At 42.9% G+C, this 66,256-nt stretch overlaps 3 protein-coding genes across 3 annotated transcripts; all 3 read right to left on the reverse strand.

Moving 5' to 3' along the window:
- Positions 1-5,672: 5,672 nt before the first annotated feature.
- On the reverse strand, positions 5,673-13,769 carry LOC132884636 (CMRF35-like molecule 6). The gene is made up of 3 exons (XM_060918476.1): positions 13,664-13,769; positions 6,896-7,240; positions 5,673-5,770 (listed from the first exon to the last, which is right to left on the reverse strand). The coding sequence occupies exons 1-3, from the start codon at positions 13,767-13,769 to the stop codon at positions 5,673-5,675; spliced, it is 549 nt and encodes a 182-aa protein (XP_060774459.1).
- Positions 13,770-16,135: 2,366 nt separating this feature from the next.
- Positions 16,136-20,464, reverse strand: LOC132884637 (CMRF35-like molecule 6). The gene is made up of 6 exons (XM_060918477.1): positions 20,359-20,464; positions 17,652-17,996; positions 17,249-17,355; positions 16,859-16,970; positions 16,487-16,539; positions 16,136-16,381 (listed from the first exon to the last, which is right to left on the reverse strand). Exons 1-6 carry the CDS (start codon positions 20,462-20,464, stop codon positions 16,136-16,138), a joined length of 969 nt encoding a protein of 322 aa, XP_060774460.1.
- A 4,033-nt stretch (positions 20,465-24,497) lies between these two features.
- Positions 24,498-35,333, reverse strand: LOC132884639 (CMRF35-like molecule 6). The gene is given in 6 exon segments (XM_060918478.1): positions 24,498-24,743; positions 24,875-24,930; positions 25,248-25,363; positions 25,633-25,732; positions 26,018-26,362; positions 35,228-35,333. Coding segments are annotated over 6 exon segments (969 nt in total).
- Positions 35,334-66,256: the final 30,923 nt, after the last annotated feature.

Raw genomic sequence — 66,256 nt, forward strand, 5'->3', positions numbered from 1 at the left:
TGTAACATTACACACAGTACTTTGAACAGTAACACTGTGTTTAAATATAGGAAAATAAAACACTGTACTTAAATAATGAATCAAATAAATTGGCCAAATCTGCAACATCTGTAGTCTCATCAAGCTGTATGGTAAAATATTTACTGTTCTTAATGCGCTCAATCAGTGTCTTTTTAACATCGTCAGCCATGTCATTTATTCTCCTTGACACGGTGTCATTTGAAAGCGGCACCAAGTTTAACTCTCTGGCAGCTTTCTCTCCACACATGATACGTGTCATCTCTTTGGCTAATGGTAAACACAGCAGTTCCCCGATTGTGTGTGGCTTACCGGCTCTGGCGATCAGGAGGCTGGCACGATATGAAGCTTCCTGTGCTTTGGCTACAGGTGTACCATAGGACAGAATGGTGGACTTGGACTGCTTCAGTTCATCACGTTTGCGTAAAAAAAATCCATTGGTTTGTCCTTTAGTGCTGTGTGTTTGGTTGCAAGATGCCGTTTGAGATGCGATGGTTTCATGGACTCATTGCTCAGAACGTCCCCGCATACAACACACTGCAGCCTGGGCAGCTCCTCTGTCCCGCTCCAAATGAATCACAGTTTTATGTATTTTTCGTCAAACTTCCTCCTTACTGGTTTCTGCCGTTTGCTAGCAGTTCTGGGGCTGGTTTTGCCACTGTCGTTAGCATCCGCGCTCGGCTCACACACGTCCTCTTCAGTTCTCCCTCTCTCCTGATCCACGCTCCCATTCGTGGATTTAAGCCACGACAGTAATTTTGTCGTACTCGTCATAATTAGCAAAGCCACCTCCACCTTTTCCCATCACAGCCTAGTCTACCAATGGTGGATAACCGTCTGTCAGCGGAACCGGCGGGAATGCATACGTATGCTACGTATGGCTACCCAGAAGCACTTGCAAACTTTTTAAAATTATTAACTTAATTTGTATCTCCTTTCATTTTCTTGTCATCGGTTGATAAGATATTTTCATCCATTCGGATATTATGGATAGTATTTCACGTTTTATTTTATTTTTTAAATTTTATTTATATTTAATTAAGTGATTCTTTGGCATACCACTAGAATGGAGCCCGCGTACCACTAGTGGTACGCGTACCACAGTTTGAGAATCACTGGTATAGCGCATTTCATACACACAGGCAATTCAATGTGCTTCACAAAAAAATAAAAGCATAAAACAGTAACAAAGAATTAAAGTAAAAGTGAAATCGTTAAAATCCAAAATTAAAAAGAAATTAAAATAAAGAATTAAAGTAAAATCATTAAAATCAAAATTAAAATAAATTATGTTAAAGGAAATTAATTACACTTTAGGTAAAAATTAATCAAGTGAAAGCATCTGAAAACAGCTTTGTCTTGAGCCTGGATTTAAAACTAACAGTAGGAGCATTTTTGATATCATTTGGAAGTTGGTTCCAAAGCTTAGCAGCATAGCAACTAAAGGCTGCTTCACCACACTTTTGACAGCTGGTATTACTAGCAAGTTTTTCTCCTGTGATCTTAGAGACCTAGTTGGTGCATATAATTGAAACATATCCAGTAGGTAGCTGGGTCCCATCCCATTTAATGTTTTAAATAGAAGTAATGCCTTAAAGTCAATTCTATAGCTCACTGGGAGCCAGTGCAGAGACCTTACGATTGGAGTGATATGGACTACACTTTTTGTTCTTGTAAGAACCCTTGCTGCTGCATTTTGGATTAGTTGAAGCTCTTAGTGGGAACTGTTACATATAGTAAGTTGGTTCATAAAGTATTTGGTTCTTTGTTTGCTAACAACACTGAAGCTTTATGGATATAAACAGAAGGAAGTGGTGGGAGACTCACCTTCCTTGACCTTCAGTTCCACCGATGGATAAATGTTTATCTTTACAGGTTTATCAACTCCACAGTGGTACATCCCAGTGTCCTGTACATTGAGCTCTCTGATCATCACCCTGAACTCTGCTGATTTGGTGTCATCAAACAGTGAGAATTTTCCTGAATTTACCCACTTGTTTTTATCTCCTGTCTTTATTTGGTCAGAACAGCCTGGAGATGAACCCTTACAGAAATATTTTGGGTTTTGTGTGTATTCTGTATGATACTTGCACTTGATAAGGACTCCTCCTCCTGAATATCCTGTTACTTTCTTGGAGGCTCCTCCATCTAACAAAACACCAAACATCCATCTGAGCAAAACCTTCCTTCCTGTAACACTGCTGCTGATAGTGAGGATTATTTTGAAGTGCGTTTCTTTACCTGAGATCAGACAGAGGGTGAAGATGAGGAGGATCTTCATCCTGAGTTCACACTCACAGATCACCACACCAACTCCACTTCAGAAAGATATTAAAGATCCTGTTGTGTTACACACTGTTACTGTCTCTGTCCTGCTCTGTAAATGATCTGTGTCTTAACCAGAAAGTGTTGTATCGCCCATTTCCTCTTGTAGCCTTGTGAGAAAGAGCTGTGCAGCAAGTTTGTGTCTGAAATATATGTGTGAAATACATCAGCACAATACAAATGCTTTCACATTACTGACACAAAAATGAGCCTCTTATTATTTTCAGTGTGTAAACAAGCATATGAAGGTGGACGAGTGTCTAATATTAACATTTATGAACAGTTATTTTTCCTCTCAGTGCTCCAGTGTTAACTTTACTGAGGATATTTATTACTCCATGTCAGTGTGTACTGATCTACTGCCAGAAGGCCTCGACTGCCCTCTAGACCACAAGGTGTGACACACAGGAAGAAAGATGCAATTTAAACCCAGCACTACAGTATTCACCATGGATGATTAAAATTTTAATAGTCAGAGAGCAGAACTTTGTCTGAATTGTAGAAATTCCTGGTGCTGCGTTGGGAAAACACAATCACATATTCTGAAATTCTTAGATCAGTTTCCTGCATAACAACTTTGCTGTCTATCTGTGAACACTAGGGGTGTAACACAATGACACTTTCTGTCCCTGTATCTGTTTAATGCTCTAAATAGCCATATTTGCAAGCAAATATTCACTCATTCATTCATACAAATGACCTGTTTATATAGATCCTATCCTCGACACTGTATAAAATGTTTATTTTTTATTTATTTTTAATTTTTAATTTTTTGCCTGCTATATGAAAGCTGATCCAAAGAAATGTACGTGTATGGAGTGAGGTTTAGTGTCAGTTTTTCTCTAATGACTACATGTGAGTCTGATGTGTGTTCACCTTTTTAATGATGCTGCGTGTTGTGAATAAGGTTTAAATTATTTTTGTTTGAGAAAAGCAGTGTGATTATTGAATGCAGAGGGACTTTTCGTGGATTATTAAAAATATATTACTCAACTTATTGCTCAAATTTATTCACTGCGATTGGCCTCATTCTGTGTACTTTATTCCATCAGAGTTATCAGTCTGATTAACTGGTTATAAAGCTCCATGTAAACATCACCAGTGTGGTGGATTCATTTCAATACTGAGCTGGAATTGTTCACTATTTTGTCATTTTCACCTCAATCTTGATCCTGTACTTCATGCTTCTGCATCTATTTTTGTATCTAGCTTTTTCAATCTCAGTAGTGTCCAAAACCCAAAATCAGTTTTAAAATGAAATACAAGTTGATTCACTATTAAACCCTCAAAAAAGTTTTGTTGTCTGGGCCAGAATTGGATTCCTCACTCTCATAACTTCATATGTTTGCTATTTTAGTTGCTGATTAAAAAAATAATAAAAAATAAAATAAAAAAACCCATTCTACTGTAAAATCAACCAAGTGTTTAGTAAACTATGGGTAGGGGATTTTAAGATCTTTGCTTAAATCTTGGATACCCAGTGAAATACAGCTTAAAGAGGTTAATTCTACAAATATGAGGATCAATACTCCCATCTAGAGGATCCTTTAGCATTGTGACCTAGAAATTGTGCCTCATCTTGAATACTGAAGGCAGTATTAGATGTTGCACTTTTCCTTTTTTCTTTTAGAATTTTCAAAATTCTAAAATTGTTTATTTTCAAAAAAAATTTTAACTGGATTTTCAATGAGGTCTCAGACTTTTATATTCTAACTGTATGCACTTAATCATCTCATATATTGGTTTAAATACTGGCCAAAAATGATCACTAATGGCCCTTTTCCACTACCCTTTTTCAGCTCACTTCAGCTCACTTCAGCCCGACACAGCTCGCGTTTCGACTACCTCAGAGCAGCACGACTCAGCTCGCTTCAGCCTTACTTAGCACCCAAAACTAGCACGGTTTTGGAGTGGGGCTGAAGCAAGCCAAACCGAGCCGAGTGGGGCTAGGGGCGTGAGGAGACACTCCCCTGTGCACTGATTGGTGAGGAGGAGTGTCCTCACACGCCCACACAGGCCCCGCGAGCACGCTGGGATCTGTAAACACCGTAAACCCGGAAGAAGAAGAATTACGAATTACGAGAATTATGAAGCCTTATGCGCCTCGCCTCATCTTTACGCTCTTGCCAGTATCTGTTGGCGTTGTCGGTGACAACAAGCCACAGCACCAAGACCAGCAACACTAACGACTCCATGTCCTCCATGTTTATTGTTTACTCTCTGGGTTGTGAGACTACCGCTTAAAAGATCACTGATGTCACTGTTTGTGCCGCCTAACGACATCACGTGACGTCCACCCACTTTTGCTAACTCCACCCAATGTGTCCACCCAATGTGTCCACCCACTTCCAGCCAGCACGGTTCAGCACAGTTGTAGTCGAAATCGAACTCCAACAGCCCCACTCAGCTCGACTCAGCCCAACTCAGCACCGCACGGCTCAGCCCAACTCAGCCGCGTTGGTAGTGGAAAAGCGGCATTAGTGTGATGCACTTGAGAAAGTTTCTTAGTTTATTGTGGAACATCCTGCCAATAACATCAAAACTGAACAGTGCTTAATTAACGCTACATTAAAAAATCATTCTTAATGATAAAAAACACACTGTGCTCCTTGAACTGATAAAGAATCCATGACTGAATCAGTGTTTTTACTGCGACAGAGAGCCTGAGGATGGCTGAGATCAGTGTGCAGAGCAGTAATAATGAGTGTAGTCACTATCAGAGAAAGCAAGATGGTGGCAATCACGCGAAAAATAAGAAGGGAAGTGAGCAAGTCAAGCTGGTGTTGAGACTTTGGGGTTAAGATAGGCTAAGATGAATGTCTTTACATGTCTCTTTCTTCTCGCACTCACGATCTGTAAAGATACAACTTAAAATCATACTCATATATTCAGCATAATACATTCTCCATACATACAATACATACTGCATTTCTTGCAAAACATACCATAGTCCACACAGACAATACATACGGCACTCTATACATACAACACATACATATAGCTATTCAAAATGGATAAAATACAAAGATGAATATAGTCACAATCTGTGATCATTTTTTAAAATCTACAATCTGAACTTATTGTAAAATTATAGAAAATTCCAGAGACTACGATGGGCTGGTGTTCCTCAGAGGTTGTATTCCTGCCTCATCTCCAGTGCTGCCGAGATAGGCTTTCCTATCTCATGTGGGTAACTGAGCTGTGGAGTAGATGTCCTGATCAGAGGGGATTGTGGGTAATTGAGCAGTAGAATAAACAGCAGAATCACAGAGGCTTGTGGGTAACTCTGTGTTTGTATCAATAGTTTGAGGATCAGAGGAGATCATCAGTCATTGAGCAGAAGAGTTAAACTGTGGAAGTTCCAGCGTCTGAGGCAGAAAGTCATGAGGTGTCTTTAATCTCCTCAAACTCGGACAGTAAGAGGAACCTGGGAGCAAAGGGAAACAAAAAATATAAATGTTTTCACACTTTTTTTTGCAATAGACAATAAGCTTTGGTACTTACACACACACACACACACACACACACTCTCTCGCTCTCTCTATCTTACCCCATGGTCGTTTCCTGAACTTTCGATCGAACTCCTGCCAGTAGCAGCTCAACCTGCTGAAAACAGCACTCAAGTCATCAGTAATTGTCATATTTTTAATTTTGGATTTAGTTAGATTTTGGAATCAGTTATGAATCATTAATTTCCAGTAAATACTTTACACTAGTCCATTACAGGGCGTCACATATCCACCAACAAGCATGTTTTTGTTTAGTAGGACATTCAAAAGAGTAACCCAAGGCCAGGATTGAATGCGGGACACTGAAACTGTGATGCAGCAATAATACCTGCTGTATCATGAACAGGTCACACTAAAGTGAATGTGTTAAACATTAGAGAATGTGTTGTGTTTGTATATGGGTACCTCGCATCTTGTGTCTTCTTTGTACAATCACAAAGACAAATGAGATTCCAATCAGAAACAGCAGCAGAATTCCAGACAAAAGGATCACAGTGGAAACTGAAAATCCTGGAAGAGGAACAGACAGTCAGTCACTTTAACCTACATACTGATCATTCATAAGGGATCAGATTCATCAGAGTCATGTAGCTAGACTATGGGGGTGAAAGGGATCTGAGCAGAACCTGGTGGACGAGAAGCTGGTGTAGGCCAGGACTTGTGTTTGTTTGTGAGAAGTGGAGGTGTGGATGGTGCTGATGAAGGTTGTGTTGGTTTATGGGTTGAAACTGGAACACGTGGCTCTAAAGCAGTGAAAAGTTAGATAATGAATGACAAAATGAGTAAATCAAGTATATGACTGATAGTAGTACAGATGCAACACTATTCCGTATACATTTTGAATGTGTGGAACTTCAGAAATACTGACTGCTGTTTGTACATCTGAGAAAGCACAGGAAGAGTACTGAAGCAAAAAAAAAAATTGCTCTGGGATTATTGTTATAACATCATTATATCATAGGTTAGTCTTGGTGATGATATGCACTGTCTCTGTAGTGTCAAAATAGTCAGTATAATGTGTCTGCATGTCTCTATAAACTCACCAGTAGCTCTCAGGTTAATCTGTGTCAAATAAACCTTGTATCCATGATCAGATGTCAAGGCTGCGTCAGCTCCACACCAGTATTCACCAGAGTCCTGCTCAGTCACATTTCTAATAATCACAGTGAAGATTTGTTTTGCTCTGTCATCATGCAGGGAGAATTTCCCCTCATTTACATACTTTCTACTTTCTTTAACAGATTCTTTATAAAAACAAGCAGATTGTTGCAGCCTCTTCTTGCAGAGGAACTTGGGGTCACTCCTGAGGGATCCTGGGTATTTACAGCTGATGTTCAAATCTCCTCCAACATGAACAGTCTCATTGATGGACTTCTCATAGGACAGATCTGCAAATCACAACCAATCTGATCAGTTTAGATGTGTATGTGTGAATTAGCTCTGATTAACAACATGTAGACAGTAAATTTACATATAAATATAATCACAGCATGTTTCTTCTGCTAAAACACACAATTATAGCTGCTCACCTTCTCTTACATTCAGCTTCACTACAGTGTAGGTCTCTATTTCATCAGACACAACAACAGCACACGAATATGTTCCAGTGTCCTCCATAATCTCATCTCATCTCATTATCTCTAGCCGCTTTATCCTTCTACAGGGTCGCAGGCAAGCTGGAGCCTATCCCAGCTGACTACGGGCGAAAGGCGGGGTACACCCTGGACAAGTCACCAGGTCATCACAGGGCTGACACATAGACACAGACAACCATTCACACCTACAGTCAATTTAGAGTCACCAGTTAACCTAACCTGCATGTCTTTGGACTGTGGGGGAAACCGGAGCACCCGGAGGAAACCCACGCGGACACGGGGAGAACATGCAAACTCCACGCAGAAAGGCCCTCGCCGGCCCCGGGGCTCGAACCCAGGACCTTCTTGCTGTAAGGCGACAGCGCTAACCACTACACCACCGTGCCGCCCCTCTGTAATCAGCTCTCTGATAAACACACTGAAGAATCCTGAACTTCTGTTGTCATGAATTGAGAATCTGCCATCATGTGACCATTCACTGTTTAGTTTTGTTGTTATTTGATTAAAACACCACTGATCAGCTCCGTTCTTACAGAAAGATTTTGGTTTGTCTTTATATTCATCCTCATATCTGCACTTGATGTTGATTCCTCCCCCTGCATATGCTCTCACTTCTCTAGAGACCAAGTCCCCTGTTATAAACAAGTTCAAATCCTGCTCAATTAAATAAAACTGTAAATAACTATTAACATTTTATGGTGGAGTTCAAATGAGGAAAAAATATTTTTCTTTCAAGATGATGTCTCATTGGCAAATTCCTGACTACAAACATTATTCAATTTGTATGAAAAGTTACTAAAGGTGGGGCGGCACGGTGGTGTAGTGGTTAGCGCTGTCGCCTCACAGCAAGAAGGTCCAGGTTCGAGCCCCGGGGCCGGCGAGGGCCTTTCTGTGTGGAGTTTGCATGTTCTCCCCGTGTCCGCGTGGGTTTCCTCCGGGTGCTCCGGTTTCCCCCACAGTCCAAAGACATGCAGGTTAGGTTAACTGGTGACTCTAAATTGACTGTAGGTGTGAATGTGAGTGTGAATGGTTGTCTGTGTCTATGCGTCAGCCCTGTGATGACCTGGCGACTTGTCCAGGGTGTACCCCGCCTTTCGCCCATAGTCAGCTGGGATAGGCTCCAGCTTGCCTGCGACCCTGTAGAAGGATAAAGCGGCTAGAGATAATGAGATGAGATGAGAAGTTACTAAAGGTTTGGTCACAGTGAGACAATTGAAATCAGATGGTCATAAAAAGGCAGGAGTGAAATGTCAGGCAAACTGAAGAGTACAGGGCAATCAGAAACAAATGAAGTGTCGAAGCAAAAAGTTAAAAAACAAACAAACAAAACAAATAATGAGTCAAGAAAACATGCTCAGAAACACACACGCTAATAAAAATAAAATCTTGCAAAGATAAATGAAGAATGAACTGAAATAAATACAAGGAAGTCAGTGAAGGAAAGTTCACTAGAGGCTTTGCACCGTCACATGACCCCATTGCAAAGGTAACTACGCCGCCATTACAGGGGGCACGCTTGTAGTGTTTCATTCAGATGAGGTAGTGGTTATTGATCAGTATGGGAAGGTTTTGCTGTGCTTTTGGATGTGTAAACTGTTTTGAACGAAACAAAAAGACATCAGATTTTTTTTAATTCACCAAAAGTACTTCATCATCAGGGGAAAAACTAGAGAAATATCTAAATGTAGAAGGGAAAAAATAGGGAAAAACATTTGGAGAGGTCAAAAACCCTCTGGTATGTTCACTTCATTTCCAGAAAGATAAGAATTATATAAAATAATAATAATTTCACAACTACAGTGTGGTACTCATTCTTATACAATGAAGTGAACATGAGCCTCGGCACAGCCTCACCTTCACCGGGACTTAAAGTGCATTTACATTCGGGGATCCTTCAGTTGTGCATTGTGCTTGGGACCCAGTCATTATGGGAAACACCTGATGCTGATTTGAGTGCAATCAGCCCGCTGTTTTCACAGAGACTTTGTGAAGTCTTCTGTCAGGTATGCAGCAGTAGACGGGTCTAAGTGCAGGAAGAGTGTTTATTAGCAGGTGTGATATTTACAAAAACAAAACACAAATGACACAGAAAGCAAAGTCATAGAAACAACCGTGACAGCGATAATGATAATACTTCACATGCTGCTTGCACTCAAATAAGTATCATGTGTTTCCCATAATGACTGGGTCCCAAGTGCATGCACAACGCACTCTGAAGGATCCCCAAAAGTAAATGGACTTTAAGTCTCGGTGAAGGTGAAGCTGTGCTGAGCTGCTGTGTTGAGCCTCATGTTCACTTCATTGTATAAGAATGAGAACCGCACTGCAGTTGTGAAATGAATTTTTTTAAATTCTTATCTTCCTGGAAATGAAGTGAGCATGCCAGAGGGCATGACGGGGCACGCTTGTAGTGTTTCATTCAGACGAGGTAGTGGTTATTGATCAGTATGGGAAGGTTTTGCTGTGCTTTTGGATGTGCACACTGTTTTGAACAAAACAAAAAGACATCAGGTTTTTTTAATTCATCAAAAGTACTTCATCATCGGTGTCATGGTCCTACCTGTGGGCTTCTCTCTTCAGGTAACATCTCCACTCAGCATTACCGGCCACGCCCGCTCTCACTTCCTCTTATTAACTTTCAGTGACTGTCATTGGCTGTTGCCGATCACCTGCTTCCCCCCTGTGTGTATTTAAGCTGCAGTTCTCCCAAGCCTCAGTGTCAGATCGTCTGCAACTTCCACCGTGATAACCTGCTCTGTGTTCCTACTACTCTGACTCCTGACGATATTCTGTTCCATCTGACTCTGTCTGCTCTCCAGCCCCGGTAACCTGATCTGCCTTCTGTCCTGTTGACTCTGCCTCTTGCCTGCCTCTCCTGTACCTTCGCCTGATCTCCAGCTTGCCCAGCCCTGCTGCTCGCCTGCCTCTCCATCAGCCCGGTGTGAGCAGCCCTGCCTGGAGCCCTACTCTTCAGCCCCGGTAACCTGACCCTGCATTTCTGTCCCCTATCTTGCTATCTGATCTGTGACTCTGTGTTCCAGCCTGCTCACTAACTCCAGCCTGCTGAGGGACTACTGCTGGGAGACTGCCTGAAACCCAAGCACTATTAGCCTACAGCCACACTTCTCTGACAATGCCTGATCCTGGCTGAGCTCAGCTGCTAAGCAGGGTTGGGCCTGGTCAGTACTTGGATGGGAGACCTCAGATGTTGCCACCATGCTCCCACCAGCCATCCCTGCCTCTCAGTTCTCCCAACTCTCTTTTCCCCTGTTGTTATTATTAAACTGTGTTTTGAATGCATTTTTTCTCCTCTCCTGTCTGGTCCTTGACAATTGGGGGGGAAAACTAGAGAAATATCTAAACGTAGAAGGGGAAAAAACATTTGGAGAGGTCAAAAACCCTCTGGTATGTTCACTTCATTTCCAGAAAGATAAGAATTATATACAACCCCGATTCCAAAAAAGTTGGGACAAAGTACAAATTGTAAATAAAAACGGAATGCAATGATGTGGAAGTTTCAAAATTCCATATTTTATTCAGAATAGAACATAGATGACATATCAAATGTTTAAACTGAGAAAATGTATCATTTAAAGAGAAAAATGAGGTGATTTTAAATTTCATGACAACAACGCATCTCAAAAAAGTTGGGACAAGGCCATGTTTACCACTGTGAGACACCCCCTTTTCTCTTTACAACAGTCTGTAAACGTCTGGGGACTGAGGAGACAAGTTGCTCAAGTTTAGGGATAGGAATGTTAACCCATTCTTGTCTAATGTAGGATTCTAGTTGCTCAACTGTCTTAGGTCTTTTTTGTCGTATCTTCCGTTTTATGATGAGCCAAATATTTTCTATGGGTGAAAGATCTGGACTGCAGGCTGGCCAGTTCAGTACCCGGACCCTTCTTCTACACAGCCATGATGCTGTAATTGATGCAGTATGTGGTTTGGCATTGTCATGTTGGAAAATGCAAGGTCTTCCCCTAAAGAGACGTCGTCTGGATGAGAGCATATGTTGCTCTAGAACCTGGATATACCTTTCAGCATTGATGGTGTCTTTCCAGATGTGTAAGCTGCCCATGCCACATGCACTTATGCAACCCCATACCATCAGAGATGCAGGCTTCTGAACTGAGCACTGATAACAACTTGGGTCATCCTTCTCCTCTTTAGTCCGAATGACACGGCGTCCCTGATTTCCATAAAGAACTTCAAATTTTGATTCATCTGACCACAGAACAGTTTTCCACTTTGCCACAGTCCATTTTAAATGAGCCTTGGCCCAGAGAAGACATCTGCGCTTCTGGATCATGTTTAGATACGGCTTCTTCTTTGAACTATAGAGTTTTAGCTGGCAACGGCGGATGGCACGGTGAATTGTGTTCACAGATAATGTTCTCTGGAAATATTCCTGAGCCCATTTTGTGATTTCCAATACAGAAGCATGCCTGTATGTGATGCAGTGCCATCTAAGGGCCCAAAGATCACGGGCACCCAGTATGGTTTTCCGGCCTTGACCCTTACGCACAGAGATTCTTCCAGATTCTCTGAATCTTTTGACGATATTATGCACTGTAGATGATGATATGTTCAAACTCTTTGCAATTTTGCACTGTCAAACTCTTTTCTGATATTGCTCCACTATTTGTCGGCGCAGAATTAGGGGGATTGGTGATCCTCTTCCCATCTTTACTTCTGAGAGCCGCTGCCACTCCAAGATGCTCTTTTTATACCCAGTCATGTTAATAACCTATTGCCAATTGACCTAATGAGTTGCAATTTGGTCCTCCAGCTGTTCCTTTTTTGTACCTTTAACTTTTCCAGCCTCTTATTGCCCCTGTCCCAACTTTTTTGAGATGTGTTGCTGTCATGAAATTTCAAATGAGCCAATATTTGGCATGAAATTTCAAAATGTCTCACTTTCAACATTTGATATGTTGTCTATGTTCTATTGTGAATACAATATCAGTTTTTGAGATTTGTAAATTATTGCATTCCGTTTTTATTTACAATTTGTACTTTGTCCCAACTTTTTTGGAATCGGGGTTGTAAAATAATAATAATTTCACAACTACAGTGCGGTACTCATTCTTATACAATGAAGTGAACATGAGCCTCGGCACAGCCTCACCTTCAACGGGACTTAAAGTGCATTTACATTCGGGGATCCTTCAGAGTGCATTGTGCATTGTGCTTGGGACCCAGTCATTATGGGAAACACCTGATGCTGATTTGAGTGCAATCAGCCCGCTGTTTTTACAGAGACTTTGTGAAGTCTTTTGTCAGGTATGCAGCAGTAGACGGGTCTAAGTGCAGGAAGAGTGTTTATTAGCAGGCGTGATATTTACAAAAACAAAACACAAACGAGACCGAAAGCAAAGTCATAAGCATGGCTAGAAACAACCGTGACAGCGATAATGATAATACTTCACATGCTGCTTGCACTCAAATAAATATCATGTGTTTCCCATAATGACTGGGTCCCAAGTGCATGCACAATGCACTCTGAAGGATCCCCAAAAGTAAATGGACTTTAAGTCTCAGTGAAGGTGAAGCTGTGCTGAGCTGCTGTGTTGAGGCTCATGTTCACTTCATTGTATAAGAATGAGAACCGCACTGCAGTTGTGAAATGAATTTTTTTAAATTCTTATCTTCCTGGAAATGAAGTGAGCATGCCAGAGGGTTTTTGATCTCTCCGTTCAACACCGAGTCCCGCTGAATGTTTTTTCCCCACTTTTCCATTCCCTACTTTTTCAGCCGCTGATGAATTACTTTTGGTAAATTTAAAAAAAATCTGATTTCTTTGTTTCATTCAAAACAATTTGCATATACAAAAACACAGCAAAACCTTCCCATACTGATCAATAACAACTAACTCGTCTGAATGAAGCACTACAAGCGTGCCCCCGTCATGCCAGTGTAGATACTGTTGCTATTGGGTCATGTGGCGGTGCAAAGCTTCTATAGGCAGTTTGTAGGTTGATTTGAATTTAATTTGATATTTTAAATATAGTCAGGAAATAAATTTAAAATGCACTGAAAGATGACGGGTTTCTCAGCTAGGAAAAAGGTTTGAACAAAAACATAAAGAATAAAAATATGGTAAAATTATACTATTAGATAGTAATTCGGTTCATAAAGTATGATGACTTGGTACTTTGCTAATGACACTGAAGCTTTGTGGATATAAACAGAAGGCAGTGGTGGGAGACTCACCTTCCTTGACCTTCAGTTCCACCGATGTATAAATGTCTTTCGCTGCACGTCTATCAACTCCACACTGGTACGTCCCAGTGTCCTGTACAGTGAGCTCTCTGATCATCACCCTGAACTCTGCTGATTTGCTGTCATCAAACAGTGAGAATCTTCCTGAATTTACCCACTCGTTTTTATCTCCTGTCTTTATTTGGTCAGAACAGCCTGGAGATGAACCCTTACAGAAATATTTTGGGTTTTGTGTGTATTCTGTATGATACTTGCACTTGATAAGGACTCCTCCTCCTGAATATCCTGTTACTTTCTTGGAGGCTCCTCCATCTAACAAAACACCAAACATCCATCTGAGCAAAACCTTCCTTCCTGTAACACTGCTGCTGATAGTGAGGATTATTTTGAAGTGCGTTTCTTTACCTGAGATCAGGCAGAGGGTGAAGATGAGGAGGATCTTCATCCTGAGTTCACACTTGCAGATCAACATACCAACTCCACTTCAGAAAGATATTAAAGCTCCTGTTCTGTTACACACTGTTACTGTCTCTGTCCTGCTCTGCAAATGATCTGTCTTAACCAGAAAGTGCTGGATCGCCCACTTCCTCTTGTAGCCTTGTGAGAAAGAGCTGTGCAGCAAGTTTGTGTCTGAAATATGTGAACTACATCATCGCAATACAAATGCTTTCACATTACTGACACAAAAAATGAAACTCTTATTATTTTCAGTGTGTAACAATCATATGAAGGTGGACGAGTGTTTAATATTAACATTTATGAACAGTTATTTTTCCTCTCAGTGCTCCAGTATTAACTTTACTGAGGATATTTGTTACTCCATGTCAGTGTGTACTGATCTACTGCCAGAAGACCTCGACTGCCCTCTAGACCACAAGGTGTGACACACAGGAAGAAAGATATAGTTTAAACCTAACACTACAGTATTCACCATGGATGATTAAAATTTTAATAATCAGAGAGCAGAACTTTGTCTGAATTGTAGAAATTCCTGGTGCTGCGTTGGGAAAACACAATCACATATTCACATAATCTGAAATTCTTAGATCAGTTTCCTGCATAACACCTTTGCTGCCTATCTATGTGAACGCTTGGGGTGTAACACAATGACACTTTCTGTCCCTGTATCTGTTTAATGCCCTAAATAGCCATATTTGCATGCAAATATTCACTCATAAAAATGACCTGTTTATAGATCCTATCCTGGACACTGTATAATGTGTTTATTTGCCTGCTATATGAAAGCTGATCCAAAGAAATGTACATGCATGGAGTGAGGCTTAGTGTCAGTGTTTCTATAATGACTACATGTGAGTCTGATGTGTTCACCTTTTTAATCATGCTGCGTGTTGTGAATAAGGTTTAAATTATTTTTGTTTGAGAAAAACAGTGTGATTATTGAACGCAGAGGGACTTCTTATGGATTATTAAAAAATATATATTACTCAACTTATTGCTCAGATTTATTCACTGGGATCGGCCTCATTCTGTGTACTTTATTTCAACAGAGTTATCAGTCTGATTAACAGGTTATAAAGCTCCATATAAACATCACCAGTGTGGTGATTGAAATTGTGCCTCATCTTGAATACTTAACTCAATATTAGATGTTGCACCTTTCCTTTTTTCTTTTAGAATTTTCAAAATTCTAAAATTTTCTGTTTATTTTCAATTTTTTTAAACTGGATTTTCAGCATGGTCTCAGACTTTTATATTCTAACTGTATGCATTTAATAATCTCATATGTTGGTTTAAATACTGGCCCGAGATGATCACTTACTGCGATGCACTTGAGAAAGTTTCAAAGTTTATTGTGGAGCATCCTGCCAATAACACCAAAACTGAACAGTGCTTAATTAACGCGACATTAAAAAAAAAAAAAACATTCTAAATGGTAAAAATACATTGTGTTCCTTTAACTGATAAAGAATCCATGACTGAATCAGTGTCTTTACTGTGACAGAGCATGAGGATGGCTGAGATCAGTGTGCAGAGCAGTAATAATGAGTGTAGTCACGATCAGAGAAAGCAAGATGGTGGCAATTGTGTGAACAATAAGAAAGGAAGTGAGCAAGTCAAGCTGATAGGCTAAGATGAATGTCTTTACTTTTCTCTTTCTTCTAGCACTCATGATCTGTAAAGATACAACTTAAAATTATACACTTATATTCAGTAAAATGTATTCTCGATTCATACAATACATACTGCATTTCTTGCAAAACATACCATAGTCCACACAGACAATACATACGGCACTCCATACATACAAAACATACATATAACTATTCAAAATGGGTCAAATACAAAGATGAATATAGTCACAATCTGTGATCATTTTTTAAAATCTACAATCTGAACTTATTGTAAAATTATAGAAAATTCCAGAGACTACGATGAGCTGGTGTTCCTCAGAGGTTGTATTCCTGCCTCATCTCCAGTGCTGCCGAGATAGGCTTTCCTATCTCATGTGGGTAACTGAGCTGTGGAGCAGATGTCCTGATCAGAGGGGATTGTGGGTAATTGAGCAGTAGAATAAACAGCAGAATCACAGGAGCTTGTGGGTAACTCTCTGTTTGTATCAATAGTTTGAGGATCAGAGGAGATTGTTGGTAGCTGAGCAGTAGAGTAAACTGTGGAAGTTCCAGCGTCTGAGGCAGAAAGTCGTCTGGTGTCTTTCATCTCCTCAAACTCACAGACAGCAAGAGGAACCTGGGAGCAAAGGGAAACAAAAAATATAAATGTTTTCATACTTCTTTTTTTGCAACAGACAATAAGCTTTGGTACTTACACACACACACACACACACACACTTACCCCATGGTCGTTTCCTGAACTTTCAATAGAGCTCCTGCCAGTAGCAGCTCTACCTGCTGAAAACAGCAGTCAAGTCATCAGTAATTGTTATAAATTGTCATTTTTAATTTTGGATTTAGTTAGATTTTGGAATCAGTTATGAATCATTCATTTCCAGTAAATGCTTTACACTAGTCCATTACAAGGCATCACATATCCACCGACAAGCATGTTTTTGTTTAGTAGGACATTCAAAAGAGTAACCCAAGGCCAGGATTGAATACTGGACACTGAAACTGTGATGCAGCAATAGTACCTGCTGTACCATGAACAGGTCACACAAAACTGAATGTGTTAAACATTAGAGAATGTGTTGTGTTTGTATGTGGGTACCTCGCATCTTGTGTCTTCTTTGTACAATCACAAAGAAGAATGAGATTCCAATCAGAAACAGCAGCAGAATTACAGACAAAGGGATCACAGTGGAAGCTGGAAATCCTGGAAGAGGAACAGACAGTCAGTCACTTTAACCTACATGCTGATCATTCATAAGGGATCAGATTCATCAAAGTCATATAGCTAGACTATGGGGGTGAGGGGGATCTGAGAAGAACCTGGTGGAGGAGAAGCTGGTGTAGGCAAGGACTTGTGTTTATTTGTGCGAAGTGAAGGTTTTGATGGTGATGGTGGTGATGATGATGGTGATGACGATGATGGCAATGGTGATGATGGCGGTGGTGGTGGCGATGGTGATGATGATGATGATGATGGTGATGTTGGCAATTGCGATGATGGTGGTGGTGATGGCGGTGATGATGGCGGTAATGATGGCGATGGCGGTGATGATGAAGGTTGTGTTGGTTTCGAGGTTGAAACTGGGACATGAGGACCTACAGCAGTGAAAAGTGTAGTTAGATAATGAATGACAAAGGGAGTAAATCAAGTGGTACAGATGCAACTGACTGAAAGTGGTACAGATGCAACACCATATACATTTTGGATGTGTGGAACTTCAGAAATACTGACTCCTGTTTGTACATCTGATAAAGCACAGGAAGAGTACTGAAGCAAAAACATTTTTTTGTCCTGGGATTATCGTGATATCACAGGCTAGTCTTGGTTAGGATGTGCACTGACAGTGTCATAATAGTCAATATAATGTGTCTGCATGTCTCTACAAACTCACCAGTCACTCTCAGGTAGATCTGTGTGAAATAAACCTTGTATCCATGATCAGATGTCCAGGCTGCTTCAGCTCCACACCAGTATTCACCAGAGTCCTGCTCAGTTACATTTCTAATAATCATTGTGAAGATTTGTTTTGCTCTGTCATCATACAGGAAGAATTTCCCCTCATTTACATACTTTCTACTTTCCTTAACAGATTCTTTATAAGAACAAGCAGCTTGTTGCAGTGTCTTCTTGCAGAGGAACTTGCGGTCCCTCCTGAGGGATCCTGGGTATTTACAGCTGATGTTCAAATCTCCTCCTACATGAACAGTCTCACTGATGGACTTCTCATAGGACAGATCTGCAAATCACAACCAATCTGATCAGTTTAGATGTGTATGTGTGTATTAGCTCTGATTAACAACACATAGACAGTAAATTTACATATAAATATAATCACAGCATGTTTCTTCTGCTAAAACACACAATTATAGCTGCACACCTTCTCTTACATTCAGCTTCACTACAGTGTAGGTCTCTATTTCATCAGACACAACAACAGCACACGAATACGGTATGTTCCAGTGTACTCTGTAATCAGCTCTCTGATAAACACACTGAAGAATCCTGAACTTCTGTTGTCATGAATTGAGAATCTGCCATCATGTGACCATTCACTGTTTAGTTTTGTTGTTATTTGATTAAAACACCACTGATCAGCTCCGTTCTTACAGAAAGATTTTGGTTTGTCTTTATATTCATCCTCATATCTGCACTTGATGTTGATTCCTCCCCCTGCATATGCACTCACTTCTCTAGAGACCAAGTCCCCTGTTATAAACAAGTTCAAATCCTGCTCAATTAAATAAAACTGTAAATAACTATTAAAATTTTATGGTGGAGTTCAAGTGAAAAAAAACATTTTTCGTTCAAGATGATCTTTCATGGGCAAATTCCTGATGATGCACATGATTCAATTTGTCTGAAAAGTTACTAAAGGTTTGGTCACAGTAAGACAATTGAAATCAGATGGTCATAAAAAGGCAGGAGTGAAATGTCAGGCAAACTGAAGAGTACAGGGCAATCAGAAACAAAATTAAGTGTCGAAGCAAAAAGTTAAAAAACAAAACAAAAAAAACAGTCAAGAAAACATGCTCAGAAACACACATGCTAATAAAAATAAAATCTTGCAAAGATAAATGAAGAATGAACTGAAATAAATACAAGGAAGTCAGGGAAGGAAAGTTCACTAGAGGCTTTGCACCGTCACGTGACCCCATTGCAACGGTATCTACGCCGCCATGACGGGGCACGCTTGTAGTGTTTCATTCAGACGAGGTAGTGGTTATTGATCAGTATGGGAAGGTTTTGCTGTGCTTTTGGATGTGCAAACTGTTTTGAATGAAACAAAAAGACATCAGATTTTTTTAATTTACCAAAAGTACATCGGGGAAAAACTAGAGAAATATCTAAACGTAGAAGGGAAAAAATAGGGAAAAAACATTTGGAGAGGTCAAAAACCCTCTGGTATGTTCACTTCATTTCCAGAAAGATAAGAATTATATAAAATAATAATAATTTCACAACTACAGTGCGCTACTCATTCTTATACAATGAAGTGAACATGAGCCTCGGCACAGCCTCGCCTTCACCGGGACTTAAAGTGCATTTACATTCGGGGATCCTTCAGTTGTGCATTGTGCTTGGGACCCAGTCATTATGGGAAACACCTGATGCTGATTTGAGTGCAATCAGCCTGCTGTTTTCACAGAGACTTTGTGAAGTCTTCTGTCAGGTATGCAGCAGTAGATGGGTCTAAGTGCAGGAAGAGTGTTTATTAGCAGGCGTGATATTTACAAAAACAAAACACAAACGACACAGAAAGCAAAGTCATAAACATGGCTAGAAACAACTGTGACAGCAATAATGACTTCACATGATGCTTGCACTCAAATAAGTATCATGTGTTTCCCATAATGACTGAGTCCCAACTGCATGCACAACGCACTCTGAAGGATCCCCAAAAGTAAATGGACTTTAAGTCTCAGTGAAGGTGAAGCTGTGCTGAGCTGCTGTGTTGAGGCTCATGTTCACTTCATTGTATAAGAATGAGAACCGCACTGCAGTTGTGAAATGATTTTTTTTTTAATTCTTATCTTCCTGGAAATGAAGTGAGCATGCCAGAGAGTTTTTGATTTCTCCGTTCAACACCGAGTCCTGCTGAATGTTTTTTCCCCACTTTTCCCTTCTCTACTTTTTCCCCCGATGATGAATTACTTTTGGTAAATTAAAAAAAAAATCTGATTTCTTTGTTTCATTCAAAACAGTTTGCATATACAAAAACACAGCAAAACCTTCCCATACTGATCAATAACAACTAACTCGTCTGAATGAAGCACTACAAGCGTGCCCCCTGTCATGCCAGCGTAGATACTGTTGCTATTGGGTCACATGATGGTGCAAAGCTTCTATAGGCAGTTTGTAGGTTGGTTCGAATTTAATTTGATATTTTAAATATAGTCAGGAAATAAAGTTAAAATGCACTGAAAAATGATTGGTTTCTCAGCCAGGAAAAAGGTTTGAACAAAAACATAAAGAATAAAAATATGGTAAAATTATACTATTAGATACTAATTCAGTTCATAAAGTATGATGACTTGGTACTTTGCTAACAACACTGAAGCTTTGTGGATATAAACAGAAGGCAGTGGTGGGAGACTCACCTTCCTTGACCTTCAGTTCCACCGATGTATAAATGTCTTTCGCTGCACGTCTATCAACTCCACAGTGGTACGTCCCAGTGTCCTGTACAGTGAGCTGTCTGATCATCACCCTGAACTCTGCTGATTTGGTGTCATCAAACAGTGAAAATCTTCCTGAATTTGCCCACTCGTTTTTATCTCCTGTCTTTATTTGGTCAGAACAGCCTGGAGATGAACCCTTACAGAAATATTTTGGGTTTTTTGTGTATTTTGTATGATACTTGCACTTGATAAGGACTCCTCCTCCTGAATATCCTGTTACTTTCTTGGAGGTTCCTCCATCTAACAAAACACCAAACATCCATCTGAGCAAAACCTTCCTTCCTGTAACACTGCTGCTGATAGTGAGGATTATTTTGAAGTGCGTTTCTTTACCTGAGATCAGGCAGAGGGTGAAGATGAGGAGGATCTTCATCCTGAGTTCACACTCACAGATCAACACACCAACTCCACTTCAGAAAGATATTAAAGCTCCTGTTCTGTTACACACTGTTACTGTCTCTGTCCTGCTCTGTAAATGATCTGTGTCTTAATCAGAAAGTGCTGGATCGCCTATTTCCTCTTGTAGCCTTGTGAGAAAGAGCTGTGCAGCAAGTTTGTGTCTGAAATATGTGAACTACATCATCGCAATACAAATGCTTTCACATTACTGACACAAAAATGAGCCTCTTATTATTTTCAGTGTGTAACAATCATATGAAGGTGGACGAGTGTTTAATATTAACATTTATTAACAGTTATTTGTCCTCTCAGTGCTCCAGTGTTAACTTTACTGAGGATATTTATTACTCCATGTCAGTGTGTACTGATCTACTGCCAGAAGGCCTCGACTGCCCTCTCGACCACAAGGTGTGGCACAGAGGAAGAAAGATACAGTTTAAACCCAACACTACAGTATTCACCATGGATGATTAAAATTTTAATAATAAGAGAGCAGAACTTTGCCTGAATTGTATAAATTCCTGGTGCTGTGTTGGGAAAACACAATCACATATTCACATAATCTGAAATTCTTAGATCAGTTTCCTGCATAACAACTTTGCTGTCTATCTGTGAACACTAGGGGTGTAACACAATGACACTTTCTGTCCCTGTATCTGTTTAATGCTCTAAATAGCCATATTTGCATGCAAATATTCACTCATAAAAATGACCTGTTTATATAGATCCTATCCTGGACACTGTATTAAATGTGTTTATTTGCCTGCTATATGAAAGCTGATCCAAAGAAATGTACATGCATGGAGTGAGGGTTAGTGTCAGTGTTTCTATAATGACTACATGTGAGTCTGATAAGTGTGTTCACCTTTTTAATGATGCTGCGTGTTGTGAATAAGGCTTAAATTATTTTTGTTTGATAAAAACAGTGTGATTATTGAATACAGACGGACTTCTTGTGGATTATTAAAAAAATATATTTTACTCAACTTATTGCTCAAATTTATTCACTGGGATCGGCCTCATTCTGTGTACTTTATTTCAACAGAGTTATCAGTCTGATTAACAGGTTATAAAGCTTCATATATACATCACCAGAGTGGTGATTGAAATTGTGCCTCATCTTGAATACTTAATATGAGATGTTGCACCTTTCCTTTTTTCTTCTAGAATTTTCAAAAATCTAAAATTTTCTGTTTATTTTCAATTTTTTTAAACTGGATTTTCAGCATGGTCTCAGACTTTTATATTCTAACTGTCTGCATTTAATAATCTCATATGTTGGTTTAAATACTGGCCCGAGATGATCACTTACTGCGATGCACTTGAGAAAGTTTATTGTGGAACATCCTGCCAAAAACATCAAAACTGAACAGTGCTTAATTAACGCGACATTAAAAAAAACAATCATTCTAAATGGTAAAAATACACCGTGCTCCTTTAGCTGATAAAGAATCCATGACTGAATCAGTGTCTTTACTGCGACAGAGAGCATGAGGATGGCTGAGATCAGTGTGCAGAGCAGTAATAATGAGTGTAGTCCATAGACATATAAACATAGACGCCGCCTTCTGCCTAGAATTATATGTCATCCTCGCCGCCATATTGGATGTGGCAAAGTGGAGATTCTTCAACCGTCTCTGGTATAACGTCTAGACAGTAGCCGAGAATAAAGATGCCTCATCCACGTGCTGCGTTTAACTGTACCAACAGGTTTACCGTCCAAACGAAATCTCATGGGATTACCTTTCACAGGTGAGACTGGAAAAATACTTTTCATTGTATTTGGTCATTATAATGTAATTTTACGAACAGATTTTTCTGACTTTGTGGCTAATATGAAGTCTCGCGCATAATAGCCGCTCGGTGAAACCTGTCTCCAAACAACGAAGTATTTCCTTCGTAACTACGCTGATTGTTGTTAGTTGCTTAGCTAACTTTTCACATACTATGTAGGTTTCCCAAAAATAAAGCCATGAAAAAAAGAGTGGGAGACAGCTGTGCGACGGGAAGGGTTTTCTGCTACTCCGTCATCCATGCTCTGCAGTGAACACTTCAGGATGGAGGATTTTGACAGAACAGGTCAGACAGTCAGGATCAGAGAGGGAGCTGGTCCTTCAGTCTTCAGTTTCCCAGCTCATCTCCACCGGGTAGGTGTATAGTTATAAGCAGTGAGAATTAGATAATACAGTGCCACACTATGATGAACGTTTTTGAACGCATGATGAATGTTTTTAGCCTTTCTGAATGTGAAGGAATCAGTGATGTATTTTGTTTTGGTATGATGTTAGAACCTGGCCAAACTCAGTTTGGCGGTCATTCAGCTCACTTTATTCAACGAGAGTAGGTCTGTGTGGTGACTCAATAAATAAAACAGTAAATTTTTATTTTCATTCACTATTTCCAGTTTTTCCACTATTTCCATCATTTATCATATTCAGTCTTGTAGGTTGGGCAGCACGGTGGTGTAGTGGTTAGCGCTGTCGCCTCACAGCAAGAAGGTCCTGGGTTCGAGCCCCGGGGCCGGCGAGGGCCTTTCTGTGTGGAGTTTGCATGTTCTCCCCGTGTCCGCGTGGGTTTCCTCCGGGTGCTCCGGTTTCCCCCACAGTCCAAAGACATGCAGGTTAGGTTAACTGGTGACTCTAAATTGACCGTGAGTGTGAATGGTTGTCTGTGTCTATGTGTCAGCCCTGTGATGACCTGGCGACTTGTCCAGGGTGTACCCCGCCTTTCGCCCGTAGTCAGCTGGGATAGGCTCCAGCTTGCCTGCGACCCTGTAGAAGGATAAAGCGGCTAGAGATAATGAGATGAGATGAGTCTTGTAGGTTGGTTATTTTGGCCTCAGGTTTTGGTAGCTTGCTACGGTATGCTGACTGATTAGCTTACCTGAGCTATCTATCGCGTATCTGTTGCTAGTTTGCAGTGTACAGGGTATTTCGCACACTATTTATAACCATCACATTAAAAGTTATATGTGTTGTTTTGATGCCTGTTTGTTTCCCAAATATATACGTGTGTGTGTGTTAATGGGTGAATAAAAGGCATCGAGTTAAATATTATTGTAGAAAGGGGCTTTATGAAGTTCAGTCCATTTACTTGCACTGGTTTACGGGGAAGACTTGCCACATCCAATATGGTGGACACTCTGACGTATCCCAGCAATGGGCCACCCAGCTCAATGCGGTGTCTATGTTTATATGTCTATGGTGTAGTCACTATCAGAGAAAGCAAGATGGTGGCAATCACGCGAAAAATAAGAAAGGAAGTGAGCAAGTCAGGCTGATAGGCTAAGATGAATGTCTTTACTAGTATCTTTCTTCTAGCACTCACGATCTGTAAAGATACAACTTAAAATCATACTCTTATATTCAGTAAAATGCATTTTCGATTCATATAATACATACTGCATTTCTTGCAAAACATACCATAGTCCACACAGACAATACATACAGCACTCCATACATACAACACATACATATAGCTATTCAAAATGGATAAAATATAAAGATGAATATAGTCACAAACTGTGATCATTTTTGAAAATCTACAATCTGAACTTATTGTAAAATTATAGAAAATTCCAGAGACTACGATGGGCTGGTGTTCCTCAGAGGTTGTATTCCTGCCTCATGTCCAGTGCTGCCGAGATAGGCTTTCCTATCTCATGTGGGTAACTGAGCTGTAGAGTGGATGTCCTGATCAGAGGGGATTGTGGGTAATTGAGCAGTAGAATAAACAGCAGAATCACAGGGGCTTGTGGGTAACTCTGTGTTTGTATCAATAGTTTGAGGATCAGAGGAAATTGTTGGTAGCTGAGCAGTAGAGTAAACTGTGGAAGTTCCGGCGTCTGAGGCAGAAAGTCATCTGGTGTCTTTCATCTCCTCAAACTCACAGACAGCAAGAGGAACCTGGGAGCAAAGGGAAACAAAAAATATAAATGTTTTCATACTTTTTTTTGCAATAGACAATAAGCTTTGGTACTTACACGTGCGCGCACACACACACACATACAAAAACACACACACACACACACACTTACCCCATGGTCGTTTCCTGAACTTTCGATAGAACTCCTGCCAGGAGCAGCTCTACCTGCTGAAAACAGCAGTCAAGTCATCAGTAATTGTTATAAACTGTCATTTTAAATTTTGGGATTTAATTAGATTTTGGAATCAGTTATGAATCATTAATTTCCAGTAAATGCTTTACACTAGTCCATTACAGGGCGTCACATATCCACCGACAAGCATGTTTTTGTTTAGTGGGACATTCAAAAGAGTAACCCAAGGCCAGGATTGAATACTGGACACTGAAACTGTGATGCAGCAATAGTACCTGCTGTACCATGAACAGGTCACACAAAACTAAATGTGTTAAACATTAGAGAATGTGTTGTGTTTGTATGTGGGTACCTCGCATCTTGTGTCTTCTTTGTACAATCACAAAGAAGAATGAGATTCCAATCAGAAACAGCAGCAGAATTACAGACAAAAGGATCACAGTGGAAGCTGGAAATCCTGGAAGGGAAACAGACAATCAGTTACTTTAACCTACATGCTGATCAATCATAAGGGATCAGATTCATCAAAGTCATGTAGCTAGACTATGGGGGTGATGGAGATCTGAGCAGAACCTGGTGGAGGAGAAGCTGGTGTAGGCCAGGACTTGTGTTTATTTGTGCGAAGTGGAGGTTTTGATGGTGATGGTGGTGATGATGATGGTGATGATGATGATGGCAATGGTGATGATGGCGGTGGTGGTGGCGATGATGATGATGATGGTGATGTTGGCAATTGCGATGATGGTGGTGGTGATGGTGATGACGGTGGTAATGATGGCGATGGTGGTGATGATGAAGGTTGTGTTGGTTTCGAGGTTGAAACTGGGACACGAGGACCTACAGCAGTGAAAAGTGTAGTTAGATAATGAATGACAAAGGGAGTAAATCAAGTATATGACTGAAAGTGGTACAGATGCAACACCATATACATTTTGGATGTGTGGAACTTCAGAAATACTGACTGCTGTTTGTACATCTGATAAAGCACAGGAAGAGTACTGAAGCAAAAGCATTTTTTTGTCCTGGGATTATCGTGATATCACAGGCTAGTCTTGGTTAGGATGTGCACTGACAGTGTCATAATAGTCAATATAATGTGTCTGCATGTCTCTACAAACTCACCAGTCACTCTCAGGTTGATCTGTGTGAAATAAACCTTGTATCCATGATCAGATGTCCAGGCTGCTTCAACTCCACACCAGTATTCACCAGAGTCCTGCTCAGTTACATTTCTAATAATCACAGTGAAGATTTGTTTTGCTCTGTCATCATACAGGAAGAATTTCCCCTCATTTACATACTTTCTACTTTCTTTAACAGATTCTTTATAAAAACAAGCAGCTTGTTGCAGCGTCATCTTGCAGAGGAACTTGGGGTCACTCCTGAGGGATCCTGGGTATTTACAGCTGATGTTCAAATCTCCTCCGACATGAACAGTCTTACTGATGGACTTCTCATAGGACAGATCTGCAAATCACAACCAATCTGATCAGTTTAGATGCGTATGTGTGTATTAGCTCTGATTAACAACACATAGACAGTAAATTTACATATAAATATAATCACAGCATGTTTCTTCTGCTAAAACACACAATTATAGCTGCACACCTTCTCTTACATTCAGCTTCACTACAGTGTAGGTCTCTATTGGCCCTTTTCCACTACCCTTTTTCAGCTCACTTCAGCTCGCTTCAGCTCACTTCAGCCCGACACAGCTCGCGTTTCGACTACCAAAAAACAGCATGACTCAGCTCGCTTCAGCCCTGCTTAGCCCCTAAAACTCGCACCGTTTTGGAGTGGGGCTGAAGCGAGCCAAAACGAGCCGAGTGAGGCTGGGGGCGTGAGCAGACACTCCCCTGTGCACTGATTGGTGAGGAGGAGTGTCCTCACACGCCCACACACGCCCCGCGAGCACGCTGGGATCTGTAAACACCGCAAACCCGGAAGAAGAAGAATTACGAATTACGAGAATTTCTGAAGCCTTATGCGCCTCGCCTCATCTATACGCTCTTGCCAGTATCTGTTGCCGTTGTCGGTGACAACAAGCCACAGAACCAAGACCAGCAACACTAACGACTCCATGTCCATGTTTATTGTTTACTATTCGGGTCGTGAGACTACCGCTTAAAAGCTCACTGATGTCACTGTTTGCGCTGCTTAACGACATCACGTGACGTCCACCCACTTTCGCTAACTCCACCCAATGTGTCCACCCACTTCCAGCCAGCACGGTTCAGTGCGGTTGTAGTCGAAATGCAACTCCAACAGCCCTGCTCAGCTTGACTCAGCACGGCACGGCTCAGCCCGACTCAGCCGGGTTTGTAGTGGAAAAGTGGCATATTTCATTAGACACAACAACAGCACACGAATACGGTATGTTCAGGGGCTTCAAAGTTTGGGAGAATAGCAGGGTACGAATAATTTACAGCAGGGTGCAAAATGGTAAAATGTCTGCCAGCGGCAGATATAATGCACGCAAAGCGTGCAGGGATATATATATATATATATATATATATATATATATATATATCACGGGCGATGGCGGCACAGTGGTGTAGTGGTTAGCGCTGTCGCCTCACAGCAAGAAGGTCCTGGGTTCGAGCCCCGGGGCCGGCGAGGGCCTTTCTGTGTGGAGTTTGCATGTTCTCCCCGTGTCCGCGTGGGTTTCCTCCGGGTGCTCCGGTTTCCCCCACAATCCAAAGACATGCAGGTTAGGTTAACTGGTGACTCTAAATTGACCGTAGGTGTGAATGTGAGTGTGAATGGTTGTCTGTGTCTATGTGTCAGCCCTGTGATGACCTGGCGACTTGTCCAGGGTGTACCACGCCTTTCGCCCGTAGTCAGCTGGGATAGGCTCCAGCTTGCCTGCGACCCTGTAGAAGGATAAAGCGGCTAGAGTTAATGAGATGAGATCACGGGTGATTGCTCTAAGACAACGAGGGAGGCTCAGCCTCCTCTAAAAATGCCCTTATAACTTTAATGTGCGCGTGAGTTTCTCCCCCTCGTGACAGCGTGATGCAGTGCAGCCTCAGTGGGCTTCAATGGCATTGGGAGCTCTGCGCTTTCAATCTCAAAATGCAAGACGGTTATTGGACAAATACTGCGAAAACGCCCGCCCACGGACTCCGAGTCTCACATGGGAGGGACATGGCAGTTTCCGCGAGGAGACTGGTGATTGGTGAAAGCAGCCGGATATTTTCTTTGATTGACAGCTCGTTTCAACTATAGACAGGCAGCGGTACAGTGTTGCCAGATTGGGGGTTTCCCGCTCAATTGAGCGGTTTTAAGTGCATATTGGCAGGTTTTGAACATATTTTGGGCTGGATAACGTCAGCAGTATCTGGCAACATCAGTTCAGTCCCATGCGGATTCGCAAGTGCTGTATTGTAAGAGATCAGCTTACATTTCGATTTCATTCATTACATATGGTTTCTACCAGCTTTTTTAGTTTGTATATATTTTCATTGTAAATAAAGTGTAAATATAGTGTTGTCAAGTTTGCTATCTTAGTTCCAGAAATTTCGTTTATTTGAGTGACTGAACTTGAACTTGAGGGGGCTAGTCAGCTAGCAAGAAAGCTGCGCACGGATGCCAAGCATTGCTGATTTAATTTTGGCGAAGCCATTTGCCAGTCTTCCTTTCGAGGAAAAAATTAAAATTAAAGAGCAGGATAGACCAACGCCTCAAATTGACTTGGTGAAAAAGGTAGGGAATAATACTCGTTCCTTTCAGCTCTCCTGGTACGAGAAAGTGAATTGGCTAACAGCAAGTGACCCACATCAACAACAGTAAATAGGCTACTTTAGTAATATGTCATGGATGGACCAAAAATATAGAATCTATTTAAAATGTTTATGCTGAGTATATTATATTGGAATATATATTTTTCTGGATATGAATTAAACACAGCTACAATTTGGAAAACATTTTTAAACAAGTGACATTCCATGTCCCAACAGCCAGCCGCTGTGTCCGGGGATCAGGTCGTCGAGGCCCCTGCCTTCGACTGCCACCCAATCCACATTGCACCAGTCCCCTACTGCTACCTCTGTGGGTGGTGAACCCACAGGAGGTCGGGCCCACGTCACCTCTTCGGGCTGAGCCCGGCCAGGCCCCATGGGCAAAGGCCCGGCCACCAAGCGCTCGCATACGAGCCCCAACCCCGGGCCTGGCTCCAGGGTGGGGCCCCGGCTGCGTCATCCCGGGCAACGTCACGGTCCTCGGATTTTTCTCCATAGGGGTTTTGGTGAACTGCTCTTAGTCTGGCCTGTCACCTAGGACCTGTCTGCCTTGGGAAACCCTGACAGGGGCATAATGCCCCCGACAACATAGCTCCTAGGATCATTCAAGCACACAAACCCCTCCACCACAATAAGGTGGCAGTTCAAGGAGGGGGTAAAATGTCTTGGACACTCGGGTGAAGAGAGGGGCTGAGCTGTCAACTGATCACCACCTGGTGGTGAGTTGGATCCGCTGGCGGAGGAGGAAGCTGGACAGACCTGGCAGGCCCAAACGTATGGTGAGGGTCTGCTGGGAACGTCTGGCCGAGCACTCTGTCAGGGAGGTCTTTAACTCCCACCTCCGGGAGAGCTTTTCCCAGCTTCCGAGGGAGGCGGGGGACATTGAGTCTGAGTGGACCATGTTCTCTACCTCCATTGTGGACGCAGCTGTTCGGAGCTGTGGCCGCAAGGTCTCCGGTGCCTGTCGTGGCGGCAATCCCCGAACCCGGTGGTGGACACCAGAAGTAAGGGATGCCGTCAAGCTGAAGAAGGAGTCCTATCGGGCCATGTTAACCTCCACGACTCCCGAGGCAGCTGACGGGTATCGGCAGGCCAGGCGTGCTGCAGCTCGGGCAGTTGCGGATGCAAAAACTCGGAACTGGGAGGAGTTCGGGGAGGCCATGGAGAAGGACTATCGGTCGGCCTCGAAGAAATTCTGGCAAACCGTCCGGCGCCTCAGGAGGGGGAAGCAGTACTCTGCCAACACTGTTTACAGTGCGGGTGGGGAGCTGTTGACCTCGACTGGGGACATTGTCGGGCGGTGGAAGGAATACTTTGAGGATCTCCTCAATCCCACCGTCATGTCTTCCACTGAGGAGACTGAGGCTGATGACTCAGAGGTGGACTCGTCCATTACCCAAGCCGAAGTCACTGAGGTGGTTTGCAAGCTCCTCGGTGGCAAGGCACCGGGGGTGGATGAGATCCGCCCTGAGTATCTCAAGTCTCTGGATGTTGTGGGGCTGTCTTGGTTGACACGCCTCTGCAACATCGCGTGGCGGTCGGGGACAGTGCCTCTGGAGTGGCAGACTGGGGTGGTGGTCCCTCTTTTTAAGAAAGGGGACCGGAGAGTGTGCCCCAATTATAGGGGAATCACACTTCTCAGCCTCCCAGGGAAGGTTTACTCCAGGGTACTGGAGAGGAGAATTCGACCAATAGTCGAACCTCGGATCCAGGAGGAACAATGCGGTTTTCGTCCTGGTCGCGGAACACTGGACCAGCTCTATACCCTTCATAGGGTGCTCGAGGGTTCATGGGAGTTTGCCCAACCAGTCCACATGTGTTTTGTGGATCTGGAGAAGGCATTCGACCGTGTCCCCCGTAGTATTCTGTGGGGGGTGCTTCGGGAGTATGGGGTTCGGGGCTCTTTGCTAAGGGCTGTCCGGTCCCTGTACGAACGGAGCAGGAGTCTGGTTCGCATTGCCGGCAGTAAGTCAGACCTGTTCCCAGTGCATGTTGGACTCCGGCAGGGCTGCCCTTTGTCACCGGTTCTGTTCATAATTTTTATGGACAGAATTTCTAGGCGCAGCCAGGGGCCAGAAGGAATCCTGTTTGGGAACCACAGGATTTCATCTCTGCTTTTTGCGGATGATGTTGTCCTGTTGGCTTCTTCAAACCAGGACCTTCAGCATGCACTGGGGCGGTTTGCAGTCGAGTGTGAAGCGGCTGGGATGAGAATCAGCACCTCCAAGTCCGAGGCCATGGTTCTCGACCGGAAAAGGGTGGCTTGCCCTCTCCAGGTTGGTGGAGAAGTTCTGCCTCAAGTGGAGGAGTTTAAGTATCTCGGGATCTTGTTCACGAGTGAGGGAAGGATGGAGCGTGAGATCGACAGGCGGATCGGTGCAGCCTCCGCAGTGATGCGGTCGCTTTACCGGTCCGTTGTGGTGAAGAAGGAGCTGAGCCAAAAGGCGAAGCTCTCAATTTACCGGTCGATCTACGTTCCGACTCTCACCTATGGTCATGAGCTTTGGGTAATGACCGAAAGGACAAGATCGCGGATACAAGCGGCCGAAATGAGTTTCCTTCGCAGGGTGGCTGGGCACTCCCTTAGAGATAGGGTGAGAAGCACAGTCACTCGGGAGGAGCTCGGAGTAGAGCCGCTGCTCCTCCACATCGAGAGGAATCAGCTGAGGTGGCTCGGGCATCTTTTTCGGATGCCTCCTGGACGCCTCCCTGGGGAGGTGTTCCAGGCATGTCCCCCCGGGAGGAGGCCCCGGGGAAGACCCAGGACACGCTGGAGGGACTATGTCTCTCGGCTGGCCTGGGAACGCCTCGGTGTTCTTCCCGAGGAGCTGGCCGAGGTGTCTGGGGAAAGGGAAGTTTGGGCTTCCCTGCTTAGACTGCTGCCTCCGCGACCCGGTCCCGGATAAAGCGGAAGAAGACGAGACGAGACGAGACGAGACGAGATTTTTAAACAAAAACACAGCCAAGAACATTTTACACTACAGACCTGGATTAAAAGTGAAGGGTTATCAAAATTCTCAATAAAACATTTCTCAGTCAAAATAAGTAAAATATAGGGAAAGTGTCATTGAATGAAATGTGTGGCACCCAGCTCTACTGCTGAGGTTCCTGACAAAGAGCTGCTTTCAATAATGATCAATTTTTAAACAACATGCTACAATTTTAAAATATAAAATGTGACAATATACCCCCCCGAACACCACCATCATGTATATTGGACAGTAGGCTAATGGGCCAAAAGAACCTGTTATTTCACAGTTTGTGACGCTGCCAACAATCAGCCAGATCAGAGGCAAGAGTATGGGCAAAATTGATGTGTTTTTTCTTTTAAAATCTGGAAATATCGTAACCGACCAGCCTCCCCTGTTTGAAAGACTACCAGCCGCCACTGATATATATATATATATATATATATATATAGAGAGAGAGAGAGAGAGAGATATGCATGTACGAATTTTTCATGGGGTGGGATGGTTTGGAACAGGCCATCTAAAATTGGGATAACATTTACCCGGGACGGGTATTTGAGGCGGGTCGTCTAGCTTAAGCTTGATTAGCGTTGTTACGCATGCCAGTGTTTCCCACAGAAATTTTGGAGACTATGCGGGAGGCGCGGGGGTTGTTTAAAATTGAGTGATATGTTAAATATTAAGTTATTACTGAAAAACTATTGATTAAAAAAACAGACACTGAGAAATGGTCCTATAAACAACTTTACCAATATAAAAGATTACCAGGACTACAAAAATGCAGAAAAATAGGCTTTACTTATCCAAATGCCTGTTGGTTCAAAAGTTAAAGTGCATAGAACCTCACAGCACAACATGAAGTTACCTTAAAATATAATATAAATGCCTCAGCTTTCATGTAAGAAAAAAAAACTATTAATACTAGTGCTGTGTGCAGGCAGTCTCTCCTGAAGACTAAATTAAACAATAATTATAAACTAATAAAATAAATGGCTCAGGCTTCATAGAAGAAAAAAACAATTTGAACAGAATCTCACAGTATGATGCTGAAGCTGCCTAAACAATGGAAAATAAAATACCATTTTGGCAAAAACGTTGGCATCCATTAATTTCTTGTATTAAGAAAAAAAATATGTTGCCAGATACTGCTGACGTTTTACAGCCTAAAATATGTTCAAAACCCGCCAAAATGCACTTAAAACCGCCCAATTTTGGCGGGAAAACGCGCAATCTGGCAACACAGGCGGCAGTAATGGCTGCACTCGTGTCGAGGATGTAAACACAGTTGACGCGGCAACGGACATACATGACATAGTTGATGTAATTTACGTTCACAACTTTTTTTGCTGTCAGAAATATTTAATATTAAATTTTGTGACTCGACTGACAATAGCCGGCGGCATAACAAGCCATAGCTGGCGATTTGCCGCCGGTGACCGGCTACTTTTGAGACCGCTGTATGTTCCAGTGTACTCTGTAATCAGCTCTCTGATAAACACACTGAAGAATCCTGAACTTCTGTTGTCATGAATTGAGAATCTGCCATCATGTGACCATTCACTGTTTAGTTTTGTTGTTATTTGATTAAAACACTGCTGATCAGCTCCGTTCTTAAAGATTTTGCTTTGTCTTTATATTCATCCTCATATCTACACTTGATGTTGATTCCTCCCCCTGCATATGCTCTCACTTCTCTAGAGACCAAGTCCCCTGTTCAAAACAAGTTCAAATCCTGCTCAATTAAATAAAACTGTAAATAACTATTAAAATTTTATGGTGGAGTTCAAGTGAAAAAAAAACATTTTTCTTTCAAGATGATCTCTCATGGGCAAATTCCTGATGATGCACATGATTCAATTTGTCTGAAAAGTTATTAAAGGGTAGGTCACAATGAGACAATTGAAATCAGATGGTCATAAAGAGGCAGGAGTGAAATGTCAGGCAAACTGAAGAGTACAGGGCAATCAGAAACGAATGAAGTGTCGAAGCAAAAAGTTACAAAAAACAAACAAAACAAATAATGAGTCAAGAAAACATGCTCAGAAACACACACGCTAATAAAAATAAAATCTTGCAAAGATAAATGAAGAATGAACTGAAATAAATACAAGGAAGTCAGTGAAGGAAAGTTCACTAGAGGCTTTGCACCGTCACGTGACCCCATTGCAACGGTAACTACGCCGCCATGATGGGGCACGCTTGTAGTGTTTCATTCAGACGAGGTAGTGGTTATTGATCAGTATGGGAAGGTTTTGCTGTGCTTTTGGATGTGCAAACTGTTTTGAACGAAACAAAAAGACATCAGATTTTTTTAATTCACCAAAAGTACTTCATCATCAGGGGAAAAACGAGAGAAATATCTAAACGTAGAAGGGAAAAAATAGGGAAAAAACATTTGGAGAGGTCAAAAACCCTCTGGTATGTTCACTTCATTTCCAGAAAGATAAGAATTATATAAAATAATAATAATTTCACAACTACAGTGCGCTACTCATTCTTATACAGTGATGTGAACATGAGCCTCGGCACAGCCTCACCTTCACCGGGACTTAAAGTGCATTTACATTTGGGGATCCTTCAGAGTGCATTGTGCATTGTGCTTGGGACCCAGTCATTATGGGAAACACCTGATGCTGATTTGAGTGCAATCAGCCCGCGGTTTTCACAGAGACTTTGTGAAGTCTTCTGTCAGGTATGCAGGAGTAGACGGGTCTAAGTGCAGGAAGAGTGTTTATTAGCAGGCGTGATATTTACAAAAATAAAACACAAACGACACAGAAAGCAAAGTCATAAACATGGCTAGAAACAACTGTGACAGCAATAATGATAATACTTCACATGCTGCTTGCACTCAAATAAGTATCATGTGTTTCCCATAATGACTAGGTCCCAAGTGCATGCACAACGCACTCTGAAGGATCCCCAAAAGTAAATGGACTTTAAGTCTCAGTGAAGGTGAAGCTGTGCTGAGCTGCTGTGTTGAGGCTCATGTTCACTTCATTGTATAAGAATGAGAACCGCACTGCAGTTGTGAAATGATTTTTTAAAATTCTTATCTTCCTGGAAATGAAGTGAGCATGCCAGAGGGTTTTTGATCTCTCCGTTCAACACCGAGTCCTGCTGAATGTTTTTTCCCCACTTTTCCCTTCTCTACTTTTTCCCCCGATGATGAATTACTTTTGGTAAATTAAAAAAAAAATCTGATTTCTTTGTTTCATTCAAAACAGTTTGCATATACAAAAACACAGCAAAACCTTCCCATACTGATCAATAACAACTAACTCGTCTGAATGAAGCACTACAAGCGTGCCCCCTGTCATGCCAGCGTAGATACTGTTGCTATTGGGTCACGTGATGGTGCAAAGCTTCTATAGGCAGTTTGTAGGTTGGTTCGAATTTAATTTGATATTTTAAATATAGTCAGGAAATAAAGTTAAAATGCACTGAAAAATGATTGGTTTCTCAGCCAGGAAAAAGGTTTGAACAAAAACATAAAGAATAAAAATATAGTAAAATTATACTATTAGATAGTATTTCGGTTCATAAAGTATGATGACTTGGTACTTTGCTAATGACACTGAAGCTTTGTGGATATAAACAGAAGGCAGTGGTGGGAGACTCACCTTCCTTGACCTTCAGTTCCACCTGTGTATAAATGTCTTTTGCTGCAGGTATATCAACTGCACATTGGTACGTCCCAGTGTCCTGTACAGTGAGCTCTCTGATCATCACACTGAACTCTGCTGATTTGGTGTCATCAAACAGTGAGAATCTTCCTGAATTTACCCACTCGTTTTTATCTCCTGTCTTTATTTGGTCAGAACAGCGTGCCCATGAACCCTTACAGAAATATTTTGGGTTTGGTGTGTATTCTGTATCATACTTGCACTTGATAAGGACTCCTCCTCCTGAATATCCTGTTACTTTCTTGGAAGCTCCTCCATCTAACAAAACACCAAACATCCATCTGAGCAAAACCTTCCTTCCTGTAACACTGCTGCTGATAGTGAGGATTATTTTGAAGTGCGTTTCTTTACCTGAGATCAGGCAGAGGGTGAAGATGAGGAGGATCTTCATCCTGAGTTCACACTCACAGATCACCACACCAACTCCACTTCAGAAAGATATTAAAGCTCCTGTTCTGTTACACACTGTTACTGTCTCTGTCCTGCTCTGTAAATGATCTGTCTTAACCAGAAAGTGTTGTATCGCCCATTTCCTCTTGTACCCGTGTGAGAAAGAGCTGTGCAGCAAGTTTGTGTCTGAAATATGTGAACTACATCATCGCAATGCAAATGCTTTCACATTACTGACACAAAAATGAGCCTCTTATTATTTTCAGTGTGTAACAATCATATGAAGGTGGACGAGTGTTTAATATTAACATTTATTAACAGTTATTTTTCCTCTCAGTGCTCCAGTGTTAACTTTACTGAGGATATTTATTACTCCATGTCAGTGTGTACTGATCTACTGCCAGAAGGCCTCGACTGCCCTCTAGACCACAAGGTGTGACACAGAGGAAGAAAGATATAATTTAAACCCAACACTACAGTATTCACCATGGATGGTTAAAATTTTAATAATCAGAGAGCAGAACTTTGTCTGAATTGTAAAAATTCCTGGTGCTGCGTTGGGAAAACACAATTACATATTCACATAATCTGAAGTTCTTAGATCAGTTTCCTGCATAACAACTTTGCTGTCTATCTGTGAACACTAGGGGTGTAACACAATGACACTTTCTGTCCTTGTATCTGTTTAATGCCCCAAATAGCCATATTTGCATGCAAATATTCACTCATAAAAATGACCTGTTTCTAGATCCTATCCTGGACACTGTATAAAATGTGTTTATTTGCCTGCTATATGAAAGCCGATCCAAAGAAATGTACATGCATGGAGTGAGGCTTAGTGTCAGTGTTTCTATAATGACTACATGTGAGTCTGATATGTTCACCTTTTTAATCATGCTGCATGTTGTGAATAAGGTTTAAATTATTTTTGTTTGAGAAAAACAGTGTGATTATTGAACGCAGAGGGACTTCTTGTGGATTATTAAAAAATATATATTACTCAACTTATTGCTCAGATTTATTCACTGGGATCGGCCTCATTCTGTGTACTTTATTTCAACAGAGTTATCAGTCTGATTAACTGGTTATAAAGCTCCATATAAACATCACCAGTGTGGTGATTGAAATTGTGCCTCATCTTGAATACTTAACTCAATATTAGATGTTGCACATTTCCTTTATTCTTTTAGAATTTTCAAAATTCTAAAATTTTGTTTATTTTCAATTTTTTTAAACTGGATTTTCAGCATGGTCTCAGACTTTTATATTCTAACTGTATGCATTTAATAATCTCATATGTTGGTTTAAATACTGGCCCGAGATGATCACTTACTGCGATGCACTTGAGAAAGTTTCAAAGTATATTGTGGAGCATCCTGCCAATAACACCAAAACTGAACAGTGCTTAATTAACATGTCATCAGTAATTGTTATAAATTGTCATATTTTTAATTTTGGATTTAGTTAGATTTTGGAATCAGTTATGAATCATTCATTTCCAGTAAATGCTTTTCACTAGTCCATTACAGGGCGTCACATATCCACCGACAAGCATGTTTTTGTTTAGTGGGACATTCAAAAGAGTAACCCAAGGCCAGGATTGAATACTGGACACTGAAACTGTGATGCAGCAATAGTACCTGCTGTACCATGAACAGGTCACACAAAACTGAATGTGTTAAACATTAGAGAATGTGTTGTGTTTGTATGTGGGTACCTCGCATCTTGTGTCTTCTTTGTACAATCACAAAGAAGAATGAGATTCCAATCAGAAACAGCAGCAGAATTACAGACAAAGGGATCACAGTGGAAGCTGGAAATCCTGGAAGAGGAACAGACAGTCAGTCACTTTAACCTACATGCTGATCATTCATAAGGGATCAGATTCATCAAAGTCATATAGCTAGACTATGGGGGTGAGGGGGATCTGAGAAGAACCTGGTGGAGGAGAAGCTGGTGTAGGCAAGGACTTGTGTTTATTTGTGCGAAGTAGAGGTTTTGATGGTGATGATGATGGTGATGACGATGATGGCAATGGTGATGATGGCGGTGGTGGCGGTGATGGTGATGATGATGATGATGGTGATGTTGGCGATTGCGATGATGGTGGTGGTGATGGCGGTGATGATGGCGGTAATGATGGCGATGGCGGTGATGATGAAGGTTGTGTTGGTTTCGAGGTTGAAACTGGGACATGAGGACCTACAGCAGTGAAAAGTGTAGTTAGATAATGAATGACAAAGTGAGTAAATCAAGTATATGACTGAAAGTGGTACAGATGCAACACCATATACATTTTGGATGTGTGGAACTTCAGAAATACTGACTCCTGTTTGTACATCTGATAAAGCACAGGAAGAGTACTGAAGCAAAAACATTTTTTTGTCCTGGGATTATCGTGATATCACAGGCTAGTCTTGGTTAGGATGTGCACTGACAGTGTCATAATAGTCAATATAATGTGTCTGCATGTCTCTACAAACTCACCAATAGCTCTCAAGTAGATCTGTGTGAAATAAGCCTTGTATCCATGATCAGATGTCCAGGCTGCTTCAACTCCACACCAGTATTCACCAGAGTCCTGCTCAGTTACATTTCTAATAATCACAGTGAAGATTTGTTTTGCTCTGTCATCATACAGGAAGAATTTCCCCTCATTTACATACTTTCTACTTTCTTTAACAGATTCTTTATAAAAACAAGCAGCTTGTTGCAGCGTCATCTTGCAGAGGAACTTGGGGTCACTCCTGAGGGATCCTGGGTATTTACAGCTGATGTTCAAATCTCCTCCGACATGAACAGTCTTACTGATGGACTTCTCATAGGACAGATCTGCAAATCACAACCAATCTGATCAGTTTAGATGCGTATGTGTGTATTAGCTCTGATTAACAACACATAGACAGTAAATTTACATATAAATATGATCACAGCATGTTTCTTCTGCTAAAACACACAATTATAGCTGCACACCTTCTCTTACATTCAGCTTCACTACAGTGTAGGTCTCTATTTCATCAGACACAACAACAGCACACGAATACGGTATGTTCCAGTGTACTCTGTAATCAGCTCTCTGATAAACACACTGAAGAATCCTGAACTTCTGTTGTCATGAATTGAGAATCTGCCATCGTGTGACCATTCACTGTTTAGTTTTGTTGTTATTTGATTAAAACACTGCTGATCAGCTCCGTTCTTACAGAAAGATTTTGGTTTGTCTTTATATTCATCCTCATATCTGCACTTGATGTTGATTCCTCCCCCTGCATATGCTCTCACTTCTCTAGAGACCAAGTCCCCTGTTCAAAACAAGTTCAAATCCTGCTCAATTAAATAAAACTGTAAATAACTATTAAAATTTTATGGTGGTGTTCAAGTGAAAAAAAAACATTTTTCTTTCAAGATGATCTCTCATGGGCAAATTCCTGATGATGCACATGATTCAATTTGTCTGAAAAGTTATTAAAGGGTAGGTCACAGTGAGACAATTGAAATCAGATGGTCATAAAGAGGCAGGAGTGAAATGTCAGGCAAACTGAAGCGTACAGGGCAATCAGAAACAAATGAAGTGTCGAAGCAAAAAGTTAAAAGACAAACAAACAAAACAAATAATGAGTCAAGAAAACATGCTCAGAAACACACGCTAATAAAATTAAAATCTTGCAAAGATAAATGAAGAATGAACTGAAATAAATACAAGGAAGTCAGTGAAGGAAAGTTCACTAGAGGCTTTGCACCGTCACGTGACCCCATTGCAACGGTAACTACGCCACCATGACGGGGCACGCTTGTAGTGTTTCATTCAGATGAGGTAGTGGTTATTGATCAGTATGGGAAGATTTTGCTGTGCTTTTGGATGTGCAAACTGTTTTGAACGAAACAAAAAGACATCAGATTTTTTTAATTCACCAAAAGTACTTTGGTGAATTAAAAAAAAAAAAAAAAGTACTTCCCCTCCTTGAACTGCCACCTTATTGTGGTGGAGGGGTTTGTGTGCTTGAATGATCCTAGGAGCTATGTTGTCGGGGGCATTATGCCCCTGTCAGGGTTTCCCAAGGCAGACAGGTCCTAGGTGACAGGCCAGACTAAGAGCAGTTCACCAAAACCCCTATGGAGAAAAATCCGAGGACCGTGACGTCGCCCGGGATGACGCAGCCGGGGCCCCACCCTGGAGCCAGGCCCGGGGTTGGGGCTCGTATGCGAGCGCTTGGTGGCCGGGCCTTTGCCCATGGGGCCCGGCCGGGCTCAGCCCGAAGAGCTGACGTGGGCCCGACCTCCTGTGGGTTCACCACCCACAGAGGTAGCAGTAGGGGACTGGTGCAATGTGGATTGGGTGGCAGTCGAAGGCAGGGGCCTCGACGACCTGATCCCCGGACACAGCGGCTGGCTGTTGGGACATGGAATGTCACTTCGCTGGGGGGGAAAGAGCCTGAGCTTGTGCGGGAGGTTGAGAGGTACCGGCTAGAGATAGTCGGGCTCACCTCCACGCACAGCTTGGGCTCTGGAACCCAGCTCCTCGAGAGGGGCTGGACTCTCCACTTCTCTGGAGTCACCCGTGGTGAGCGGTGGCGGGCTGGTGTGGGCTTGCTTATAGCTCCCCAGCTCAGCCGCCATGTGTTGGAGTTTACCCCAGTGAACGAGAGGGTCGCCTCGCTGCGCCTTCGGATTGGGGAGAGGGCTCTTGCTGTTGTTTGTGCCTATGGCCCAAATAGCAGTATAGAGTATCCGGCCTTCTTGGAGTCCCTGGGAGAGGTACTGAGGAGTGCTCAGACTGGGGACTCCATTGTGTTACTGGGGGACTTCAATGCTCACGTGGGAGATGACAGTGACACCTGGAGGGGCGTGGTTGGGAGGAACGGCCTCCCCGATCTGAACCCGAGTGGTGTTTTGTTATTGGACTTCTGTGCTAGTCACGGTTTGTCCATAACGAACACCATGTTCGAGCATAGGGGTGTCCATAAGTGCACGTGGCACCAGGACACCTTAGGTCGGAGGTCAATGATAGACTTTGTAGTCGTTTCATCTGATCTCCGGCCCTATGTCTTGGACACTCGGGTGAAGAGAGGGGCTGAGCTGTCAACTGATCACCACCTGGTGGTGAGTTGGATCCGCTGGTGGAGGAGGAAGCTGGACAGACCTGGCAGGCCCAAACGTATGGTGAGGGTCTGCTGGGAACGTCTGGCCGAGCACTCTGTCGGGGAGGTCTTTAACTCCCACCTCCGGGAGAGCTTTTCCCAGCTTCCGAGGGAGGTGGGGGACATTGAGTCTGAGTGGACCATGTTCTCTACCTCCATTGTGGACGCAGCTGTTCGGAGCTGTGGCCGCAAGGTCTCCGGTGCCTGTCGTGGCGGCAATCCCCGAACCCGGTGGTGGACACCAGAAGTAAGGGATGCCGTCAAGCTGAAGAAGGAGTCCTATCGGGCCATGTTAACCTCCAGGACTCCCGAGGCAGCTGACGGGTATCGGCAGGCCAGGCGTGCTGCAGCTCGGGCAGTTGCGGAGGCAAAAACTCGGAACTGGGAGGAGTTCGGGGAGGCCATGGAGAAGGACTATCGGTCAGCCTCGAAGAAATTCTGGCAAACCGTCCGGCGCCTCAGGAGGGGGAAGCAGTACTCTGCCAACACTGTTTACAGTGCGGGTGGGGAGCTGTTGACCTCGACTGGGGACATTGTCGGGCGGTGGAAGGAATACTTTGAGGATCTCCTCAATCCCACCATCATGTCTTCCACTGAGGAGACTGAGGCTGATGACTCAGAGGTGGACTCGTCCATTACCCAAGCCGAAGTCACTGAGGTGGTTTGCAAGCTCCTCAGTGGCAAGGCACCGGGGGTGGATGAGATCCGCCCTGAGTATCTCAAGTCTCTGGATGTTGTGGGGCTGTCTTGGTTGACACGCCTCTGCAACATCACGTGGCGGTCAGGGACAGTGCCTCTGGAGTGGCAGACTGGGGTAGTGGTCCCTCTTTTTAAGAAAGGGGACCGGAGAGTGTGCCCCAATTATAGGGGAATCACACTTCTCAGCCTCCCAGGGAAAGTTTACTCCAGGGTACTGGAGAGGAGAATTCGACCAATAGTCGAACCTCGGATCCAGGAGGAACAATGCGGTTTTCGTCCTGGTCGCGGAACACTGGACCAGCTCTATACCCTTCATAGGGTGCTCGAGGGTTCATGGGAGTTTGCCCAACCAGTCCACATGTGTTTTGTGGATCTGGAGAAGGCATTCGACCGTGTCCCCCGTAGTATTCTGTGGGGGGTGCTTCGGGAGTATGGGGTTCGGGGCTCTTTGCTAAGGGCTGTCCGGTCCCTGTACGAACGGAGCAGGAGTCTGGTTCGCATTGCCGGCAGTAAGTCAGACTTGTTCCCAGTGCATGCTGGACTCCGGCAGGGCTGCCCTTTGTCACCGGTTCTGTTCATAATTTTTATGGACAGAATTTCTAGGCGCAGCCAGGGGCCAGAAGGAATCCTGTTTGGGAACCACAGGATTTCATCTCTGCTTTTTGCAGATGATGTTGTCCTGTTGGCTTCTTCAAACCAGGACCTTCAGCATGCACTGGGGCGGTTTGCAGTCGAGTGTGAAGCGGCTGGGATGAGAATCAGCACCTCCAAGTCCGAGGCCATGGTTCTCGACCGGAAAAGGGTGGCTTGCCCTCTCCAGGTTGGTGGAGAAGTTCTGCCTCAAGTGGAGGAGTTTAAGTATCTCGGGATCTTGTTCACGAGTGAGGGAAGGATGGAGCGTGAGATCGACAGGCGGATCGGTGCAGCCTCCGCAGTGATGCGGTCGCTTTACCGGTCCGTTGTGGTGAAGAAGGAGCTGAGCCAAAAGGCGAAGCTCTCAATTTACCGGTCGATCTACGTTCCGACTCTCACCTATGGTCATGAGCTTTGGGTAATGACCGAAAGGACAAGATCGCGGATACAAGCGGCCGAAATGAGTTTCCTTCGCAGGGTGGCTGGGCGCTCCCTTAGAGATAGGGTGAGAAGCACAGTCACTCGGGAGGAGCTCGGAGTAGAGCCGCTGCTGCTCCACATCGAGAGGAATCAGCTGAGGTGGCTCGGGCATCTTTTTCGGATGCCTCCTGGACGCCTCCCTGGGGAGGTGTTCCAGGCATGTCCCCCCAGGAGGAGGCCCCGGGGAAGACCCAGGACACGCTGGAGGGACTATGTCTCTCGGCTGGCCTGGGAACGCCTCGGTGTTCTTCCCGAGGAGCTGGCCGAAGTGTCTGGGGAAAGGGAAGTTTGGGCTTCCCTGCTTAGACTGCTGCCTCCGCGACCCGGTCCCGGATAAAGCGGAAGAAGACGAGACGAGACAAAAGTACTTCATCATCAAGGGAAAAACTAGAGAAATATCTAAACATAGAAGGGAAAAAATAGGGAAAAAACATTTGGAGTGGTCAAAAACCCTCTGGTATGTTCACTTCATTTCCAGAAACATAAGAATTATATATAATAATAATAATAATTTCACAACTACAGTGTGGTACTCATTCTTATACAATGAAGTGAACATGAGCCTCGGCACAGCCTCACCTTCACCGGGACTTAAAGTACATTTACATTTGGGGATCCTTCAGAGTGCGTCGTGCATTGTGCTTGGGACCCAGTCATTATAGCACAAGGCCTTAAACTCACTCCAAGAACATTAGATAAAACATCGAAAACAGTTGACCAATATCCTACCAGTTTATAGCATGACCAGAACATATGTGTCAAATTTGCCACTTCTATATGACATCTAATACATCTGTTATCCACATTAGGGTAGAATGCAGAAACTTTGGCTCTACTCCAGTGTAGGCGATGCACCACCTTGAACTGAATTAAACCCAATCTTGCACAAGAAATGCTACTGTTCACCCTTCTTAGAGCCTCAGACCATACATCTTCTGAGATTTCAATTCCAAGTTCGCTTTCCCAACCAGTTTTTATCCTCCCCAATTTAACATCAGTCATTGACATGATCATTATGTATGAATGTGCTGTAAACCCCTTTACCCAAAAAGGGATTTCCAACAGTAAATCTATTATTGATTTTTGGGGTAGTGCAGGAAAATGTGGGCTGTGGCTTTAGTATGCTGGCGAGCCTGAAAATAACGAAACAAATCAGTTTGTTGAAGTTCATACTTAGCACACAGGTCATTGAAACTAGAGAAAACTCCATTTACATAAAGATCACTAAATTTAAGGATTCTTTTCCTGCGCCGTACAGCAAAGGCCTGATCTAATTTAGCCGGTAAAAAGTTATGGTTATTACAAAGTGGGCTCTGAATCAGAAGAGTTCCTCCTATGTCAGTGTGCTTTCTAAATTGACACCATATTTTCATAGTGGAGATGACCACTGGGTTTGATGTAAATTGCAAAGTCCTAACTGGTAGGCTAGATGAGACTAGAGCTTGTAGAGAGGTCGACACACATGATCTACCTTCCAACTCACACCAGTCTGTACCTGGAGACTGCAACCAGTATGAGATTTTGTGTATGTTTGAAGCCCAATGATAGCCTCTGAAATTAGGGAGTGCTAACCCACCTCCCACTCTTTGTCGCTGGAGGAATTCTTTAGAAATTCTCGGATTCTGTCCATTCCAAATGAACTTTGATATCAATTTTTCTATCTGACCAAAAAAAAAAAAAGATTTGGGTCGAAAAATAGGAAAACATTGAAACAGAAATAGAAACTTAGGTAAGACATTCATTTTAACACAATTCACTCTGCCAGCCAATGTTAAATGCAAAATATCCGACCTTTATAGGTCTGATTTAAGCTTAGATATAAGTGGAAAAAAGTTCCTATGAAAGAGATCTTGGAAGGTAGGGGTTATGCTAATGCCCAGGTATTTATAACCTGATTTTGACATGTGAAATGGCAAAGCATGGTCTGGAATTTGCCTTGCTAGTTTATTCACAGGGAAACATTCACTTTTGGTTAGATTCAATTTATACCCTGATATGCGCCCAAATGTGTGGAACACTGAAATGATTTTGTTGATGCTTTGTAAAGAATTGGAGACGTAAAGCAACATATCATCAGCATAAAGTGACAGCTTATTTTCTAATCCCCATCTGTCAATACCAGTTATTGTGGGTGTAGATTTCAGAACAAGGGATAAGGGCTCAATTGCTAATGTAAACAGTAGTGGACTAAGTGGGCAACCTTGCCTAGTACCTCTAGATAGAGGAAAATTTGGTGAACGCTGCAGATTCGTAACCACTGATGCTTGGGGAGAGAAATAAAGAAGTTGGATCCACTTTCTGAAAGTTTTGCCAAAACCGAATTGTTTCAGACTAAAGAAAAGATAGTCCCATTCCACCCGGTCAAAGGCTTTTTCAGTGTCTAATGAAACTACAACTTCAGGGGTAATATTTGATGAAGGACTATATAGAATATTTAGAAGACGTTGTACATTAGAAAATAAATATCTTCCTCTGATAAAGCCTGTCTGATCTCTTGAAATTAAAGATGGTAGGGGTACTTCCAATCGCATAGCTGACAATTTTGAGAGTATTTTTATATCAGAATTTAATAGTGACACTGGCCAATATGAACTGCACTTAGACGCATCCCTACCAGGTTTCAACAAAAGGGTAATAGATGCCTCAGTAAGGGAGTCTGGTAATTTACCCTGAGAGAGGGAGTGATGAAACATATCCAACAATAAGGGAGCCAACTGGGCAGAGAATTTTTTTTATAAAAATCGATGGGGAAGCCATCAGGCCCTGGGGCCTTTCCATTCTGCATAGCAGACATGGCAGAAAGAACTTCTTTAAGCTCCAGAGGTTGATCTAAGTGGTCTTTTTGGACAGAGGAGAGGTTGGGAACTTCTATATTTTCAAAAAATTGTGAAAAAAGAGATGCATCTTTAAGTGATTCTGACTTATACAAATTAAAATAATAGTTTTTAAAAACATCATTAATTTTTTGAGGGTTTGTGGTAAGATCTCCAGCGTCGTCTTCAATTTGAGCTATGAACTGAGAGGCTGACTTAGATTTTAATTGATGAGCCAGAAGCCGCCCTGCTTTTTCCCCATGTTCATAAAACAGCCCACGTGATCTAATTAAAAGTTGTTCTGTTTCCTTAGTCGAAACAAAATTATATTCAGTTTGTAGGGCTATCCTTTCTTTAAAGAGTGATGGACTCGGAGATGTGGAATACTTACAGTCCAAATCTAGTATTGCATCAATCAACTTCTGTTTTTTCCTCTGTCTTTCTTTATTAAGATGAGAGGAGTATGCTATTATTTCTCCCCTTAGAACTGCTTTAAGAGTCTCCCAAAGTAGTGATGGAGAAACAGAATCTCCTCTGTTAACCTCTAAAAAGTTATTTATAGCTATGGTGGTTAAATTACAGAACATCTCGTCTGACGGTAGTGTTGTGTTAAAGCGCCATTGAGGGTGACTAGTGTTATGCATAAATGATAGATCTAGAAATATAGGAGCATGATCTGATTCTACAATAGCAGAATATTATATCCTTTTCAATGATTTAAGAAGTTTTTTATCAATAAAAAATAATCAATTCTGGAATAGGAATGGTGCACATTAGAAAAATAGGAAAAAACTTTACTATTAGGGTACAAAAAGCGCCAGGGGTCTACACTTGCTGTGTGCTGGAAGAATTCTGAGAATTTGTTCGCCATTCTTGATGATGAATGTATTTTAGGGTTAGACCTATCCAGATTTGGGTCCATCACACAATTAAAGTCTCCTCCTAAAATCATGAGGTGGGAGTTTAAGTCAGGAAGCTTGCACACAAGCCTTTGTACAAAATTTACATCATCCCAGTTGGGGGCATATATGTTCACTAGTACGACCGGATTGTGGAAAAGTTGCCCAGAGACTATAATGTAACGGCCTTGTGGGTCAGATATAATGCTAGAAGTGGTAAACTGTATTTTTTTATGTATTATTATAGCGGTTCCTCTTGCCTTAGTGTTAAAACTTGAGTGAAAGATTTGCCCTACCCATTGCTTTTTAAGCCGTAACTGGTCAGCATTCTTCAGGTGGGTTTCCTGAAGGAAAGCAATATCTCGTCTCGTCTTCTTCCACTTTATCCGGGACCAGGTCATGGAGGCAGCAGTCTAAGCATGGAAGCCCAAGCTTCCCTTTCCCCAGACACCTCGGCCAGCTCCTCGGGAAGAACACCGAGGCGTTCCCAGGCCAGCCAAGAGACATAGTCCCTCCAGCTTGTCCTGGGTCTTCCCAGGGGCCTCCTCCCGGGGGGACATGCCTGGAACACCTCCCCAGGGAGGCGTCCAGGAGGCATCCGAAAAAGATGCCCGAGCCACCTCAGCTGATTCCTCTCGATGTGGAGGAGCAGCGGCTCTACTCCGAGCTCCTCACGAGTGACTGTGCTTCTCACCCTATCTCTAAGGGAGCGCCCAGCCACCCTGCAAAGGAAACTCATTTTGGCTGCTTGTATCTGCGATCTTGTTCTTTCGGTCATTACCCAAAGCTCATGACTATAGGTGAGAGTCGGAACGTAGATCGACCGGTAAATTGAGAGCTTCGCCTTTTGGCTCAGCTCCTTCTTCACCACGACGGACCGGTAAAGCGACCGCATCACTGTGGAGGCTGCACCAATCCGCCTGTCGATCTCACGCTCCATCACTTGTTCCTCACTCGTGAACAAGATCCTGAGATACTTAAACTCCTCCACTTGAGGCAGGACTTCTCCACCAACCTGAAGAGGGCAAGCCACCCTTTTCCGGTCAAGAACCATGGCCTCGGACTTGGAGGTGCTGATTCTCATTCCAGCCACTTCACACTCAACTGCAAACCGCCCCAGTGCATGCTGGAGGTCCTGGTTTGAAGAAGCCAACAGGACAACATCATCCGCAAAAAGCAGAGATGAAATCCTGTGGTTCTCAAACAGGATTCCTTCCGGCCCCTGGCTGCACCTAGAAATTCTGTCCATAAAAATTATGAACAGAACCGGTGACAAAGGGCAGCCCTGCCGGAGTCCAACATGCACTGGGAACAGGTCTGACTTACTGCCGGCAATGCGAACCAGACTCTTGCTCTGTTCGTACAGGGACCGGACAGCCCTTAGCAAAGAGCCCCGAACCCCATACTCCCGAAGCACCCCCCACAGAATACCATGGGGGACACGGTCGAATGCCTTCTCCAGATCCACAAAGCACATGTGGACTGGTTGGGCAAACTCCCATGAACCCTCGAGCACCCTATGAAGGGTATAGAGCTGGTCCAGTGTTCCGCAACCAGGACAAAAACCGCATTGTTCCTCCTGGATCCGAGGTTCAACTATCGGTTGAATTCTCCTCTCCAGTGCCCTGGAGTAAACCTTCCCTGGGAGGCTGAGAAGTGTGATTGGAGCACACGCTCTGGTCCCCTTTCTTAAAAGAGGGACCACCACCCCAGTCTGCCACTCCAGAGGCACTGTCCCCGACTGCCACGCGATGTTGCAGAGGCATGTCAACCAAGACAGCCCCACAACATCCAGAGACTTGAGATACTCAGGGCGGATCTCATCCACCCCCGGTGCCTTGCCACCAAGGAGCTTGCAAACCATCTCAGTGACTTCGGCTTGGGTAATGGACGAGTCCACCTCTGAGTCATCAGCCTCAGTCTCCTCAGTGGAAGACATGACAGTGGGATTGAGGAGATCCTCAAAGTATTCCTTCCACCGCCCGACAATGTCCCCAGTCGAGGTCAACAGCTCCCCACCCGCACTGTAAACAGTGTTGGCAGAGTACTGCTTCCCCCTCCTGAGGCACCGGACGGTTTGCCAGAATTTCTTTGAGGCCGACCGATAGGCTACTAATAATGGGAAAGCAATATCAGTCTTTAAATTTTTGAGATGAGTAAATATTTTAGATCTTTTCACTGGACTATTCAGGCCCTTCACATTCCAAGATGTAAACTGAACTGCTAACCCCCATCCACTGCCATCTCCTGCATTACTAGCCATGGCTATCTAAAAGCGTCATGTGTGTCCCATGTGCAAAATGAAAATGAGGAAAAAAAATAAAAAGGTCCAGTCATTAACCCTCCCCTTAACCAAACCTCCCCTCCTTTCTCTACCAAACAGGTAGCACGCAGGATTCGCCCTTCTAAACACTTCCAACTATTCACCATTATCTTATACTCTGCTCATGAAAGCTCCAAATTCTCAATGAAACAAATAAACTCCAAACTCCAAAACAAAATAAAAATAAAATAAAACATGTTCAATGTTCCAACTGTCGATCAAAGCATGCAATTATCAGAACATGCCCCAACAAACTTCAGCAGTCTTGAAAAAGTCACTGGTAGGTCTAATAAATGAACCTCAGGCTAACTAGATGAAAGTGAACCATTGCTATTTGCTATTTATCAGGTCTTCATAACATAAATGTACCAAGATTAATCCTCGTGTATAGCAGCAGAAGCGTCAGTTTTCTCACCCAGCCGGGAATAGAATGCCTTCGCATCCGATGGTGTCTCGAACAGAAAAGTCTCCCCTTCATGACCCTTACAAAAAAAGAAGTTTATTCAAGTGCACTAGTATACTTCTTTTAAACTAAAAATAAGAGAGAGCATGCTTTCAGTTTACTTTTTATTTCCTTATCAGAGATATACTTCATAAAGTTTTACATAAGTATACTTGGCTTATACTGAAAAGTATATAGAAAAGCCTAAGTATTTTAAGCTTATACTTAAACTTTTGATCAAGATATACTTAACAAAAGTGTAATAAAGTATTAAAATATTTGTGCCTTATGTTTAAGTGTACTTGCCCTGTAGCTGTGCTTCTCCTTTTGATAGTAGCCTATAAAAGACTTCTTTTTCCACACATATTGGCTTCTTTGTGGTATACAGCAGCATGTTTTAACAAAACACTTAAGTTATCTACTGTGAAGTAAGGGTTAGGGCTAGAAAAGTAATAGTATACCTAGAAGGGTAATTACAAAATACTTCAAAACTAAAAAGTGGACTAGATGTACCGTATATAACCAGTCAGTATATTTCCAGTATGCTATAAAGTATACTTTTATAAACTAAAAAGTGGACTAGAAGTATAAAACAAGTAAACTCATAGTATATTTCCAGTATACTATGAAGTATGTTTTTGTAAACTAAAGAGTGGACTACAAGTATAGAACTAATAAACTATTAGTATGAGTTTACTTGTGGTATACTTGTAGTACAAAATTTAAAAAAAAAATACTAGTTGTATACTCAAAGTTTACTTCTCTTAGACTTAAAGTATACTTTTTTATAAACTAAAAGTGGGCCAATTTAGTCCCAAGAAGTATTAGATTAGTTTACATACAAGTATACTGTCAATACATTGATATCAGTATACTTGGTACACAAAAGTATACTTAAGGAAATATACTTTAACTTTAATTAAGTATACTTAATAAAATGAACTTGAAGTATACTTCATTCTGATAAGGGGAGTCACCCGGAGGAACGCAGGGTAGATTAGCCTGAATTGTATTCCTTTCTGGTAAAGAGCCGCTTTAACTTTCTTGAAAGCTGCATGTTTCCTAGAGAGGATTGCACTTAGGTTGGGGTAAAACCTTAAAGTATTGCCCTTGTATTGTAGCTTGTTCTGCCTGGTCCAGCGTAGTACCCGCTCCCGGTCTTGATATCTGTGGAACACGACGATGATAGGCCTAGGAGGTTGGCCATCCTTAGGTTTCTGTGTTGTGGCCCGGTGAGCTCGATCCAACTCCGGTGGTGCTGTAAACACCTGATTCCCAATTTTCTCATACAGCAGCGTGGAAACAAACGTTATCGTGTCACCTCTGGTTTCGCTTCCTTCTGGTACATTTATGATCCAAAGGTTTGCCCTCCTGGAGCGATTTTCCAAGTCGTCGATGCAGTCTGACAACATAGCATTCAGAGCCTGCAACTCTGAGATCACCTTAGACAAGTCCTCAAAATTTTCGCCTGCTGTGGTCTCTACAGATGTGACTCATTGCCCAAGTGTATCCGCTAATTCCTGGAAATTGGTTATCGATGCTTGAATAGGTGCTAGAGATGACTGAATAAGTGCAGCCATGTCTTCATGAAGATATTCACGTTGCTTTTCCATTTCGGCTGCTAGCAATACAGCAAGTTCGTTATTAGCAGCATTAGCCGCCATATTAGCCACCTTGGTACTGAGAGTTTGTTTTTTCTCCTCTTTTGGTTTCTGCGAGCCTGGCATGTTTCACAATCAATATTTCTCGACAAATAGGAGCAAGTGAAAGAACCAAACCATTAACGCAAGAATGTATATAATTGGAGTATAAAGGTAATTATATTAAAGTGCCATTCCACCATTGGATGTATTTTTTTGGCATAAAATATAATATATTTTATGACAACATGACTAGACAGAGAAATCTTTTAGCTTCAAAATGATATATCAAACATAATTTTTTGACAACGACAAGTATATTAATTTTGCGACTAAAGTCACCTACCCTTTTAATTTCCGCGCGGTAGTGAAACGTGATGTCATCGTCAGGTTCCCCTTCTTGTGTACCACGTCACTTGTGACGTGGCACAGATTATCAGCAATGGCAGATAGAACGCGATTGTCAGCTTCGGAAAAGAAGCGAAGGAAAATCGCAAGTGATGCCCAAAGGAGACGGTCGATGGTGAATATCGGCACAGCAATCGACAAGTGGAAATCGCGTTCTATCCGCCATTGCTGATAATCTGTGCCATGTCACACGTGACGTGGTACACAAGAAGGGGAACCTGCCAATGACATCACGTTTCACTACCGCGAGGAAATTAAAAGGGTAGGTGACTTTGGTCGCAAAATTAATATACTTGTCGTTGTCAAAAAATTATGTTTGATATATCATTTTGAAGCTAAAATATTTCTCTGTCTAGTCATGTTGTCATGAAATATATTGTATTTTATGCCAAAGAATACATCCAATGGTGGAATGGCACTTTAAAGTTGTCAGGAGCTTCTCATCCACACGTCTGCCCACTACATTTCTAAACCCGGAAGTCCTGGAAATTGGATCCTAACATGGAAAAGATGTGGAAGTAGGCCTACGTTCCGGCTATGTCCAACCTATGTAAATAGTTACTGAAAAAGTTGTGTTCTATTCATGTAAAAGCAAAAATGAAAGGAAATATAATAAATGTTGTTTTATATGGCTTGCTCTGTAACATGCTAGCAGTTAATTAAAATTTGTTGAAGGTACATCGCCTCCCTGTTACGTGCATCTTTATTTATTTATTCAATTTATTTATTTATTTTTTGGGGGGATGACTTTTTTTTTGGGGGGGGGGGGGGGGGTCATGACACCTTCCTGAAATGAGTTTCTGCAGGTTGGGATGTCTGTTTTAGTTGCTGATAAAAAACAAAACAAATCAAAAACATTCTACTGTAAAATCAGTCAACTGTTTACTAAACTATGAGTAGGGTATTTTAAAATCCTGGTTTAAGTTCTGGATACCCAGTGAAATACAGCTTAAAGAGGTTAATTCTACAAATATGAGGATCAATACTGCCATCTAGAGGATCCTTTAGCATTGTTACCTAGAAATTGTGCCTCATCTTGAATACTGAAGTCAATATTAAATGTTGCACTTTTCCTTTTTTGTTTTAGAATTTTCAAAATTCTACAATTTTAGTCACTGAAGAGTAGTGACTGAATCCTGAGTTCACACTCACAGATCTCCACACCAACTCCACTTCAGAAAGATATTAAAGCTCCTGTTCTGTTACACACTGTTACTGCCTCTGCCCTGCCCTAAATGATCTGTCTTAATCTGTGTCTTAACCAGAAAGTGTTGTTTCGCCCATTTCCTCTTGTAGCCTTGTGAGAAATTGCTGCGCAGCAAGTTTGTGTCTGAAATATGTGAAATACATCAGTGCAATACAAAGGCTAAACCGAACACTACAGTATTCACTATGGATGATTAAAATTTTAATAATCTGAGAGCAGAACTTTGTCTGAATTGTAGAAATTCCTGGTGCTGCTTTGGGAAAACACAGTCACATATTCACATAATCTGAAATTTTTAGATCAGTTTCCTGCATAACAACTTTTTTGTCTATCTGTGAACACTAGGGGTGTAACACAATGACACTTTCTGTCCCTGTATCTGTTAAATGCTCTAAATAGCCATATTTGCATGCAAATATTCACTAATTCATTCATACAAATGACCTGTTTCTATAGATCCTATCCTGGACACTGTATAAAATGTGTTTATTTGTCTGCTATATGAAAGCTGATCCAAAGAAATGTACATGCATGGAGTGAGGCTTAATGTCAATGTTTCTATAATAACTACATGTGAGTCTGATAAGTGTGTTCACCTTTTTAATTATGCTGCTTGTGTTGTGAATGAGGTTTAAATTATTTTTGTTTGAGAAAAACAGTGTGATTATTGAATGCAGAGGGACTTCTCGTGGATTATTAAAAAATATTGCTCAACTTATTGCTCAGATTTATTCACTGGGATCGGCCTCATTCTGTGTACTTTATTCCAACAGAGTTATCAGTCTGATTAACAGGTTATACAGTAAAGCTCCATGTAAACATCATCAGTGTGGTGATTGAAATTGTGCCTCATCTTGAATACTTAACTCAATAACAGAGTTGCACTTTTCCTTTTTCATTTTAGAATTTTCAGAATTCTAAAATTTTCTGTTTATTTTCAGGTTTTTTTTAAACTGGATTTTCAGTGTGGTCTCAGACTTTTATAGATTTGATTAGATTAGATAAAACTTTATTGATCCCTTTGGGAGGGTTCCCTCAGGGAAATTAAGATTCCAGCAGCATCATTACAGATAAACAGAGAAAAGAAATAGAGAAAACTTCTAGATAAATTAAAATAAATTAAGTATTTACATATACAAATATAAAATAATAAGATATGGGGAAGAGAGGAAGGTGGGAAGGGGGGAGAAGTGGGGTTAGGGTAAGTGTGTGTGTGTGTGTGTGTGGGGGGGGGGGGGGAGATATTGCCATAGACGTCGCCAGACCCATTTTAGGGTAGCTCCAGCCACCCTATCTTATGGCAAAGCCACCCTATATTTTTTGCCCTTTTTTAAATTATTTATATTTTTATTTTTTTTTCCCAAAAAAAACAAAGGCAGTAAAGCACTGAACATGAGCCATCAAGAACGCAAGTTAATCCGAACAACAGTTTCTGCTTGCTTATTTATTGTTTAATGCAATATTATTAATATCGTTATGATTCCTCCTCATTGGCTCTGTGTCAAGCGTCACGTCGAGTGGTAGGCTAGTAGGACTTAAAAAACTACGCGGGCATTCTGCAGCAGGCGCGGTGCGGGCTTCCATTGAGTTGGGTTTGCAGAGAGTCAGAATTCTATGCTTTCATTTGCAGACACACACGGTGAGATTGTAATTTGATGTCAATGGTTTGCATTTGCTTAACTTTACCTAGGCTATATTGAGTCTTCTGTAGAATGTTTACATGATGATTTGTGAAGCACTTGCCCTCTTCAGTTTGCGCAGGAATGCATGACACCTACCATTGTTTTTTTCACATTTTTGTAGTTTAGCTGGTGAAGTTGCTTCAGCAAGCAATTAAATGATGAAAGCAATTTTAAAATAGAATAGAAATGATGGGAAGTGTGTCCCCAAGGTGTGATGCTCTTGAAATAATGAATTGATTGACAGCCTTAGTAGGTGCTCTGAAAAATGTTCGGCGCACGCTGCGCGCGCACAATACCTTTTCTCCTCTGGATGCTAAGCTACCCCTGTCTCTCAAACCTAGTGACGTCCCTGGATATTGCACTTTATATTGCACATTGTCCAGTATTGCTTCCCAGACAGCAAGCAGGATCAGCCCGCTTCCGTAAAACATGCGGCGCCCTCGGCAGAGTGACGGCATCGGCTGAGACGCGGCAACCGGGAGCGGCCCGCTTCCGTAAAACCTGTGGGGTTGTCAGTTCGTCGCTGCATCGGCTGGGTCATGGCAACCGGGAGAGGGCCGCTTCCATAAAACCTGCGGCTCTGTCGGCTGTCTCTGCATCGGCTCAGTCGTGGCAACCACAAGTGGGCCAGGTCATTTTTAAACTAACAGAAAATCCAGTGGCCTATACAGACCAAGATATATTTTTTTTTAACATGCAGGCTTAGGCTATTTGTTTTGGGGTGGGTAGAGATATTGATCTCGGAACCATCCTAGCAAATAGGCATGCCTACAATTTAAATTCTCAACACTAGATAGCTCAGCCCATCACAAAACTGTTACTGCGGTCAGCGAGCGCATACTGGTCTTACCCATTTTGTACAGGCAACGTAAATGCGAGGAGATGGCGTCAACATCAAAAGCACCCAGTTAAACATGGATAGAACTAGCTGTCCTTTGAACGGTTGGCGGGCGGCAAAGCGCTATATGCAAATCGTCCTGTAGGTGGCTCATCTTTGCTGCCTATCAAGCTGGCGGCGACGTCACCCGGATTCAACCCATGCCACGCTGACTTGTTCATTATTTATTTATTTATTAGTAGTAAAAAATATGTTTTTAAAAATATATATATATTAGAAGTCATTACATATCAAACACATTATTCTATAAAACTTTTTTTTTTTTAATAGATAGGACAGTGTAGAGAGGCAGGAAAGAGAGACGGGGAGGGATCGGGAAATGACCTCGGGTCGGAATCGGACCTGGGTTCCCGGATTTATGGTATGGTGCCTTAGTCATCTGAGCCATGACATCCCCGTTATTCTATAAAACTATGGCCGTTCAAGTCACTGCAGTGACGTCACATGTGCAGACGTTTAAATTGGAAGACTCCCCCCTCCACGTGCTTTTGGATTGCTGGTCCCGCGCGGTGAAGTCAAGCCGGAGCAGCTGTTAATAACCTGAGGTAAGTCTTCTATAAAAAAAAATCCTTAAGACGCGTAAACGATTAGGGTTCCCTTTAGGGATGTCCCGATCCGATCACGTGATCGGAAATCGGGCCCGATCACATGGTTTCAGACTCGATCGGAATCGGGCATTGCCTCCCGATCAGGGATCGGATATATAGCTATATAATATATTCTCATTTTTAACACATCAATAGCTATGCATTGGCACAGAGTGAGACCAGACCTCTTGTCTCAACACAGCAACACCAACGCGTGCGGCATGACATCACTTTGTAGCGGAGACGCTATTGGTTATTGGCTGCCTGTTGCCGGCAAAGTTGAACACGGAAGCAGTTCGAAGCGGAAAGCAAAGCATGAGATCATTTTTTTTTTCGTTGGATGAGAAAAGAAACGGGCTCAAACCTGAAAGGGTAGAAATGCTTGTTTTCATCAAGAAAAACGTTCATTTCCTTAATTGAAATTACTGTACACCACTGTGAGATGCGTTCTTAAAAGCAAATTACCGGCACTGTGGCACTTTATTTTTTTTTTTATTTGTTTACATTCCTGCCAGGTATTTTAAGGTTATTTTTTTTAAATTTGTTATTTATTGTTCAAACTGCCTCACGTAAGTGCTCTGTTTGCTAACGGAGTTGTTGGATGTTAAAATAAGGTGTTAAATAAAAAATGAGGAACATCCTGGATCCGTTTCTTTCCTCGTCTTTATTTTTTATGGATTATAAGAAGTATCGGATCGGGACTCGGTATCGGCAGATACTCAAAATCAAATGATCGGTATCGGATCGGAGGGCAAAAAAACCTGATCGGGACATGACCTTGTTCCCTTGACCTTGTTCAGTAATATTAAATGCTTTGAGGTATGCTGATTAAAATTGATTGTTGTCGGTCTGTCAGATGATTTCGTCAGAGATTAAATGAGATATCAGAGAATTCTCAATTCAATTCGCTAGATTAATAAGATGGACGACGATCATTTTTAAAAAAATAATGTCTGTGTAAAGTGCCGACAGTGCAAATGTCTCTCCTTTTAGTTATGCTGTCATAGTTAGTTGCCGGAGTCCCTGCTTGTACTCGGTGCAATATGTATACTGCTCCTACTTATTCAGGTGACATTGGGCATACCTAACCACCTGTGTTTTCTTTCTCTCCCCCCCCCCAAATCTGTCCCTCTGAGTTACATGGAGTCAACAGGAAATCTTTTGGTGGAGACGGTGGGGACCTCGACTGGCTATCGTAGCCTGCAGGGAATCGGCCGTCAGACATTCTGTCGCATGTCCCAGACCCGGTGAAATGTAACTGAATTGTCTTGGCCAGGCCTAAGGGTCCCATCTGCATCTCATCATTGCTGAGGAGTGTGCTCCCATCACCCAATCAAGCATCCAGCCAGAGCAGGTCATGATATATTTTTTACCATATTAACATGCCATTGTGCGTCATGCCTGATGTAAAGACTCTCGTCTCTGCGAGCCTACCACACAGATTTAATACTTGTCATTTTTAGGGCATACCTAACAACGTGTTTTCTTTCTCTCCCCCCCCATCTGTCCCTCTGAGTTACATGTTGATCCTGGGATTGAGATGCTGGCCTCTTCTGCCCCTCGGACCTGCTTGATCCATCCTGGTGCCCTGTGTCTGGTCGGAGTTTTATCGCCCCACTCCTGTGAAGGACGGCCCCATGAGGACAGTTGAGGGTTATACCTGTTAAAACTGTTAATATTATAGTCAGGCTGTCTGTTGTTGCCCAAATGAGGATGGGTTCCCTTTTGAGTCTGGTTCCTCTCGAGGTTTCTTCCTCATGTCGTCTGAGGGAGTTTTTCCTTGCCACCGTCGCCACAGGCTTGCTCATTGGGGATAGATTAGGGATAAAATTAGCTCATGTTTTAAGTCGTTCAAATTCTGTAAAGCTGCTTTGCGACAATGTTTATTGTTAAAAGCGCTGTACAAATAAACTTGATTTGATTTTGATTTGACAGTGCAAATGGGCATTTTGGGGGAAATGTATGAAAATGCCGTGGACTTTTAAGCGCGAAACCGGAAGTAAACAAACCCTGCGCCATATTGGAAGGCCAACAAACTCGTGATTAGGGGGAAATAACGGCAGCGCGCGGTATTTGAACCCACGAGGCACTTGGATCATCAAAAACCTACAATGGTAAACTTTTGTGCTGTGTTGGGGTGTTCTAATGCTGCATTCATGTGCTATGGGAATTATGGTAAATACCAAACGCCGACATGGAAAGCACACATGAACGCCCCCTCTTGTGGTATTTTCCACTGGGCAACTCGTAGAAAATTTTGGTACGAGTTGCCAAGATGAGATGAACTTTAACCTTTTCAACATGGTGGCGAGCGGTACAAGACACTTGAATGGTAAGCATTGTACGCTACTAAAGGTTTTTTTTTACTAGTACTAGTGGGTAGTTTTTGGTGTCTATGCAATGTTGCGTCATTAACAGGTGTAATATAATACGTTAGAAATCCGTTTCCTTTAAAAATGTGGTGTTATGGTTTGTTTTTACCTATCCAGAGCAGACGCTATTGCTAACGATAGCATCTGGTCCACCATCTTTAAAATTTGTCAACAACAACAAAAGCATGTGAACACAACACACTGGTAAATACCACTTCCCAACTGGAAAATATCATCTTCCCATAGCACATGAACGCAGCATGAGACACAAGCAAACCAAGGAGCTTTCTGCCAGGAGACAGAGTATTTAGCTGCTTTATGCAGAGCGGACCTGAATACTTCTCGTCTACAACAGTACAGAATATGTTCAGACCATTTTGTTACTGGTAAGTCACTAGGCTAGAGTGTTGTAGAACATTTTTTTTAAATGTTTACTGAATAAAAACATCCTTAATTTTTATCACATTTATGTTATGTATTTCATTTCTTTCTTTTCTTTCAAGTAGTTGAATGGGCCTGCGTCAGTTTCTAAAAAAAAATGCATCTTTACACTTCAGTAAGTTAATATTCTTTGTTAGTATTCTTACAGAAAATAAAAAGGAAACGGTGTGTTTGTGTTATTAAGCTTGTTTAGATTTTTTGATGCGGTTTAAAAGTAAAGAATTCTTCGCAACAACAAAAGAGAGAATGCCGCTGCAAAATCAGTCATTTTGATCACAAAAATCACCCCCCAAAAAATTGAAATCATGTAGTAACTGCCTATAATGTACTTCCTTTTTTTTTGGTCTGTTTTAGCCAGCCCCTCTTTCTTTTACAAGATATTTAGTCCAGTCTAGTGTTTGCCATGAAACAAATTGCAATAGTAATCATTCAATAGTACACATTCCAAGTGGAACATATACTTTTTTTTCAAGGTCATGGGTATCAGATTTTCCATACATTTTGTCATTGGGAGTACTAGAAGGGAATGGGTTAAAATTCATGTCAAATTGAAACTAGTTTGTGTAATTAGACGTTGGTCTTGCTCCTGTCTCAACTGTTCTTTTTATTCCTTAGGTAACTTCTTCAATATTTCAACTGATCTAAGGTAAGCATGGCTCATGAAATGCATTCTCTCAAATCCAATCTTAGACGCAAGGCAGTCAAATCAGTGTCCAGTTTGCTACAAGGTATTGAGGAGGGTAACTTTAGAGATCTGACTGATGACCACACTGTACATGTAAATCATGTTGTAAACTGTGAAAGTGATGACGTTATGTATGACTGGGACAGTGACAGTGATGGAGACGACCCTTTTGATCATACACCTGACCTTGGTGATAGTTTGGTGAATTGGGCTTTGGAGTTTAATGTAACCATGGTAGCACTCACTGCCTTGTTATCCATGGCTTGTAACATATATAACTAAATCATTCATAATTTTTGACATGACAGCTGTGAATTTTGCACAATTAGTCAAGTATCTTTATAGATACTTGAAATGAGGAAATGCATGCTCAGTATCCTACTTTTCTGCTGCCATGTTTTACTGTTCATTTTAGTCTCTTAGCATGACACTGTACAGCACTAACCAGTTTTCACTGTTTGTAAATGCGCTTTGCAAGTTAAACTTAATAATGAATCTAATGCAAATGTCATAGCCATATTTGGAAAAAATTTGGCATCTTCCTCAGCAGTCACCATGCATTGGTCCCCTGAAGCTCCTACATGTTCTCCACCAGCCCGGAAGAAGCCCCGCACACAGCTTGTGAATGCTCCCCACATCAAAGCCCCTGAAGGTATGGCCTGTGACACATTACCGGTACCAAGTTATTCATAATTCTTGACATTATGGCTGTGATCAGTGCTCAGTATCCTATTTTTCTGCTGCCATGTTTTATTGCTCATTTTAGTGTCTTAGTGTGACACTGTACTAGCCTGGCTAAAGCCATCCCCTTTCTGCTTCTTTCCATTCGCAGTATAGGGTCTGGATACACAGTGCTGGGAGGGGTTTGCTCATGTAGCCAGACTACTGGGCCAATAAGTGAACGGGGCAGGTTTGGGGGAGGGAGCTAATGGCGATGATGCCAGATGATGTCGGGCACATATGTCATGGGCAACTGTCAGCGATTGAGAGAGCAGGTCCAATCGTTTCAAACCAGAGTGGAGTTCATTCCTCCCACCTAACAATCGCTTCAGGGCACTGTGTATCCAGACCCTATACTGCGAATGGAAAGAAGCAGAAAGGGGATGGCTTTAGCCAGGCTAACACTGTACAGCACTTTGGCTAGTTTCCACTGTTTGTGAATGTGCTTTTTAAATTCAACTTACTAATGAATCTAATGCAAATGTCAATATAGCCCTATTAGGAGAAAATTTGCCATCTTCCTCTATCACCACGCCTTGGTCCTCTGTGGTCCCCACACCACCTTGGAATCCGCCTCGGAGGCCCTCAGATTCCACTGCAGACCTTGTAAGATCTTTTCAAAGATGGTTAAAAGAAAATATGTTGGCTTTGAATCTGTGTGGAACACTAAATACAGATTTAATGAGGGTGTATACAATTCTGATGCCCATTTTCTTTTGTTTTTCCCAAGATCCCTCCACGAGAACAGCATTTGGATCACTCCATGACACCAGAACATGGCCGGGTTTCTGTAGAGGCTGTGCCTACGTGTATGTATTTTACAAAGGTGGACAGTAAACAGCAATGGACTTATTGTGTATAAATGTGTTCTACCAACGCTTTTATTTCTGTCTTATTTTGCAGCCCTTCTGAGGGAGATTCTTATCCAGTTGACTACTATCCGGGAGCAACAAATGTTCATTTTGGTTCAACTCCAGTCACACTCCACCGGTCGTCCAGTTTCTGAAGCTCTGCCTGATGCGTCACACTGTCAACTGCAACTTTCTTCCCAGGAAGACCTTCAGAATCTGGAGGTCCTCTTGAAGAACCCCGAAGAGAAAAGAAATTTGGTGAGCAAACGATAAAAAAAAAAAAAAAAACATGAAATGCAGTTGGCAGGAAATGTTTTGGCAGCTGTGGCCTAATTGGTTAAGGAGTTGGTCTTTGGATCAGATGGTTGCAGGTTGGGATCCCACCCTGACCAATGGAAGGTGTATACCGACACCTTCATCCATGGTTGAAGTGCCCTTGAGCAAGGCATCTAATGTTGCTTCAGGGACTGTAAGAAACGGGACTTCTTACGGCCCGTCTGTGTTCTGATGTGTCGATGTCATAGGAGCGCTCCGGAGCAAAGAGGAACAAACCACACGAGTGAAATCAAATCTGGTTTATTCGAAGCAATGCTCAGAAGGGGAAGAACAGAGGTTACATTTTTATAGGTGACAGGATACAGATGTCGCAACTATCACATAACTGGGTTTAGCCTTATATGGAAAGGTTTTGATCATTCTATATATTGTGCAATAGGTTACTTATGACACTGTCAGCTGGATTGGGCTAGCACTTCCTCCAACAAAACAGGAACAGTTGTGCAGACATAGTTGTCAGCAAGTTCATCAAAAGGTTATAGCAGTTAAAAAAAGGTTAGTACACAGGCTCGAGAACATAGCAGCTTATGCATATATTCTAACAATCCCCTCTTTTATACTTCAATACTTATTTAAGTATAACGTTATACAGGGGTATCTACTCTTTGCCTTAACGCCATATATCCGGGTTCAGAAAAGGCCGTGGTCGTAGCATACACGCGGTCCATTAGGCAACGGAATACACAGGGCCCGAGGATGAAGAGTAGGATAGCCATACTGGTCACTGGCTATGTTTCTGTTTCCTATGTTGTTCTAGGAGAGGTTTCTTCTCGCCTTTCTCTTTGACGTGTTGGCAGGCTTTGGCCAGGAACTCATGGGTGACCTCCACGGGACTCACCGACTATCCCCTCTTTGTAGGTCAGCCGAAACCGGATTTCTCCAGATGCTGGCAGAGGCGATCCCTGAAAAGGCCGTCAGCTATTGTCTTGGCAGATCACTGAAACACAAAAACCTGTTGGGCATTCACAATACTATTAGCTATTAATTGGGAGCCTTCTTCAATCGTCCCGCATGGATCCACTGTGGAAAGAGATCAGTTAGCACAGCCGTGCGGGTTACAGCAACTACCTCTGCGGGCTCACTGTAGGGTGTTTCCCCCAAGGGGGTGTTCAATTTTGCAAACTTTTTGACCAGAACCTGATCCCCAACCTCAAAAGGGTGTGTGTTTTCTTTTGGAATGGGTGGCTTTTTTGAATTGACACGTGTCCAATATTCATCCAGTGCCCTGACGAGACCCGCAGAGTACTCACTGAGGTGCACATCGAGGTTGCTCGTTCCCACAGCCTGCATCCCCCGGCACCAGGGTAAGGGAAACGGCCGTCCCATGACTACTTCGTACGGCGAGAGGTGATCGAGGGCGGTTTGTGACGTCATACGCATGTCAGCGAGCACTAGAGGTAAGACCTGCAGCCAGTTCTTGGAACCGGTATCCTGCATGGCTTTTCGGATTTTTCCCTTAATCGTACGGTTAGCTCTTTCCACGATCCCTGAAGACTGTGGGTGGTATGGAATATGGAAGCGCCAATTTATTTTCAGTTCTCTGCACAGCAACTGAGTCACTTTAGCTGTGAAAGGCGTTCCTTTATCTGAATCGATTCCTACAGGGAGACCGTACCGCGGGATAATTTCGTCTGTCAATTTTAACACCACTGTCCGAGCAACTTCCTTGCTGCAGGGAAAAGCTTCTATCCAGCGTGAAAATTTGTCAACCATGACCAAAAGGTATTTGAACGGTCCCTGTTTCGGCATGTGGGTGAAATCTACCTGCCATTCTTGGAAAGGCGTGTCGGGCGTAGGAAGGTGCTGATGTACCACGCCTGGTTTAGATAGGTTATTCTGGGCGCACGTCAAACATTTATCCAAGATATCGTGTACGTCTTTGTGCAAATTATTGATACAAAATGTTTTTTCCAGATCCTCTACTACCCCTCTTCGGCCGCGATGAGTGGGACCATGAAATTTGCGGACAAGGAAAGGGAGGCAGTGTCGTGGCAAACAGAGACGGCCCTGCGCATCAATCCAGAAACCATCTTTTTCCTGTGCCTGTTGGGAATCCCAAAACTGGTTATCTGAGACGGAGGCGGAAGCCTGCACAGTTTTTAGATCTATGTCGGGCAAAATGGCACTGACCATATGACTGGTAGAGATGAGAGCCATATTTAAAAAAGGTGGAAGCGGAAGAGAGGCCGCGGCCTGTTTGGCGGTACGATCGGCTAAGGAATTTCCCCTTATTTCAAACGTATCCCCGGTGGAGTGTGTGCGCGTCTTGACTATAGCTAATGTTTTGGGCAGATGACACGCCGTGATCAAGCCCTGAACCAAGGATGAATGAGAGAGAGGTTTTCCATCAGCTGCTGTGAAACCACGGGATTCCCAGATGCGCCCAAAATCATGCGCCACGCCAAAGGCGTAACGAGAGTCAGTGTAAATAGTGACATCTAAGTCTTGAGCTAGGATGCATGCGTGCGTTAGGGCATACAACTCGGCAGCCTGGGCTGACGAAAAAGGAAGGGAGTAGGCCTCAACTATTTCATCAGGCAGGCGGCATACGGCATAACCACAGAGGAACACACCGTCGGACGGTTTAGAACATGAGCCGTCGACAAACAGAGAATCACCAGACACAAGAGGAGTGGAACGCAAATCAGGACGAATACTAGTGTCATGTAGAATAGTAGACAGACAATCATGAGAGTCGACAGGTTCGCAATTGTCTTGAGCGTTAAGAAAGCGTTGAAGAGCATGAGCGACTGAGTCAAGAGAAGAGGTAGGCTTAATCGTGAGGTTCTCAGTAGCCAATAAAATGGTCTCGTAACCAGAACGGCGTTGGGAGGACATGTGTTGTGTGTTAAGATTGCGGAGAATCTGAGAGACCTGATGGGACGAGTGAAGAATGAGAGGGTGTGAGAGAACGATTTTTTCCGCGTCTGTGACCATCAGCGCACAAGCGGCCACAGCCCATAGACAAGCAGGCAAACCCTATGCCACAGTGTCAACAGTTTTGGAGAGAAACGCACAAGGCCGCATACCTCCCCCATGTTCCTGGGCCAGGACCCCTGAAGCGGTTCCGGCCTGGTGAGAGACGTAGAGATGGAAGGGCAGTTCATAGTTAGGCAGGCCCAGGGCGGGAGCAGCGCAGAGGGCCTGTTTGAGCGCAGCAAAGGCAGACAGCATCTCTTCAGTCCAGACCAGCGGCTGAGTGAGAGGATCATTGTGACGCAGCGCAGAGCGGAGGCACTTATCATAGATAGAACAGTCAGGGATCCATTGTCTGCAATAGTTGATGAGGCCAAGAAACGACATCAGAGCATGCTTTGTGGCCGGGCGTTGCGTGTCCAGAATGACCTTGATGCGGTCCTGGGTAAGCTTCCTAGAGCCCTGAGAGAGTTCATGACCAAGGTAACAGACAGTAGACAGACAGTATTGCAGTTTAGTGCGTGATACCTTGAAACCCTTGGATGTCAGCAGCAGTAAGAGGGCGTACGTCGCCTCCTGGCAGAGAGTTTGGCTCTCGGCGGACACCAGCAGATCGTCCGCATACTGGAGGACCATGGAACCCGGGGGAAGGCAGAGGTCATCAAGTGCGCTTCTGACCACGGCTGCAAAGACCGCGGGGGAGTCAATGAAACCCTGTGGCAGCCTTGTCCACGTGTACTGCTGGCCCCTGTGTGTGAAAGCGAACAGAGGCTGGGTGCGTGATTCAACTGGGACACTAAAAAAGGCCGAGCAAAGGTCAACAACAGAGAAATGTGTGTGATGGTGTGGGATAGAAGCCATAAGGGAAGGAACATCCGGCACCAGCGGCGCCACAGGGACGATAAGTTCGTTTATTTTCCGGAGATCCTGAGTGAACCTCCAGGTGCCATCAGGTTTGGGCACTGGATTGACGGGTGTATTGTAAGAGCTTACACACGGAACCACGACGCCCTGCTGTAAAAGGGAGGAGAGAACAGAGTCAATACCATTCATTTTGGCCGGTGAGAGAGCATACTGTTTAATGTATACTGGGTTAAGGTGTTTAACAGTAGCTTCATAAGGTGCGCAGGTGACACAGCCTACATCGTTCTTGTGCTCTGCCCACAGAGAGGAAGGGAGAGAATCTAGGGAGGAGGGAAGAGACACAGACACACAGGCAGAGTTAAAGATATTATGAGGCACTTTCAGGCTAGATAGAGCCACAACATCTGGGGGGGAGTCATCAGCTGTTTGTACAGTCATGCATGAGCCACTAAAAGAGATACAGAAACCAAGAGAGCTCATGAGATCGTGACCCAAGAGGTTGAAGGGGCATTCAGGCATGAAAACAAAAGAGTGAGAGAAACAGGGTGAGGAGTCAGAGGGACATGACACAGACAGAAGCGGAGTGAATTTGGAAGCGAAGGGAACCCCATCAATTCCCACAGAGTTAGCAGACCGTGAAGAAAGGGGCCCCTCATAATCTTTCCCCATGGAGGACAGGGTAGCCCCTGTGTCCAGTAGAAATGAGTATTCCACCCCATCTACATTTAAGACCACAATGGGAAGGTCCTCATTATCAGGGGAATGGAAAGAGAGGTGCAACATAGAAACGGTCGGGGGTTCCATGCTCTGCGGGCACCCCTATTGTCGCGATTGGTAGGGGGCCTGTCCACCATTAGGAGGGCCACGATAAGGCTCCACTACCTGCTCCTGATACTGCAAGCCCCGTGAACCTTCGACTGCACCCCTATCCCGCCCTTGTTCGTCCCGCTGCTTCTTGTGACATTCCCTTATCCAATGACCTTCTTTTCCACAATAATGACACCTGCCTTTCTTCCTTCGAATCTGGCCCCCAGCCGGGCCCTCACGCCTTCCTCCACCCCGCCTCTGATCAGAAACCTGACGCGGGGCGATGGACAAACAAGCCTTATTAATTTTAACATCCAGAAGACCATCTCCTTCCAACGTGCGCACCTTTTCTCCGGCAGCGCGGACGGTTAAATTATTCCTGTCATTCCAGTGGTGTTTTAACACACCCTGGATCTCGGGGCGGCAGTTGACCAAAAAGGTTGACAAGAAGAGAGGGTTAGCACCGTCTCTATTTAGGTCCAATCCTCCCAGATGTTGCCATACTTCACAAAAACGGTTCCAAAACAGAGGTGGACTCATTCCGTTCCTGTTTACAATTCGTCACTTGTGAAAGATCTCGATTTGCCTGTTTAAGTGACAGTAGATACGCGGTCAATTCCTTACGCAACCTGTCGAGCGCCCCATCATTGTCCTTCCAGAAAAAGGTGGAAATCACTCGCCTAACCTTTTTCTTCCTTTCACCCTCTCTCACTTCAGGTTTGGTAATTTCTTCTA

Source organism: Neoarius graeffei, chromosome 4, assembly GCF_027579695.1.
Source record: "Neoarius graeffei isolate fNeoGra1 chromosome 4, fNeoGra1.pri, whole genome shotgun sequence".
Lineage (NCBI taxonomy): Eukaryota > Metazoa > Chordata > Actinopteri > Siluriformes > Ariidae > Neoarius > Neoarius graeffei.

What these genes read in the sequence shown, in the direction of transcription:
- LOC132884636 (XM_060918476.1), bottom strand. Translation starts at nt 13,769, where the DNA reads ATGATCAGAGAGCTCACTGTACAGGACACTGGGACGTACCAGTGTGGA. An exon ending in GGAACTGAAGGTCAAGGAAG is followed by an intron (nt 7,241 to 13,663) that starts GTGAGTCTCCCA and finishes TGTGATTTGCAG; the next exon opens with ATCTGTCCTATGAGAAGTCC. An exon ending in GATTAACCTGAGAGCTACTG is followed by an intron (nt 5,771 to 6,895) that starts GTGAGTTTATAG and finishes CTTTGCTCCCAG; the next exon opens with GTTCCTCTTACTGTCCGAGT.
- LOC132884637 (XM_060918477.1), bottom strand. Translation starts at nt 20,464, where the DNA reads ATGATCAGACAGCTCACTGTACAGGACACTGGGACGTACCACTGTGGA. An exon ending in CACCACCACCATCATCGCAA is followed by an intron (nt 16,971 to 17,248) that starts TTGCCAACATCA and finishes CTGTCTGTTCCT; the next exon opens with CTTCCAGGATTTCCAGCTTC. An exon ending in AAGAAGACACAAGATGCGAG is followed by an intron (nt 16,540 to 16,858) that starts GTACCCACATAC and finishes TGTTTTCAGCAG; the next exon opens with GTAGAGCTGCTACTGGCAGG.